We start from the raw sequence: 53282 nt of genomic DNA, 5'->3' as shown, positions 1-53282 counted from the left end.
CTCAAGAAATGTATTTAACCTCAGCATAGGTCCTGAGGTATGCCCATGGTGGACAATGGGATGGAGGGTGTAAAGGCAAAGGGTCAGGGCAAGGGTTGGCATGAGTTGACACTAAGTTTGCCTACATGCTATGAAGGGTCATAGGTGTTGGTGTCACCCATGTCATGTGGTGGCACAGGTTGGCATGGAGGAAACATGGGCAGTGTGTGGGAGGCGTTGTTGAGAGAGTGTGAGGAGTGAGTGCTGGATGGCTGATTTTTGTTTTTTTTTCATAGCTGGGACAAAGTGTCAGAGAACTGAGGTCAGCCTTTCTGCAAGAATACGCTCGATGATTGCAATGTGGAATCACTAGAATGAATTTGACAGTGGGACTGTGCAACTACAAGAATGGATTTGATCCTGGCACTGTGGAACCACAAGAATGGGTTTGATGCTGGCACTGTGGAACTCCAAAAATGGGTTTGACTCTGGCACTGTGGAACTACAAGAATGGGTATGGTGCTGGCACTGTGGATCTACAAGAATGGGTTTGGTGCTGGCACTGTGGAACTACAAGAATGGGTTTGGTGCTGGCACTTTCGAACTACAAACATAGATTTGATGCTGGCACTGAGGAATTTCAAAAATAGAATATATGCTGGCACTGTGTAACTACAGAGTAGATTTGATGCTGGCACTGTGGAAATACAAGAATGGGTTTGATGCTGACACTGTGGATCAAAAAGAATGGGTTAGATGCTGGCACTGTGGAACCACAAGAATGGGTTTGATTAGGCACAGTGGAACTGCAAGAATGGGTTTAATGCTGGCATTGTTGAGCTGAAGAATAGGTTTTTTTATGGCACTGTGGAACAACTAGACAGCGTTTGGTGCTGGCACTGTAGAACTGCAAGAATGGGTTTGATGCTGGCACTGTGGAACGACAAGAATAGAATTGATGCTGCTACTGTGGATCTACAAGAAAAGATTTGATGTTGGCACTGTGGAACTACATGAATGGGTTTGATGCTGGCACTGTGGAACTGCAAGAATAGATTTGATGCTGGCACTGTGGAATGAAAAGTTTAGGTTTGATGCTGGCACTGTGCAACTATAAGAATAGGTTTTTTTATGGCACTGTGGAATGACTAGACTGGGTTTGGTGCTGGCACTGTGGAACTACAAGAATGGGTATTGTGCTGGCATTGTTGATCTACAAGGATGGGTTTGATGCTGTTACTGTGAAACTAGAAGAATGCGTTTGATGCAGGCACTGCAGATTTAAGAGAATAGATTTGATGCTGGCAATGTGGAACTACAAGCTTAGATTTGATGCTGTCTCTGTGGTACTACAAGAATGGGTTTGGAGCTGGCACTTTTGAATAACAAACATAGATTTGATGCTGGCACTGAGGAACTACAAACATAGAATTTATGCTGGCACTGTGTAACTACAGAATAGATTTGATGCTGGCACTGTGGAAGTACAAGAATAGATTTGATGCGGGCACTGTGGAACTACAAGAATAGATTTGATGCTGGCACTGTGGAACGACAATAATGGGATTGATGCTGGCACAGTGGAACCACAAGAATGGATTTGATGCTGGCACTGTGGAACTACAAGAATGGGTTTTTTTATGGCACTATGGAACGACAAGACTGAGTTTGGTGCTGGCACTGTGGAACTACAAGAATGGGATTGATGCTGGCACTCTGGATGTACAAGAATGGATTTGATGCTGGCACTGTGGAACTACAAGAATGGGTTAGATGCTGGCACTGTGGAACCACAAGAATGGGTTTGATTCTGGCACAGTGGAACTACAAGAACAGATTTGATACTGGCACTGTGGAACTACAAGAATAGAATTGATGCTGGCACTGTGGAACTACAAGAATAGAATTGATGCTGGCACTGTGGAACTACAAGAATAGAATTGATGCTGGCACTGTGGAACTACAAGAATAGAATTGATGCTGGCACTGTGGAACTACAAGAATAGAATTGATGCTGGCACTGTGGAACTACAAGAATAGAATTGATGCTGGCACTGTGGAACTACAAGAATAGAATTGATGCTGGCACTGTGGAACTACAAGAATAGAATTGATGCTGGCACTGTGGAACTACAAGAATAGAATTGATGCTGGCACTGTGGAACTACAAGAATAGAATTGATGCTGGCACTGTGGAACTACAAGAATAGAATTGATGCTGGCACTGTGGAACTACAAGAATAGAATTGATGCTGGCACTGTGGAACTACAAGAATAGAATTGATGCTGGCACTGTGGAACTACAAGAATAGAATTGATGCTGGCACTGTGGAACTACAAGAATAGAATTGATGCTGGCACTGTGGAACTACAAGAATAGAATTGATGCTGGCACTGTGGAACTACAAGAATAGAATTGATGCTGGCACTGTGGAACTACAAGAACAGATTTGATGTTGGGACTGTGGAACTACAAGAATAGAATTGATGCTGGCAATGTGGAAGTACAAGAATAGATTTGATGCTGGCACTGTGGAACTGCAAGAATAGATTTGATGCTGGCACTGTGGAAGTACAAGAATGGGTTTGATGCTGGCACTGTGGAACTGCAAGAATAGAATTGATGCTGGCACTGTGGAACTACAAGAATAGAATTGATGCTGGCACTGTGGAACTACAAGAACAGATTTGATGTTGGGACTGTGGAACTACAAGAATAGAATTGATGCTGGCAATGTGGAAGTACAAGAATAGATTTGATGCTGGCACTGTGGAACTGCAAGAATAGATTTGATGCTGGCACTGTGGAAGTACAAGAATGGGTTTGATGCTGGCACTGTGGAACTGCAAGAATATATTTGATGCTGGCACTGTGGAAGTACAAGAATGGATTTGATGCTGGCACTGTGGAACAAAGGCATAGTTTTGATGTTGGCACTTTGTTACTTCAAGAGCAGTTATGATGCTGGCACTGTGGATATCCAAGAATACTTTTGATGCTGGCACTGTTGAACCACGATAATGGGTTTGATGCTGCCACAGTGGACCCACAAGAATGGGTTTGATGCTTGCATTGTCAAACCAGAAGAATGGGTTTATTTATGAGACCGTGTAATGACTCGACTGGGTTTGGTGCTGGCACTGTGGAATTACAAGAAAAGTTTTGATGTTGGCACTGTAGAACTACAAGAATGGGTTAAATGCTGGCACTGTGGAACTGCAAGAATAGATATGATGCTGCCACTGTAGAAGTACAAAATGGATTTGATGCTGGCAGCGTGGAACGACAAGTTTAGATTTGATGCTGGCACTGTGCATCCACAAGAATTAGTTTGATGCCGGCACTGTGGAACTACAAGAGCAGATTTGATGTTGGCATTGTGGAACTACAAGAATGGGTTTGATGTTGGCACTGTGGAACTACAAGAATGGGTTTGATGCTGGCACTGTGGAACTGCAAGAATAGATTTGATGTTGGCACTGTGGAATTACAAGAATGGATTTGATGCTGGCACTGTGGAATGACATGTTTAGATTTGCTGCTGGCACTGTGCAACTACAAGAATAGATTTGTTGATGGCACTGTGGAACTACAAGAATAGATTTGATGCTGGCACTTTGGAACAACATGAATGGGTTTGATGCGGGCTGTGTGGAACTATAAGAATAGGCTTGATGCTTGAATTGCGGAATCACAAGAATGGATTTTAAGCTCGGACTGTGGAACTACAAGAATGGGTTTAATTCTGGCACAGTGGAACCACAAGAATGTGTTTGATGCTGGCATTGTGGAACCAGAAGAATGTTTTTTTTTATGGCACTATGGAACGACAAGTCTGGGTTTGGTGCTGGCACTGTGGAATTACAAGAATGGATTTGATGCTGGCACTGTGGAATGACATATTTGGATTTGATGCTGGCACTGTGCAAATATAAGATTAGAATTGATGCTGGCACTGTGGAACTGCAAGGACAGATTTGATGCTGGCACTGTGGAACTGCAAGAATAGATTTGATGCAGGCACTGTGGAACGACAAGGACAGATTTGATGCTGGCACTGTGGAATTACAAGAATAGATTTGATGCAGGCACTGTGGAATGACGTGTTTGGATTTGATGCTGGCACTGTGCAAATATAAGATTAGAATTGATGCTGGCAATGTGGAACTACAAGAATGGATTTGATTCTGGCACTGTGGAACTTATGGCATAGTTTTGATGCTGGCACTTTTTAACTACAAGAATGGTTATGATGCTGGCACTGTGAATATACAAGAATACATTTGATGCTGGCACTGTTGAACCACAATAATGGGATTGATGCTGGCACAGTGGAACCACAAGAATGGGTTTGATGCTGGCATTGTGGAAGCAGAAGAATGGTTTTTTTATGGCACTATGGAACAACAAGACTGGGTTTGGTACTGGCACTGAGGAACTACAAGAATGGGTTTGATGCTGGCACTGTGGAATTACAAGAATGGATTTGATGCTGGCAATGTGGAATGACATGTTTAGATTTGATGCTGGGTCTGTGCAACTACAAGAATAGATTTGATGCTGGCACTGTGGAACTACAAGAATAGATTTGATGCTGGCACTGTATAATGACAAGAATAGATTTGATGCTGGCACTGTGTAATGACAAGAATGGGTTTGATGCTGGCACTGTGGAACTACAAGAATAGATTTGATGCTGGCACTGTGTAATGACAAGAATGGGTTTGATGCTGGCACTGTGTAATGACAAGAATGGGTTTGATGCTGGCACTGTGGAACTACAAGAATAGATTTGATGCTGGCACTGTGTAATGACAAGAATGGATTTGATGCTGGCACTGTGGAACTATAAGAATAGATTTGATACTGGCACTGTGGAACCACAAGAATGGGTTGGATGCTGGCAGTGTGGAACCAGAAGAATGGGGTTTTTTTTATGGCACTATGGAACGACAAGACTACGTTGGTGCTGGCACTGTGGAACTAAAAGAATGGGATTTATGCTGGCACTGTGGATGTACAAGAATGGTTTTGATGCTGGCTCTGTGGAACGACAAGAATGGAATTGATGCTGACACTTTGTAACTACAAGAATAGTTTTGATGCTGGCACAGTGGAACCACAAGAATGGGTTTGATGCTGGCATTGTGGAACCAGAAGAATGGGTTTTTTTATGGCACTATGGAACAAAAAGACTGGGTTTGGTGCTGGCACTGTAGAACTACAAGAATGGATTTGATTCTGGTAGCGTGGAACATCAAGTTTAGATTTGATGCTGGCACTGTGGAACTACAAGAATAGATTTGATGCAGGCACTGTGGAACTAAAGGAATAGAATTGATGCTGGCACTGTGGAACTGCAAGGACAGATTTGATTTTCGCACTGTGGAACTACAAGAATGGGTTTGATGCTGGCACTGTGGAACTGCAAGAATAGATTTGATGCAGGCACTGTGGAACTACAAGAATGGATTTGATTCTGGCACTGTGGAACTTATGGCATAGTTTTGATGCTAATACTTTTTAACTACAAGAATGGTTATGATGCTGGCACTGTGAATATACAAGAATACTTTTGATGCTGGCACTGTGAATATACAAGAATACTTTTGATGCTGGCACTGTTGAACTACGATACTGGGTTTGGTGTTGGCACTGTGGAACTACAAGAATGGGATTGATGCTGGCACTCTCGATGTACAAGAATGGATTCAATGCTGGCACTGTGGGACTACAAGAATGGGTTAGATGCTGGCACTGTGGAATCACAAGAATGGGTTTGATTCTGGCACAGTGGAACTACAAGAACAGATTTGATACTGGCACAGTGGAACTACGAGAATAGATTTGATGCTGGCACAGTGGAACTACAAGAAAAGATTTGATGTTGGCACTGTGGAACTACAAGACTGGGCTTCATGCTGGCCCTGTGGAATTACAAGAATGGATTTGATGCTGGCATCGTGGAACGAAATGTTTAGATTTGATGCTGGCACTTTGGTCCTCCAAGAATGGGTTTGATGCTGTCACTGTGGAACCATAAGAATAAATTTGATGCATGCACTGTGCTACTTTAAGAATGGGTTTGATGCTGGCACTGTGGATCCAGAAGAAGAGATTTGATGCTGGCACTGTGGAACCACAAGAATAGATTTGATGCTGGCACTGTGGAACCACAAGAATAGATTTGATGCTGGCTCTGTGGTACTCCAAGAATGGTTTTGATGCTGGCACTTTGGATCCGCAAGAAGAGGTTTGAAGCTGGCACTGTGGAACTACAAAAATGGGTTTGATGCTGGCACTGTGGAACTACAAGAATGGGTTTGATGCTGGCACTGTGGAAATACAAGAATAGATTTGATGCTGGCACTGTGGAACTACAAGAACGGTCTTGCTGCTGGCACTGTGGATCCACAAGAAGAGATTTGATGCTGGCACTCTGGAACTACAAGAATGTGTTTGATGCTGGCACTGTGGAACCACAAGAATAGATTTGATGCTGGCTCTGTGGTACTCCAAGAACGGGTTTGATGCTGGCAATGTGGATCCACAAGAAGAGATTTGATGCTAGCACTGTGGAACAACAAGAATGGGTTTGTTGCTGGCATTGTGGAACCAGAAGAATGTTTTTTTTTATGGCACTATGGAATGACAAGTCTGGGTTTGGTGCTGGCACTGTGGAATTACAAGAATGGATTTGATGCTGGCACTGTGGAATGACATATTTGGATTTGATGCTGGCACTGTGCAAATATAAGATTAGATTTGATGCTGGCACTTTGGAACTACAAGAATAGATTTGATGCTGGCACTTTGGAACAAGAATGGTTTTGATGCTGGCATTGTGGAACTACAGGAATGGGTTTGATGCAGGCACTGTGGAACTACAAGAATGGGTTCATGCTGGCACTGTGGAACTCCAAGAATAGATTTGATTCTGGCACTGTGTAGCTACAAGAATGCGTTTAATTCAGGCACTGTGGAACTAAGAGAAGAGATTTGATACAGGCACTGTGTAACTAAGAGAAGAGATTTGATGCTGGCACTGTGGAACTACGACAATGTGTTTGATGCTGGCACTGTCGAGCTACAAGAATAGATTTGATGCTGGCACTGTGTAACCACAAGAATAGATTTGATGCAGGCACTGTGGTACTCCAAGAATGGGTTTGATGCTGGCACTGTGGTTCCACAAGAAGAGATTTGATGCTGGCACTGTGGAACTACAAAAATGGGTTTGATGCTGGCACTGTGGAACTACAAGGATGGGTTTGATGCTGGCACTGTGGAACTACAAGAAAGGGCATGATACTGGCACTGTGGAAATACAAGAATATATTTGATGGTGGGACTGTGGAACTGCAAGAATAGATTTGATGCTGGCACTGTGGAACTACAAGAATGGCATTGATGCTGGCACTGTGGATGTACAAGAATGGTTTTGATGCTGGCACTGTGGAACAACAAGAATATAATTGACGATGGCACTGTGGAACTACTAGAAAAGTTTTGATATACCCACTGAGGAACTACAAGAATGGGTTTGATGCTGGCACTGTGGAACTACAAGAAGAAGTTTGATACTGGCACTGTGGAACAACAAGAATGGTTTTGATGCTGGCATTGTGGAACTACAGGAATGGGTTTGATGATGCCGCTGTGGAACGGCAAGAACAGATTTGATTCTGGCACTGTGGAGCTACAAGAATAGATTTGATGCTGGCACTTTGGTCCTCCAAGAATTGGTTTGATGCTGGCACTGTGGAACCACAAGAATAGATTTGATGCTGGGACTTTGAAACTACAAGAATGTGTTTGATGCTGGCACTGTGGAACTACAAGAATGGGTTTGATGTTGGCACTGTGGATCCACAAGATGAGATTTCATGCTGGCACTGTGGAACTACAAGGATGGGTTTGATGCTGGCACTGGGCCTCCACAAGATGAGATTTGATGCTGGCACTGTGTAACTACAAAAATGGGTTTGATGCCGGCACTGTGTAACTACAAAAATGGGTTTGATGCCGGCACTGTGGAACCACAAGAATAGATTTGATGCTGGCACTGTGGAACTACAAGAATTTGTTTGATGCTGTCATGCAAATTCAAGCTACAAAGTGAACAAGTCTGGGTTTATGCTCAGAGTGAATAGCACAACATTTGTTTTGAGGCAGTGGAGGGGGTGGAATGCCAAGGCCAGGGGAGGGGTTTCTGGGTTGGAAGGGGTTTTGGGGGGTAGGGGTCCGGAGGGGTGATGGCGTTCCGCGGCATAGGGGTCCGGAGGGGGCGGGATGTCATGGTGAGTGTGCAATGGAGGGATCAATGACTGCCTCCTGGGGAGTGAGCTAAGGGAATGGTGAGAATGACCGAGGACAGAGTGAGGCGGTAGGGCGGGAGTGTAAGGGCTCAACGGTAGTGGTAGAAGTGACGGAGAGGATTTTTGGTTGGGGACACGGAGGCAGACATGGACTCCAGGGGTGGGAAGGAGGATGGTCAGGCAGGTGAATGTGGATGGGGGTGGGATTTTCGGGAAGGATGGGAACGTACAGGTTCACTGGGACATCACCTGAAGGAAAAGGGTTGTGGCTGGTAGGTCACTGAGGGGACTTGGAAGGTTATGCCCCGGTGGGGTTAACAATGATGGGGGAAATGAACTGGGTAACTGGGGAGGGCAAAGCACGAAACTAAAACCAAATTAGCACCATGCTGTCTAAATCGAAAGTGAAACAAGAGTTGTGGTGGGTGAGACCGGGTGCTGCATGGGAGTATGATCAGTGAGTGGGCTTAGATGCAGGTCAGATCAGATGGACACTGAAAGTGAATGGACAGGCAGCTCAGGAAATTGAGGTGAGTGTGATACGTGAAGGATCCGCGTCTGTGGGAGTGTGCTTGCCTGAGGCTATGAAAGGCTCTGACACACACACACACTCCTCTTTCCAGAATCACTCGTTGCCCAGCTGCTCCCTCTGCGTGACAGAGGACAAGGTTGAGGGGTCACAGGGAAGGGAGACTCGGAGGGGGAGGACAGCCTCTGAGATTCCTGAGTGAATGACCCAGTGAGTGTCCAGCTCCTGCTCCTCCTCCCTTCGGGTGCCCGGCGGACCACAGCCTGAGTCGTTGTGGGGAAGGAGCACCTGGAGGGACATCGAGGTGCCCCATTTCCCTCTAGTGTTGCCACTGCAGGAGGTCACCCATGGCTCCCACGATGGAATGCATGTTTGCACACACCTCCACATTCTGCTGGACCAGCATCTCCATGGTGTCTGCTATCCTACCCATGGAGACCTCCATACGTGTACATGTGGGCACCACTTCTTCAGAGAGCAGGTGGATGCACTCTGACTCACGTGCCACCCTGTTGAAGGCTTCCACCAGCTCTGTGTGATGTTCCCCTGCCTCCTGCTGACTCTCCATGATGAATTGGAAGGCCAAATCCAGAGTTTCGTCATCTGACTTCGACCTCACAGATGCCTCTTCTCGAGCAGTCCTCCGAGTGCCGGGGAGCTCATAGTGAATAGCACAACATTTGTTTTGAGTGGAGGACGATAAACATGAAAAATATAAAAACATTCGCCAGCAGATGAAGCCTAATATCAGGGTTTTTACGTCATGCCTCAGTGAAGTTTCCAAAGTGTGTAAAGAGGATTTTTCCTGGACAGAGGAATGAAAATGCACAAAACGAGGCAGTGTTAAACTTGCTTCATGGTGTAGTGGGTAACATATCAGCCTGGATAGAAGATTGGCTGGCAGGCAGAAAGCAGAGGATATGCATAAATATGTCATTTTCTGATTGGCAGGATGTGATGAGTGGAGTCCCACAGGGCTCTGTGCTGGGTCCTCAACTTTTTACGATTTACATCAATGACTTCGATCAGGGGACTGAAGGCATGGCAGCTAAATTTGCAGATGACACAGAGATAGGTTGGAAAGTATGTTGTGAAGAGGACATAAGGAGGTTGCAGACAAATATAAATATGTTGAGTGAGTGGGCAAAGATCTGGTAGATGGAGTATAATGTGGGAAAATGTTAAGTTGTTCACTTTGGCAGAAAGAATAAATAAGCAGAGTATTTCTTGAACAGAGAATGGCTGTATAATTCTGAGGTGCAGAGGGATCTAGGTATTCTAGTACATGATTCACAAAAAGTTAGTATGCAGGTACAACAAGTAATTAAGAAGGCTAATGGAATGCTATCCTTTATTATGAGAGGGACTAAACATAAAAGTAAGGATGTTATGCTTCAATTATACAGGGCATTGATGAGACTGCACCCCAAATACTGTGTGCAGTTTTGGTTTCCTTATTTAATGAAGGATGTAAATGCATTGGAGGCGGTTCAGAGGAGGTTTACTAGATTGATACTAGGAATGAGTGGGTTGTCTTATGAGGAAAGGTTGGACAGACTGGGCTTGTTTCCACTGGAATTCAGGAGATAGAGGGGGACCTGATTGAAATATGTTACATTCTGAACAGCCTTGACAAGGTAGACATCAAAAGGATATTTCTTCTTGTGGGTGAGTTCAGGATTAGGGAGCACTGTTTTAAAATTAGGGGTTGCCCTTTTAGGACAGAGACGAGGAGAATTTTTTTCTCTGAGAGGGCTGTATGACTTTGAAATTCTCTGCCTCAGAAGGTGGTGGAGATGGGGTCGTTGAATATTTTTAAGGCAGAGGTAGATAGATTCTTGTTAGGCAAAGGAATCAAAGACTATTGGCGGTAGATGGGAATGTGGAATTCAAAATACAAACAGATCAGACATGATCTTATTGAATGACAGAGCAGGCTCGAGGGGCCAAATGGCCTACTCCTATTTCATGCATTCGTATCTGTTAGGGAAAGGTGTTAAATATATGGTTGTAATATATAAGATTGTTCTGCTTTGGGACTAAATGAAGGGTGTCATGTGACCTTCAAAAGTCCACCTAATAACGGGCCTGGGTGACTGGCAGTTAAAGGTTAAATGGAGGCCCAGATTGTTTTGCTGGAAAGATTGTCTACCATATTCACACTTGGAGACAATGGACGAAATCGTCTGTGCCCACTGGCATTGGGCATGTTCTGTGACGTGAGCAGACAATATGGCGAGAAGGCCAAAAATTGGTTTCATGACATTGTGAAACCAGTTTGCGACCATCTACTCAGCCCATCGATCGCAGTCCGCATTTTGCACCATTGGACATTAGGAACCTCATGTCAGGCCAGCCCTTTGGAATGATTCCCCTCCCTCGCCCGTCCACGTTGGTGGGAAAACACGCCGGTGCAGACGCGTCTTGACAAGTATGACATGCAGAAGCTCATATTGAGGACATCCGAGGAGCAGGAGATGCTGGAGTCCGACGCCAACTGGACCCTGGAGGTACATCCATGGTGTGTGGGATGGATTCTCATGGACATGGCTCCACCGCAAAGCAGCCCATGGAACTTGGAAAGTCACCGTTGATGCTCACAACAGACAATGGTCGAGGGGGTGGGAAAGGAAGGTCTAGGATCAACTGGGAGAGAAAGAACTGTCAGGAGGGGTGAGGTTGGAAGGGAGAATGAAGGTGTCGGGGGTGAGGTTTCAGGGAGACAGAAGGAGTCGGGGGGGGGTGAGTTTGGGGGGTAATGAAGGTGTCTGGTGGGAGCTTGTGGGGAGGAGGGAGTACAGGTGAGGAGGGAATAATGGGGGAGAAGATGGCAAAGGGGGAGGTAGGTGTAAGGGGGGTGGAAAGTGTAAGGGAAGAAGTGTGGAGAGGGGAAGGAGTACAGGGGGAGGAAGGAGTGTAGAGAAGGGTGGAAGTCCGGGGGGGGGGAAGGAATGCGGAGAGGGGAGGGAGTCCAGGTGAAGGAAGAAGTAAGGGTGTCTGAGAGAGTCAGGAAGGGGGAAATAGTAAGCCTGGAGGAAGAATTTAGGCTGGAGGGAGAGGTAAGGCTGGAGGAAGGAGTCAGGAGGGGGTAAGGGCTAAGGTTGGCAGCAGAATTAAGGGTGTCTGAGGCTGTCAGGAAATCAGGAAGGGGGAGGGACTAAGCAGGTGCAGGGGGAGTCCAGGGGCAGGGGAGGGGGTGGGAGGACTAAGGCCAGGGGAAGGGTTTCCGGAATTGAAGGTGTTCCGTGGGGAAGGGGTCCGGAGGGGTGATGGGGTTCCAGGGCATAGGAGTCTGGAGGGGGCGGGATGAATGTGCAATGGAGGGGTCTGATGGGTCCATGACTGCCTCCAGGGGAGTGAGCTAAGGGTGGGCATAGTATGAGGGAATGGTGAGAATGACTGAGGACAGAGTGAGGTGGTAGGGAGGGAGTGTGAGGGCTCGACGGTAGTGGTAGAAGTGAAGGAGAGGGTGTTTGGTGGGGACTCGGAGGCAGACATGGACTCCAGGGGTGGGAAGGAGGATGGCCAGGCAGGTGAATGTGGATGGGGGTGGGATTTTCGGGAAGGATGAGAACATGCACGTTCACTGGGACATCGCCTGAAGGCAAAGGGTTGTGGCTGGTAGGTCACTGAGGGGACGTGGAAGGTGATGCCCCGGGTGGGTCAACAGTGATGGGGAAATGAACTGGGTGAGTGGGGGAGAGCAAAGCACGAAACTAAAACCAAATTAGCGCCATGCTGTCTAAATCAAAAGTGAAATGAAAGTTGTCGTGGGCGAGACTGGGAGTGTGATCAGTGGGTGGGCAGAGATGCAGGTCGGCTCAGATGGACACTGAAAGCGAACCACAGCAGGTAGCAATGAAAATGCTCAGGACATTGAGGTGAATCTGTTTTGTGAAGAGTCTGCGTGTGTGGGAGTGTGCTTGCTCGAGGCTCTGAAAGGCCCTGACACACACACGCAGTCCTCCCTCCAGAATCACTCATTGCCCAGCTGCTCCCTCTGCGGTGACAGAGGATGAGGTTGAGGGATCACAGGGAAAGAGGAGTCGGAGAGGGAGGACAGCCTTTGAGGTTCCTGAGTGGATGACCCTGGGGTGTCCAGCTGCCGCTCCTCCTCTCTTCGGGTGTCTGGGGGCCCCGGCCTGACTCCTTGAGGGGAAGGAGCACCTGGAGGGACATCGAGGTGCCCCATTTCCCTCTAGCGTTGCCACTGCAGGAGGTCACCCATGACTCCCATGATGGAGTGCAGGTTTGCACACACCGCTGCGTTCTGCTGGACCAGGGTCTCCATGGCACCCACCATCCTCTCCATGGAGACCTCCATACGTGTACATGTGGGCACCACTTCATCAGAGAACAGGCGGACGCACTCCTCAGACTCACGTGCCACTCTGTTGAGGGCTTCCAACAGCTCTGTGTGATGTTCCCCTGCCTCCTGCTGACTCTCCATGATGAGCTGGAAGGCTAAATCCAGAGTTTCGTCATCTGACTCGGACCTCACAGATGCCTCTTCTCCAGCAGTCCTCCGGGTGCCGGGGAGCTTGCGCGAACCTGCCTCTTCCTGCTGTGGACATGTGTCCGTGCGGTGACCACCAGATTGTGAACCCGAGCCTGCTCTAGATCTAGGTCCCACCGGGGTGTGTGTCTCTGCGCTGGTGGAGGGTGTGGGTAAGCGCTGTGATGGGTCTTCCAGGCTGCTTATTTCCAGCTCTTCAATGGAGGAGGTGTCCTCTTGGCTGGACGTGAGTTCCTGGATGGGGCTAAGGGACTGACTGGCTGAGGGTGTCTGGCTTGGCAGAGGTCCCTGTGAACCAAATTAGAGATAATTAGTGCATGGCAGCAGAGACAAAAGCAGGAGAGAGAGCACTTACAGTTGTGTTGAGAGAGGGATGATGTGGTGCAGGATCCTCACAAGGGTATTCGCTGCCGACGTCACCATCATCGCAGGCACAGTCCAGTCAGCATGATGCACGCTCCTCAAAGTGAGTGAGGGGCCCAATGTGGGTCACACTACCCCTGTCTAGACCTCTCTCTGCTGATGTGAGCCAGCTTCTCCTGCATGGGAACAGATGGAGAGAGTGGGAGCAGGACACATGGCACTGTGTGGAACGTTTGTGTGGTGAGCGGAGCCATAGATGGGATGAGGACATGAGCTCCAGAGGATATAAGCCTGATGGAGATGTGAGGATGTATGAGAGACTTAGTGGTGTTATCCCTTGAGGTGTGAAATCCCTGTGGGTGTGTGATGGGTTTGTGGGTGTGTGTGTTGAGAGTGATGAGGAGAGCGACTTACCCTGGCGGTACAGATGAGACCATTCATCCTGTAGCGGCACTGGGTGGCTGTCCTCTTTTGCAGGGCATTGGCACTGACCACCACTGCCACCACCTCTAATGATGGATTGGTGATGCCGCTGCCCCTCCTGTGGCCAGAGCGGGAGTAGAGGACATCGCACAGCATCCAAAAGGTGCTCAAGGAACGTGTCACTGAAGCATTGGCTGAAATCTTTTTGCCATTTGAGCCATCCTGTCTTCCATGCAGCAGTCCTGTGAAGCACTGAGAGGTGTACAAGCAGCTGCACTTTAAATATAGCACCCAGCGTGATGAAGCAGCGAGGTGATGGTGTGGTAGGTAAATGAGGGCCCACCCGCCATGGAAATGGCGTGTTCCCCGGAAATGCATAGTTAACGTGGTGGGTTTGGGACGATATGGCATGAAAAGTGCCATTGCAGCCGGCTGGTAAAAATCTGGGACAATTCCGTCCAATGACAAGAGCAGCTGTGTTTACAGTGGTTAGACTGCTTGTCTCCAATGTCCCAAGAGGTTGTTGATAATGTTGGATTGCTTTGACCTGGCCACTTACTTCCAAGGTAAAAGAGGATTGGTGTCTCAAGGACAGCTAATCAGTATTTCCACCTGTATACAAGTCCCATGTGATTCACATTGTTATGGAGATAAAAACATTTCCCATCTCAAAGCCTAAGAAATTCCTGAAAACTCACAAACACAAGCAGTTTGGCAGGATCCAGGAGAGAGGGAGAAGCCATAGGTCAAAAGTCTCAATGGTTCACCACACAGGAATGTGGGTGGGATTTTGCACTCAGATTGAGAAGACCAAATTTGTGAGAATTTGAAATGAGGTTGGGAAAATTTGCTGAGCTTGCACTAAAGGAAAACACTTCTGTGGTTAAAAGTTACCAATGGAAAGGAATGGAAGAAAAGTCCTGGGAGCCAAGAATCACTATGGACTTGGTCTGGGAAAATTGGATGTCTACTTACAAGATAGTGGAGTGGGTTTTTTGGTTATATTAAAAGCAAAGGAGAAAGTCCTGTTTAGTAGTTTATGGTATAAAGTTACCTGCAAAAATAATGTTTAGTCAATAGTGCCATTGGTCTGTTTTTTTTACAGTACAAGTCTTAAAATATGACACCTTGTCTTGTCATCTTTTCAACTATCAACTGGAAGCTTGAATTGTGATTTTTAGATGTTACCATTCTCCTCAGAGATTTTAACATCTGAGTGAGGATAGTTATATTAAATGCATATATGCCTATTTCTACCTATCTTTATGCCTATCTTTCCACATGTATCTACTTACCTTATTGTTATAACACTTCTATCTGTATAAGGTAGTTATAATCTAACAAAACCTGTGCAACCCAAATCTGTTCCATGGTCGTGCATTATTTAGCATCTCGGATACAGTGGCAAAACAATCTTAAACTGTGGTATACTCCTTGAAATGGACAAGTAAATTCTGCTCTGATAAGTTCTTACACTAAAGCAATTAAATTCTGATTGGTCTTAGCCTGTGTTTTAATATAATCAAATATAGTGCATCTTAGCAACAGCACAATACTTTGTGCGTTAGAAACTGCAACACTGTAATGAATGCATAGTGCAAAACACTACACGTGATACAGGTATACATTAAAAAATAAACAAATGCAATCTAAGGTGTTCTAGTAACTGCTAACATGATGTGAAATCAGCTACCTTTATTGTATATTTAAGAATTGAAGTAAAATCGTTTGTGCACAACATATCAGTTTGAAAACTGCTGTTATTTTATACATTAACAAATTGATATTTACCAGATTTCTTAGTGGTGAGATTCAAGGCTGAGCCATTTGTTCCTCCTGCATCTGTTGTTGCCATGACTTGCACCACATAATCAGTGGCAGCCAGGAGGCCAGTCAGCGTGTATCTCCTTTCCAACGCATTGCTCACAATATCTAAACATATCAAATGAAGCAAAATTATATGGAAGTTACATAGAAATTTGACAAATCCCAGGTGAAACGTAAGTAACACTGAAAGCTTTGTTTTTTATCTTTGTGTTTGATTGACTGCCACCTCTCTTCAAAAAAATGCCCTCTTGGAAGAAGTATGGTTCTGTCCTCCGACAGGATTTCCGACTGTCTCTTCTGCCCTGCTCACCTTCATTGCTTTCCATTTCTCTCCTGGTGTTTGACAAGGTGTTTACTAAAACCCGCTTTCACAGCCATATCTCCTTTCTCAGTGACTGTCTCCGTCTCCGACTCACCCCACGTGGATTTCAACTGAAATTCCATCCCTCTTGTTTCGAACCCACCCAGGATTACAGGTATCTCCGGGACATAAAACGTTTCTCGGACTGCTGTTCCCGTCGCATTCTGAGATCCACACTCAGTGCCATGCGCCGCCATATGAACACACTCGACCTCTCCCTCCAGCAGCACCGCCGCACCCTTTTTCAAAGCTGCGCGTGCCCCCAGTTTCATTTTATTCTTCGCCTCATCCGTCGCCTCAACAAGAAACTTTTTCTCTTTCTCTCAAGTGCTAAGGAACGCAAGCTCCAACAACTCATCGACTCCAACACCCATCGGGGACCCTCCACCCCTGCTTGTCCCTCCGTCCTCACCCCATCTTCCAATCCCAGCCCCAGCCGCGTATTCACTATACCCCCTGACCTTCCCCTCTCCGATGCTGAATGTTCAGTGCTCAGCAAAGGACTTAGTTTCATACCCTTACGCCCTCATCTCAATGAATTTCGGGCTCGGCATGATGCTGAACTCTTCTTCCGCCGTCTTCGTCTCCGTGCTCACTTCTTTGGGCAGGAGTCCTCTCCCCGTTCAACGGATCCTTTTACCCACCTCCAATATTCTCCCTCCACTTGGACCCCTCCCTCTGGATTCTTACCTTCTCTTGATCTTTTCATTGAGAACTGTCGGCGTGACATTAGCCGTCTCAATTTCTCTGCTCCTCTCACCCATTCTAATCTGTCTCTCTCTGAACTCACTGCACTCCGTTCTCTCAGGTCCAACCCCAATATTGTCATCAAACCCGCTGACAAGGGTGGTACTGTTGTTGTCTGGCGCATTGACCTCTACCTCGCGGAGGCTGAGCGTCAACTCGCAGACGTTTCCTCCTACCTCTCCCTGGACCATGACCCCACCACAGAACATCAAGCCATTGTTTCCAGGACTGTCACTGACCTCATCTCCTCTGGAGATCTTCCTCCCACAGCTTCCAACTTGATAGTCGCCCAACCTCGGACGGCCCGCTTCTACCTCCTACCCAAAATCCACAAACAGAACTGTCCTGGCAGACCGATCGTGTCAGCCTGTTCCTGCCCCACGGAACTCATTTCTCGTTATCTTGACTCCCTTCTCTCTCCCCCTGTCCAGTCCCTTCCCACCTACATCCGTGATTCCTCTGACACCTTACGTCACATCAACAATTTCCAGTTCCCTGGCCCCAACCGCTTCCTCTTCACCATGGATGTCCAATCCCTCTATACCTCCATCCCCCACCAGGATGGTCTGAGGGCCCTTAGCTTCTTCCTTGAACAGAGGCCCCAACAATCCCCAGCCACCACTACTCTCCTCCGTTTGGCTGAACTTGTTCTCACACTGAACAATTTCTCCTTTAACTCCTCTCACTTCCTCCAAATAAAAGGTGTGGCTATGGGTACCCGCATGGGCCCCAGCTATGCCTGTCTCTTTATGGGGTATGTGGAACATTCCTTGTTCCAGTCCTACTCCGGCCCCCTCCTACAACTCTTTCTCCGGTACATCGATGATTACTTCGGTGCTGCTTCATGCTCTGGTCGGGACCTGGAAAAATTTATTAATTTTGCTTCCAATCTCCACCCCTCCATCATCTTCACATGGTCCATCTCTGACAATTCTCTTCCCTTCCTTGACCTCTCTGTCTCAATTTCTGATGATAGACTGTCCACCAATACCCATTACAAGCCTACCGACTCCCACAGCTACCTCGACTACAGCTCCTCACACCCCGCTTCCTGTAAAGACTCCATCCCATTCTCTCAGTTCCTTCGCCTCCGTCGCATCTGTTCTGATGACGCTACCTTCAAAAACAGCTCCTCTGACATGTCCTCCTTCTTCCTTAACCGAGGTTTTCCATCCACGGTCGTTGACAGGGCCCTCAACCGTGTCCGGCCCATATCCCGCGCATCCTCCCTCACGCCTTCTCCTCCTTCCCAGAAACATGATAGGGTCCCCCTTGTCCTCACTTATCACCCCACCAGCCTCCGCATTCAAAGGATCATCCTCCGCCATTTCCGCCAACTCCAGCATGATGCCACCACCAAACACATCTTCCCTTCACCCCCCTTGACGGCATTCCGTAGGGATCCTTCCCTCCGGGACACCCTGGTCCACTCCTCCATCACCCCCTACTCCTCAACCCCCACTTATGGCACCTCCCCATGCCCACGCAGAAGATGCAACACCTGCCCCTTCACTTCCTCTCTCCTCACAGTCCAAGGGCCCAAACACTCCTTTCAAGTGAAGCAGCATTTCACTTGCATTTCCCCTAACTTAGTCTACTGCATTCGTTGCTCCCAATGCGGTCTCCTCTACATTGGAGAGACCAAACGCAAACTGGGCGACCGTTTTGCGGAACACCTGCGGTCTGTCCGCAAGAAAGACCCAAACCTCCCTGTCGCTTGCCATTTTAACACTCCACCCTGTTCTCTTGCCCACATGTCTGTCCTTGGCTTGCTGCATTGTTCCAGTGAAGCCCAACGCAAACTGGAGGAACAGCACCTCATCTTCCGACTAGGCACTTTACAGCCTTCTGGGCTGAATATTGAATTCAACAACTTTAGATCTTAAACCCCCCTCCCCCCATCCCCACCCCGTTTCTTTTCCCCCCCCACCCGCCTTTTTTTTCAATAATTTATATAGATTCCTCTTTCCCCACCTATTTCCATTATTTTTAAATCTAAAACTAAAACCTTTAGTCTTTCCACCCCACCCCCACTAGAGCTGTACTTTGAATATCCTGTCTTGCATTCTTAATTAGCACTTTTCTCAGACAAAGACCACCACCTTCAACACCTCTTTGACCCTTTTGTCTCTGACATCTTTTGATTATCTGCTCACACCACACCCTCAATGTGTCTCTTCCCCCCCACCCACCTTAAACCAATTTATATTTCTCCCTTGTTGAAACTATGCTTCAGTTCTGCTGAAGGGCCATGAGGGCTCGAAACGTTGACTGATTTCTTCTCCGCCGATGCTGCCAGACTTGCTGAGTTTTTCCAGGTAATTCTGTTTTTATTTTGTACTGAAAGAGCAGAGACTGTCTGAAAGAAACTGATAACCATTGGACTTTGGGAGAACCAGCAGTAAAACCTCACTGAATGGCTCATATAGAGCATCAACCCTGGGGTAATTCGCTCAAGAGTAGGAACTTTCACCCCAATTCTCATCAGGGTCTGAGGGCTCTGCTTCATCCTTGAACAGAGGCCTGAACAATCCCCATCCATCACCACTCTTCTCTGCCTGGCTGAACTTCTTCTCTCATTAAATAATTTCTCTTTTAACTTGTCTTTAGGGCATGGGCCTTAGTTATGCTTGTCTTTTGGTGGGGTATGTGGAACATTCTTTGTTCCAGTCCTACTCAGACCCCCTCCCAGAACTCTTTATCTGGTACGTCAATGACTATATTAGTACCGCTTCCTGCTATCGCCCAGAACTGGAAAAATTAATCAATTTTGAGTTCAATTTCCACCCCTCTCTCACCTTCACATGGTCCATCCCTGACTCTTCCGTTCCCTTCCTTGACTTCTCTGTCTCCATTTCTGGGGATAGACTGTTTACTAATATTCATTACAAACCCATTGACTCCCATAGCAACCCTCCCAAACCCTGCTTCCTGTAAGGGTTTCATTCCATTCTTCTGGTTTCTCCATCTCCATCGCATCTGTTCTGATGATGCTTCCTTCCAGAATGGCGCTTCTGACAAGTCTTCCTTTTTCCTCAACCGAGGTTTCTCCCCACTGTGGTTGACAGGGGCCTCAACTGTGTCTGACCTATGCCCCGCACTTCTGTCTTCACCCCTTCCTTCTTTCCCAGAACCATCATAGGGTCCCCCTTGTCCTCACTTTCCACTTCATCAGCCTTTGCATTCAAAGGATCATCCTCCACCATTTCCACCAACTTCAGCATCATGCCACCACCAAACACATCTTCCCTTCACCGCCTCCCATCAGCATTCTGTAGGGATTGTTCCCTCCATGACCCCCTATCACCCTCTATCACCCCAAAACCCCATCCCCTTCCCACGGCACCTTCCCATGCTATTGCAGGAGGTGTAACACCTGCCCCTTTATCTCCTCTCTCCTCATAGTCCAAGGCCCCAAACACTCCTTCCAGGTGAAGCAGTGATTTACTTGTACTTCTTTCAATTTAGCCTATTGTACTTGCTACTCACAATGTGGTCTGCTCTACATTGGGGTCACTAAACGCAGACTGGGTGATCAATTTGTGGAACACCTCCGCTCAGTCCACAGGCATGACCCCGACCTCCAGTTAACTTGCCATTTAAACTCTCCACCTTGCTCTCAGGCTCATTGTTCTATTCTTGGCCTGCTGCAATGTTCCAGTGAAGCCCAACGCAAACTGGAGGAACAGCGCCTCATCTTCTGATTAGGCACTTTACAGCCTTCTGAACTTAACATTGAGTTCAACAACTTCAGACCATGAGCCCTGTCCTCCATTTTGTTTTTTTTCCCCTATTACCAATCTGTATGTTCTCATGTTTTGCTTTCTGACAGCACTGACCTTTATTCTGCTAATAACATCTACTCTAGACCAATGCTTTGTTCCTTCACTATGACCATAATAACTCTCTTTTGTTCCATAATATATTTGTCATTTAACCTCCCCTCTCTCTAACCTACTCCTGACCTTCCCTTTTGCTCCACCTGACCCTGCCCTCTTTTTCAACAACATACAACCCATCACATTTCTGCCTCTTTTCAGTTCCAAAGAAGAGTCATACAGACTCAGAATATTAGTTCTTTCTCTCTCCATAGCGGCTGTCAGACCTGCTTGATTTTTCCCAGAATTGTCTGTTTTTATTTCACCATAGAGCCTATATAAGAAATGATGTTGCAGACATTTATAATACTATATCTCCAACATCAAAGGACTGAACAAGCATAACTCATAGAAAAGGAGTGGGCAAGGCACAGAGGAAGTAGGAGAGTGGGAATTGGAGATGGTAAGAGGGAGAGTGAAAGGGATTTTGAGAGGGGGAGAGCGAGATTAAGAGGAAGAGGGAGTAAGACAGGATGAGAGGGACTGGGGAAGGGACAAGGGCAGAGATAGGGAGAAAGATAGGGACAATGGGATGGGAAGATGTAGATAAAAACAAAAAGCTAAAAGCTACTGCGGATGCTGGAAATCCAAAACAAAAACAGAATTACCTGGAAAAACTCAGCAGGTCTGGCAGCATCGGCGGAGAAGAAATCAGTTAACGTTTCGAGCCTTCACGACCCTTCGGCAGAACTGAAGCATAGTTAGGAGAAAGGAGAAATATAAGCTGGTTTAAGGTGGGGTGGGGGGGAGAGAGAAGTTGAGGGTGTGGTGATTGTGGAGATAAGCAAGCAGTGATAGGAGCAGATAATCAAAAGATGTCACAGACAAAAGGATCAAAGAGGTGTTGAAGGTGGTGATAATTGTCTAAGAAAAGTGCTAATTAAGAATGGAAGACAGGACACTCAAAGTACAGCTCTAGTGGGGGTGGGGTGGAAAGACTAACAAGGTTTTAGTTTTAGATTTAAAAATAATGGAAATAGGTGGGGAAAGAAGAATCTATATAAATTATTGAAAAAAAAGGGGAGGGGGGAGAAACGGGGTGGGGATGGGGGAAGGGGGAGTTTAAGATCTAAAGTTGTTGAATTCAATATTCAGCCCGGAAGGCTGTAAAGTGCCTAGTCGGAAGATGAGGTGCTGTTCCTCCAGTTTGTGTTGGGCTTCACTGGAACAATGCAGCAAGCCAAGGACAGACATGTGGGCAAGAGAACAGGGTGGAGTGTTAAAATGGCAAGCGACAGGGAGGTTTGGGTCTTTCTTGCAGACAGACCGCAGGTGTTCTGCAAAACGGTCGCCCAGTTTGCGTTTGGTCTCTCCAGTGTAGAGGAGACCGCATTGGGAGCAACGAATGCAGTAGACTAAGTTAGGGGAAATGCAAGTGAAATGCTGCTTCACTTGAAAGGAGTGTTTGGGCCCTTGGACGGTGAGGAGAGAGGAAATGAAGGGGCAGGTGTTGCATCTTCTGCGTGGGCATGGGGAGGTGCCATAGGTGGGGGTTGAGGAGTAGGGGGTGATGGAGGAGTGGACCAGGGTGTCCCGGAGGGAACGATCCCTACGGAATGCCGTCAGGGGGGGTGAAGGGAAGATGTGTTTGGTGGTGGCATCATGCTGGAGTTGGCGGAAATGGCGGAGGATGATCCTTTGAATGCGGAGGCTGGTGGGGTGATAAGTGAGGACAAGGGGGACCCTATCATGTTTCTGGGAAGGAGGAGAAGGCGTGAGGGAGGATGCGTGGGATATGGGCCGGACACGGTTGAGGGCCCTGTCAACGACCGTGGATGGAAAACCTCGGTTAAGGAAGAAGAAGGACATGTCAGAGGAGCTGTTTTTGAAGGTAGCGTCATCAGAACAGATGAGATGGAGGCGAAGGAACTGAGAGAATGGGATGGAGTCTTTACAGGAAGCGGGGTGTGAGGAACTGTAGTCGAGGTAGCTGTGGGAGTCGGTAGGCTTGTAATGGATATTGGTGGACAGTCTATCATCAGAAATTGAGACAGAGAGGTCAAGGAAGGGAAGAGAAGTGTCAGAGATAGACCATGTGAAAATGATGGAGGGGTGGAGATTGGAAGCAAAATTAATAAATTTTTCCAGGTCCCGACCAGAGCATGAAGCAGCACCGAAGTAATCATCGATGTACCGGAGAAAGAGTTGTGGGAGGGGGCCGGAGTAGGACTGGAACAAGGAATGTTCCACATACCCCATAAAGAGACAGGCATAGCTGGGGCCCATGCGGGTACCCATAGCCACACCTTTTATTTGGAGGAAGTGAGAGGAGTTAAAGGAGAAATTGTTCAGTGTGAGAACAAGTTCAGCCAGACGGAGGAGAGTAGTGGTGGATGGGGATTGTTGGGGCCTCTGTTCAAGGAAGAAGCTAAGGGCCCTCAGACCATCCTGGTGGGGGATGGAGGTGTAGAGGGATTGGACATCCATGGTGAAGAGGAAGCGGTTGGGGCCAGGGAACTGGAAATTGTTGATGTGACGTAAGGTGTCAGAGGAATCACGGATGTAGCTGGGAAGGGACTGGACAAGGGGAGAGAGAAGGGAGCCAGGATAACGAGAAATGAGTTCCGTGGGGCAGGAACAGGCTGAAGAGTCAGTCAGAACAGGGAAAGTCACAGAGGGAGTAATTGGGAAGGGAAGAGGGAAATGGCATAATTAATATGGAATGTGGATAATTAACAAGGAGTGTAGTTAAATATGGATAATTGGCATGCTTTAAGGAAATCAACATGGACAGTGAATAATGAAGATGGATTGTGAATAAGTAACAACCATTATGGATAATTGAAATTGACATGCACAGGGAATAACTTAAATGAGAGCAGAGAGAGCAAGTCTAAGCGGAAATAGTGTGAGAGGCCAACAGGTAAAACAGGGGAAACAGGAGAGAAAGAGAGAGAAAATGAGTGGAACATGGAACACTGAGAAAGAGATTCAACAATGACACCACTGTTGTGGAGAGCGATGATTGGTGAGCAGCAGTCTTTCAGGGGTCTGTTTCTAAGGGGTAAGGGAGTGTCTGGAGTAGGGAGAAAGTGTCAGGCAAGGAGGTAAAAAAAAACACAAAGTGATGTCAGCAGAAGCAAAGGAGCTGATTGGTGACTATCTGGTGAATGTGGTTTTTTTAATCAGATCAATTTAGTGACAAATTCCTGAAAACTTTATGTGGTCACCCTAATGATGATAACGTGGGTTGAGAGATATACTGGGTGGTGACAGATTGTGGTAGAATACTATTCTGCTGTTGATGATGATGCACAGTGGGTCATTGGATACTTGGTTTTGAGCTGCTAGGTCTGTACAATCAGTTTGTAAAAACAGCTGTTTTGTCTACCTTATCAAAAGCTGTCATAATCTTTTATAGCTCTATCAAATCTTCCTTCAACCTCCTTTGCTGTAAGGAGAACAGTGAGTTATTAATGTGGCAGCACCAGACAACATGATGGAAGGTGTCCTCAGTATAAAGATGGGACTTGGTCTCCACAAGGGCTGTGCCATGATTACTGCATGGCCTCTTTCTCCATGCAGTGTATCAATGTGCCAGCACCTCAAGTGGGTTTGTCTTGTGCATGGGTCTGAACATTTCCAGGAATGGAGATGGATGAATGTTGGGTCCAGTGTCCTTGGTTTGTTGGGATTAAAGGATCTGGGTTGCATGCTTGTTTCCAGTTGACTGAGTTGGTACAGAGACAGAGAAAAACATCCAGAGATTATTGTTAGAATAAACAAATGCTGTTTATTTACAAACTAAACTCTGCAGCTCCACTTGTGTGCTCACTACATAAAACTCTGTCTTCACCCATCAGTGACTAACTCAAGGCCCTTCCACATAGAGGTAGCCCGCACTACTCTGATATCGGATATTAAGATCATGTGACCTTACATTACAATCCTTGTCTTAAAGGTATATTACACATCAAATTACTGTAATGAGTCTGGAACATTTGCTGTCAGGTATGATTCTTTGACGATGACCATTGTTTGACTAGTCTGTGAGACAGTCACCCAATTTTAGCACAAATCCCCAGACGACAATGGCAAAGTCTTAGCAGGGTTGATCGGGCTGGGTCTGCCTTTGGTGTGTCCGGTGCCTGGGGCGTTGCAGAGCGGCCTGTTCTGTTTTATTCTTATATCATTTTCTGTAGTGGTTTGGTACAAACCGATGGCTTGCCAGACAATTTTGGAGGACACTTCAGAGTTAACCATATTGCTGGGGGCCTGGAGTCACTTTCAGGCCAGAACAAGTCAGGATGAGCAAAAACAGATTTCCTTCCCTAAAGAACAGAGAGACCCAGGTGTGTTTTACAACAACCTGGTAGTTTCATGGTCACTGTCACTGAGACTGCCCTCTCATTCCATAAGCATTGGGGGAGCAGTATCTGGCCAGTTTGCTTCAGATGTCAGTCACATTTTTTGTGCAAGGACGGCTTCAGGACAGGGTTGGTTTAATCAATAGTGCATAGGATAAGGAAAACTGAGGTAAGATAGAAAGTAGGGATCCACAGAAGCTGACCGTATCCAACAGATATAATACACTTCTTACCAGTGAGGATAGAGTTAACAGTGTCAGGACAGCCAAAATAAAGAATATTGTACCTTGGAATACACAGATGTCCAAAATGGGGAGTTGCAGTTGTAGAGGATTAAAAAATTAATGGGACAGTTAACATCCTTTCTAAGCCAAATAGAGAATCCCACATGCTATGTTGCCTACCTGTTTTTTTATTCTGTCACGGGATGTGGGTGTCACTGGCTTGGCCAGCAATTTTACTGCCCATCCCGAATTGTCTTTGCGGTGGTGAGCCACCTTCTAGAACCGCTGCAGTCCGTGTGGTGTAGGTACACCCACAGTGCTGTTAGGGAGGGAGTCCCAGGATTTTCACTCAGTGACAGTGAAGGAACGGCGACATATTTCCAAGTCAAGATGGTGAGTGACTTGGAGGGGGGTCTCCAGGTGGTGGTGTTCCCATGTATCTGCTGCCTTTGTCCTTCTAGATGGTAGTGGTCATGGGTTTGGAAGGTACTGTCTAAGGAGCCTTGGTGAATTCCTGCTGTGCATCTTGAAGATGGTACACACTGCTGCTACTGTGCGTTGGTGGTGAAGGGACTGAATGTTTGTGCATGTGGTGCCAATCAAGTGGGCATCTTTGTCCTGGATGGTGTTGAGCTTCTTGAGTGTTGTTGGCGCTGCACTCATCCAGGCAAGTGGAGAGTATGTCATCACATTCCTGACTTGTGCCTTGTGGATGGTGGACAGGCTTTGGAGAGTGAGCAGGTGAGATACGCGTCACAGAATTCCTAGCCTCTACCTGCTCTTGTAGCCACAGTATTTATATGGCTAGTCCAGTTCAGTTTCTGGTCAATGGTAAGCCCCAGGATGTTCATAGTGGAGGATTCAGTGATGGTAATGCCATTGGACATCAAGGGGTGATGGTTAGATTCTCTCTTGTTGGAGATGGTCATTTCCTGACACCTGTGTGGTGTGAATGTTACTTGCCACTTGTCAGCCCAAGCCTGGATATTGCTGAGTTCTTGCTGCATTTGGACATGGACTGCTTCAGTACCTGAGGAGTCACGAATGGTGCTGAACATTGTGCAATCATCAGCAAACATCTCCACTTCTAGCCTCATGATGGAGGGAAGGTCATTGATGAAGCAGCTGAAGATGGATGGGCTGAGGACACTACCCTGAGGAACTTCTGCAGTGATGTCCTGGAGCTGAGATGACTGACCTCCAACAACCACAACCATCTTCCTTTGTGCTAGGTATGACTCTAACTGATGGAGAATTGTCCCTCTGATTCCCATTGATACCAGTTTTGCTAGGGCTCCTTGGTGCCACATTCGGTCAAATGCTGCCTCGATGTCAGGGGCAGTCACTCTTACTTCACCTCGGGAGTTCAGCTTTTTTGTCTATGTTTGAAGCAAGGCTGTAATGAGCTCAGGAGCTGAGTGGCCCTGGCAGAGCCCAAACTGAGTGTCAGTGGGCAGATTATTGTTGAGTAAGTGCTGCTTGATAGTACTGTCGATGACACCTTACATCACTTTGTTGATGATCGCGAGTTGGCTGATGGAGTGGTAATTGGCCAGTTGGGATTTGTCCTGCTTTTTGTGTACACGCAATATTTGGCAATTTTCCATGTTGCTGGGTAGATGCCAGTGTTGTAGCTGTGCTGGAACAGCTTGGCTAGGGGCTTGGTAAGTTTTGGAGCACAAGTCTATAGTACTATTGCCAGAATATTTTCAGGGCCATAGTCTTTGCAGTGTCCAATGCCTTCAGCCATTTCTTGGGAGCTTAGAGATCAGATCCATTGGTTGTGGGATTGCTTAGCTCTGTCTAACTATTGCTGCTTTCGTTGTTCGGAATGCAAGTAGTCCTGTGTTGTAGCTCGACCAGATCGATACCTCATTTTTAGGTATGCCTGGTGTCCTCCTGCACTCTCCATTGAAGCTGGCTTGATCACCCGGCTTGATGTTAATGATAGAGTGGGGTATATGCTGGGCAATGAGGTTACAGATTGTAATTGAATACAATCCTGCTGCTGCTGATGGCCCACAGCACCTCATGGATGTCCTTTTTTTTGAGTTACTAGATCTGTTCGAAATCTATCCCATTTAGCATGGCGGTAGTGCCACACAACACGATGGAGGGTATCTCAATGTGAAGGTGGAACTTCGTCTCCAAAAGGACTGTAGGGTCACTGATACTGATACTGATACCGATACTGTCATGGACAAATGCATTTGCAGCAGCCAGGTTGGTGTGGATGAGGTCAAGTAAGTTTTTCCCTCTTGTTGGTTCCCTCATCACCTGCCATAGGCCCAGTCTAGCAGCTACGTCCTTTAGGACTCAGCCAGCTCAGTCAGTATTGGTGCTTCGGAGCCACTCTTGGTGATAGACATTGAAGTTCCCCACCCAGAGAACATTCTTGCCACCCTCAGTGCTTCCTCGAAGTGATGTTCAACAGCCCCGAAAGTGCAAGATGTTTTAGTTGATGGGCAATATGATCGGCGCATTCTTGGAGGTCCGAAGGGCCTGTTCCTGTGCTGTACTTTTCTTTGTTCTTCTTTTGTTCTTTGTTCATTCATCATCAGGAGGGTGGTATGTGGTAATCAGCAGGAGGTTTCCTTGCCCGTATTTGACCTGATGCTATGAGACTTCATGGGGTCCGGAGTCGATGTTGAAGGCCCCCCAGGGCAACTCCCTTCCAACTATATACCACTCTGCCACTATCTCTAATGAGATGGTGATGTCTACGACATTATCTGCACGGTATGATTCCGTGAGGATGACTATGTCAGGATGTTGCTTGACTGGTCTGTGAGACAGCTCTCCCAAATTTTGCACAAGCCCCCAGATGTTGGTAAGAAGGACTTTGCAGAGTCATTGTCCAGTTTTCGAAATGTCCCTCACCTTGGTACCAGGGAAGATAGTGGTGTAGTGGTAATGTCACCAGACTAGTAATCCAGCAGGCCCAGGCTAATGCTCAGGAGATACCGGTTCAAATGCCACCACAGCTCAGTTGATGATAGGTGATCCGTCCGGTTCCATTCCTTTTTGTAGGTTTTTTGGTGGTTTGATACAACTGAGTGACTTTCAGAGGACATTTAAGAGTCAACCTCCCTGGGTCTGGTATCACATTGAAGGACAGCAAAGGACATTAGTGAACCAGATGGATTTTTATGACAATCGACAATGGTTTCATGATGCTATGAGACATGCTACCAAGACTAACTTTTTAATTCCAGGTTTATTAATTGAATTTAAATTCCACCCACCTGCTGTGGTGGGGTTCAAACTGATATCTCCTGAGCGTTAGCCTGGGCTACTGGGTTACTAGCCTGGTGACATTACCATGATGCCACTGCCTCCCCTGGTGCCAAGGTGAAGGACATCTTGAACTGGCTCGAATGGATGCTGGAGAGGGTGTGGGAGGATCCAGATCTTGTGATCCATGTTGGGACTAACAACATAGAGAAGAGAAAGCAAGAGATCCTGCTGCTGACTACCAGGAGCTGTAGGATGTGGTCAACATTTACAGTTGAAGAAGACTTTGACATCAGCTAGAATTCATTGAGTTGAGTTTCAGGTGATCAAAGATGAATAATCAGTCCAATTTGAGCACAAAATGATCTGCTGTGTCTTGTATTGTTGGTGCAGAGGAGGCGCTTGTATCTCTCGACTTGTAACGCTCCTGTTTCCTGTTGGTTAGTGTGATTTTGTTCTGTTTATTGGTGCCTTTGCTGATAAGACTGTACCAGATAGAGAGATCCAGTGCAAGGTTCTCCCATGTCCCAAGGACAATGTTGAAACTCTTCAGTGAGACCTTCAGGGTGTCCTTGAAACATTTTTCTAGCCTCCATGTAAACATTTCCCTCCTATTAGCTCATAGTAGAAGAGCTTTTTGGCAACATATCCTCCCCATCATATATGAGCTCTTTTCAGTAGAGTGTGGATGTTCAGCATGTTGGTCAGGGAGATAATCTCAGTGTTAGGAGCCTTGTCTTGCCTTCTAATCTTGGCTAGTCTCTGCAAGCAGATCATGTGAAAGTAATGCAGCTTATTTGTATGCCTTGAATATCTGTCCACAGCTGGGATTTTCCATGCCCGCCAGTGTCGGGTGTGTTCAGTGGCGTGAGCAGACAGTATGACGCAATCGGTTTCACAACGGTGTGAAAGTTTGCGATCGTCCACTCAGTCAGCCGATGGCGGGCCGCGTTTCCTGTCATTGGACATCGGGAACCTCATTGTAATATATCAGCATATCATTATAAGGCCAGCCCACCGCACTCATCACCCCTGCCGCTGGATCATTTGCCCACATTGGCAGGAAAACACGCCGATGTGCTTCACAACAGCACATAAGCAACGTGCACCTGGCAGGCTGCACTTTCCTCGGGATTTCAAGGTTTGTTTGCCTACCTTGCTTTGGGCAGCACTCGCAGTCATCAGCGCCAGGCTTCACAAACAGCACCACATCAATTTTATGGGGGCCCACGGGCACATCTCTACCTACCAGATCAGCCATATGTGGGTGTCCTTTCAATGGCTGTAGGGCTAGGGCTTTCTTGGGGAAGGGGGAGAAGTGGCCTCAGGCAAGGGAAGAGGCTGCAGGATGAGGGCTGTACTGGGGAAGGAGGGTGCCCCAGAGTGTGTGCGGGGGCACATGTTGATCTGTGCAAGTGGCCTCAAGATGGTGAGGGCTGAGGAGGCAGTCTCCAGAGGAGATGAGGCCAGATGGAGATGTGAGGGTATGTGTGTAAGAATGGGTGGTGATGTCCCTTGAGCTGGCAGTGAGTGAGATGCCAGTAAATGTGTGATGGGCTTGAGTGTGTGAGTTTAGAGTGATGAGATGGCTGCCATACCCTGGCTGCATGGATGAGATCATTCAACCTCTATCTGCATTGGATGGCCAACCTCTTCTGTGCAGCATTGGCACTGATCACCACTGCCATCACCTACCAAGCTGGAGTGGTAATGTCGCTGCCCCTCCTGCAGCCAGATTGGGGGTAAAGGACATCACCGCTGGCCTCCATGCATCCAAAAGGCACTCAAGGGCTGCAGTATCTTACCTTTTGGGGCCCTGTCTTCTTTGCTGCAGCCCTGGATTGGAAGCACTGAGTGTGGCTGTACTTTAAATGTGGTGCCTGGGCTGATGAAGCAGCGAGGTGATGGCGTGGCAGGCGAATCGGAGCCCGCCCACCATGGAAACAGCGTGTATCCCGAGATTGCATAATTAATGCGCCGGGCTTGGGCCGATACGGTGTGAAACCCGCCATCACGGCCGACAGGTAAAACATTGTTTTACCCGCCCACTACCGCACTCAATGCAAATCTGGGATGAGTCCACCCCACATGTCACACAAGAGCCGGAAGGCCAACTGCTCTGAATACATTCAATTTTGTTAAAAGATGAATCCCTCTTCACTCGCAGGCACTGGCCTTAGCTATTCTGATGTGGACTTTGTCATCACTATGAATGACTCTGAAGAGGGTGCTGCCAAGTTAGGTAAATTTGTTGACTGTTTCAAGTCTTTGACATCGACTATAATCACTGGCTTCAGGTATTGCTTTTAGGGCAGGTTGCTTCATGATTTCATTCTTTTTGGCCTTGATGGTGAGACTGAAGCTATGATGTGCAGATGAGAAGCAGTTTGTGCAATGTTGTATTTCTTGTTCTGAACTCGTGTTTAGGGCAAAATGTCACAAACCACACTTCATACACTTTGACATCAGCTTATAGTTTCCACAAATTGAAGACTTTGCCTTCAGTTTGATATCTAATGCAGAAGGCACTTTCACTCACATAGAATTCTTCAGAAAGCATGGGAGAAAGCTCACTGAGCAGGGTAGGAGACAATACACAGCCCTGCCTCACTCCATTTGTGACTGGGAGGGCCAACCCAGGACATGGGCAAGCCTGCCACCGTACCATGACAATGATTTTTTCTGGATTGCCGCATTTTGCCATGATTTCCCATAGGCCCTCAGGATGATATCCCTTGAGTGGCTTTTGTAAAATCAGTAAACATTGAGTACAAATTGAAGTTCTGTTTTCTTGGTATTTTTCCTGGAGCTGATGTGTAGCAAGCACTACGTCAACGGCGTCATAACCTTCATAATGAAACTGGACTGCTTCTCTGGTAGCAGGCTCTGTTCAAGATGCAGTGTCAAGCAAATTAGCAGGGACTCTTTCAAGTATTTCCTCAGCAGTGTGTACTAGGGAACTTTCTCACTGGTTGTGCAAGCTTGACAATTTCTCTTTCTTTTGTAAAGGTAGACAAATTGATTCATCTTTGAATTTCTGAGTTCCAAATTATCTTTTTTGTTAATCTTTCATGGGATGTGTGTGTCGCTGGTGAGCCCAGTATTTTTGTTGCCCATCCCTAATTGCCCTGAGAAGGTGGTGGTGAGCTGCCGCCTTGAGTCCCTGTGGTGTAGGTACACCCACAGTGCTGTTAGGGAGAGAGTTCCAGGATTTTGACCCAGCGTCAGTGGAGGAACGGCGATATAGTTCCAAGTCAAGATGGTGAGTGACTTACATTATCTGGAATAGTTTGGTGAGTTTGTCCATAAGATCTGTGTGTTGTATCCTGCATATTTCACCCACTATTCTATCTGACCCTGGTATATCGCCACGTGGCAGAAGACTGATTGCTTTCATGGTCTCAACGTTGTAGGGGACGTCAGCAAGTGATGTATTTAGTATTGTTTCTGTCTGCATATTTCTCCTGTCCTTTTGCTTCACCAGGGATCCTGCACCATTCTAAGCTCTGATTGGATGCTCTTACAGATATTGCCGAAGGTGGTTTTCTTTGAAGCAGGTTGAATGGTCATCCCTAAGAAGATAGTGTTTCTCATCCACTGGATGTTCTCATCGCATTCATCAAACTGGTCCTGGTGCTTAAGGATGGCGGGTTACAGATGTTCTTGGGTGGTGGAGTGCACCAGATCTCTGAAGGCTATCCAGTCACCATTCACACTTTAAGAGACAAATTTAAGACCGTCCAGCTGAAAATCCAAAGCATCTGATATGGTCTGTCTCACAGAATCTATTTGAATCTTGAAATGTGGAGGATCTTATTGATTTTTCTTTCCCCCGGACATCTCTTGGGTTCAGTATGGATGTTGAGCTTTGAAGCAATGAGTCTGGGTCAGTCTGAAAGGACGTTAGTGAACTAAGTGGTTTTTTACAACAATCAGCAATGGTTTCGTGGTCATCATTAGACTTATATTCCAGATTTTTATTGAATTCAAATTCCACCATCTGCCGTGTTGGGATTCGAACCCCAGTCCCCAGAGCATTACCCTGGGACTCTTGATTATCAGCTCTGCAACAATACCACAATGCCATCACCTCCCTGGATCCCATGAAATCTCATGGCATCAGGTCAAACACTGAGAAGGAACCTCCTGCTGGTTATCATCCTCATGATTGTAAATACATTGTCAGTGCTATCAAGTGGAACTTACTCAGCAATAACCTACTCACTGATGTTCAGATTCATTTCCACCAGGGCCACTAATCTCCTGACCACATTACAGCATTGGTCCAAACATATTCAAAACACCTGAACTCCCACAGTGTGGTGAGAGTGACTGCCCTCAACATCAAGGCAGCATTTGACCGAATGTGGCATCAAGGAGCCCTAGCAAAACTGGAGTCAATGGGAATCAGAAGGAAAACACTCCGCTGGTTGGAGTCATACCGAGCACAAAGGAAGATGGTTGTGGTTGTTGGAGGTCAGTCATCTCAGCTCCAGGACATCACTGCAGGAGTTCCTCAGGGTAGTGTCCAAAGCGCAACCATCTTCAGCTGCTTCATCAATGACCTTCCTTCCATCATAAGGTCAGAAGTAGGGATGTTCGCTGATGATTGCACAATGTTCAGCACCATTTGTGACTCCTCAGATACTAAAGCAGTCCATGTCCAAATGCAGCAAGAACTGGACAATATCCAGGCTTGGGCTGACAAGTGGCAAGTAACATTCGCACCTCACAAGTGCCAGGGGATGACCATCTCCAACAAGACAATCTAATCATCTTGCCATAACATGATCGAATTCTTCATTAGGGTGGGAAGTGAAGTAGTCCAGACCAAAACTAGGGTCCTAAATCTTAACGAAGGAAACTACGAAGGTATGAGGGGTGAGTTGGCTAAGATAGATTGGGGAACTTCACAAAAAGGTTGATGGTGGATAGACAATGGCTAATATTCAAGGAGCGAATGTATGCATTGCAATGCATTTCTTCCTGGCACAAAAACACAACATGAAAAGTGGGCCAACCGTGGCTAACAAAAGAAATTAAGGATATTATTAGATCCAAAGAGGAATCTTATAAAGTTGCTAGAAAATCCTGAGGATTGGGAGCAGTTTAGAATTCAGCAAAGGGGGACAGAGAGATTGATCAAGTATGGAAAAATAGAGTATAAGAGTAAGCTTGCAAGGAACACAAAAGCGGACTGTAAAAGCTTCTATATGTATATAAAAAGAAACAGATTAGTGAAGACAAATCTGGGTCCTTTACAGACTGCAAGGGGAGAATTTATAATGCAGAACAAGGAAATAGCAGGGCAATTAAACAACTACTTTGTTCTGTCTTCATGGAGGAAGACATAAATGACTTCCCAGAAACACTAGGGAACCAAGGGTCTAGTGAGAAGGAGGAATTGAAGGAAATTATTATTTGCAAAAAAATAGTACTGGAGAAATTAATGGGATTGAAAGTTGATAAATCCCCAGGACCTGATAACCTACATCCGAGGGCGTTAAAGGAGGCGACGATGGAAATAATGGGTGCGTTGGTTGTCATATTCCAAAATGCTATAGATTCTGGAACAGTCCCAGCAGGTTGGAGGGTGAAAAATGTAACCCCACTATTTAAAAAAGGAGGGAGGGAGAAAACAGGGAATTACAGGCTGGTTAGCCTAATATCAGTAGTAGGGAAAATGCTACAGTTTATTATAAGGGATGTGATAACAGGACACTTAGACAATATCAATGGAATTAGACAAAATCAACATTGATTTATGAAAAGGAAATCATGTTTGACAAACCTACTAGAGTTTTCTGAGGGCAGAATAGGTAGGGAGAACCAGTGGATGTGGGATATTTGGATTTCCAGAAAGCTTTTAATAAAGTCCCAAATAAGAGGTTAGTGTGTAAAATTAAAGCATACAGGATTGGGGGTAATATATTGGCATGAATTGAGAATTGATTAGCAGACAGGAAACAGAGCGTAGGAATAAATGGGTCTTTTTCATAGCGGCAGGCAATGACTGGTGGGGTTCTTCAGGGACCAGTGCTTGGGCCCCGGCTATTAACAATATATATCAATGATATGGATGAGGGAACCAAATGTAATATTTCCAAGTTTGCTGATGACACAAAACTTGATAGGAATGTGAGTGGTGAGGGGGAGGTTTAGAGGCTTCAAGGCAATTCAAACAAGTTGAGTGAGTGGGCAAGTACATGGCAGATGCAGTACAATGTGGATAAGTGTGAAGTTATACACTTTGGTAGGAAAAACAGAGTATTATTTAAATGGTGATAGATTGGGAAATATTGATGTACAAAGGGTCCTGGGTGTTCTTGTACACCAGTCACTGAAAGCAAGCATGCAGTTAAGAAGGCAAATATTATGTTGGCCTTCATTGAGAGAGGAGTTGAATACAGGAGCAAGGATGTCTTATTGCAGCTGTCCAGGGCCTTGGTGAGACCACACCTGGAGTATTGTGTGCAGTTTTAGTTTCCTTACCTAAGAAAGGATAGACTTGCCATAGAAGGAGTGCAGCGAACGTTCACTAGATTGATTCCTGGGATGGCAGGATTGGCGTATGAGGAGAGTATTTTTTTTATTATTCATTCATGGGATGTGGGCTTTGCTGGCTGGGCCAGCATTTATTGCCCATCCCTAATTGCCCTTGAGAAGGTGGTGGTGAGCTGTCTTTTTGAACCGCTATTAGGAAGGGAGTTCCAGGATTTTGACCCAGCAACAGTGAAGGAACGGCAATATATTTCCAATTCAGGATGGTGAGTGGCTTGGAGGAGAGCTTCCAGGTGGTGGTGTTCCCATCAATCTGCTGCCCTTGTCCTTCTAGATGTTAGTGGTCATGGGTTTGGAAGGTGCTGTCTAAGGAGTCTTGGTGAATTCCTGCAGTGCATCTTGTAGATGGTACACACTGCTGCCACTGTGCGTCGCTGGTGGAGGGAACGAATGTTTGTGGATGTGGCACCAATCAAGCGGGCTGCTTTGTCCTGGATGGTGTCAAGCTTCTTGAGTGTTGTCGGAGCTGCACTCATCCAGGTAAGTAGGGAATATAGAAGCAAATGGGGTCGACTAAGCCTGTATTCACTGGAGTTTAGAGGAATGAGAAGGGATCCCATTGAAACATATAAAATTCTGACATGGCTGGACAGACTGGATGCAGGGATGATGTTTCCTCTGGCCAGGGCATCAAGAACAAGGGGTCACAGACTCAGGATATGGGACAGGATATTTAGGACTGAGACGAGGAGAAACATCTTCACTCAGAGGGTGCTGAGCCTGTATAATTCTCTATCCTGTTTGTCTAATCGGTTTTCCATTTTGGATACTGATGAGGGCAATGAATCCTCAGGGGAGTGTAGCCAGAGCCAAGCCTGTAGCACACGGGCAGCTTAGCTGTACAGTTGGGAGGTGGGGGGCGGGGGGATGTGGGGGCTGGGGAAGAAGGATGGAAGAGCAATAGTGATAGGGGATTCCATAATCAGGGGATCAGACAGGGGTTTCTGCAGCAGTAAACATGACTCCAGGATGGTCTGCTGTCTCCCTGGTGCCAGGGTCAAGGGTGTCACAGAGCGGCTGTAGGACATCCTTCAGAGGGAGGGGGATCAGCCAGAAGCCGTGGTCCAGATTGGTAACAACGACATAGGTAGGAAGAGGGATGAGGCCCTGAAAGCAGATATCAGGGAGTTAGGAAGGAAATTAAAAAGTAGGCCCTCAAGAGCAGTAATCTCAGGATTACTCCCAGTGCCATGTACTAGTGAGCATAGGAATAGGAGGACTGATCAAATAAATACGTGGCTGGAGAACTGATGTAGGAGGGAGGGCATCAGATTTCTGAGCCAGTGGGACTTGTTCTGGGGCAGGTGGGACCTGTACAAGCTGGACAGGTTACATCTTAACAGGACTGGGGCTGATATACTCGCAGGGAGGTTTGCTAGTGTTGTTCCGGTGGGTTTAAACTAGCTTGTCTGAGGGGTGGCCCAAATTGGAAAGAAATAAAGTTGGTAACAGGAAGTAGTAGTGAGACTAAAAGGCAGGAGAAACAAAGCAGAGCATTGAGTATGCTTTGAATGTGGAATGATGTCAAAAAGACAAAGTTAAGTTCACTCTACCTGAATGCACGCAGCTTTCGCAATAAGGTAGATGATCAAAAGGCACAAATAGAGTGTGATGGGCGTGATCTAACTGCCATTATGGAAAGATGGCTGCATGGTGATCAAGACTGGGAACTGAATATTCAAGGATATTCGATGTTTAGGAAGGACAGACGTGAAGGGAAAGGAGGTGGAGTTGCTCTGATAATAAGGGATGGGATCAGTGCATTAGTAAGGGAGGATCTCAGATCAGAAGAACAATGTGTAGAATATGTTTGGGTGGATCTAAGAAATATCAAAGCGCAGCAGACATTGGTTGGAGTTGGTTATCGGCCACCAAACAGTAGTGGTAATGTGGGGCATGGTATTAGTGAGGAAATGAGAGAAGCATGTGGCATGGGCAATACAGTAATCATGAGTGACTTCAATTTGCATATAGACTGGGTAAACCAATTGAGCACTCAGGTTCATAGACTCATAGATGTTTACAGCACAGAAGGAGGCCATTCATCCCACCGTGATTGCGCCTGTCAACAAAGATCTGACTACACTAATCCTATTTTCCAGCACTTGGCCCATAGCCCTGGAGGCAATGGCAACACAAGTGAATATCTAAATACTTCTTAAATGTTACGAGAGTTTCTGACTCAACCACCCTTTCAGGCAGTGAGTTCCAGACTCCCACCACCCTCTGGGTGAAAAAATTTCTCTCAACTTCCCTCTTAGCCTTCTACCTCTTCCCTTAAATCTATGCCCCCTGGTTGGTGACCCCTCTACTAATGAAAAAGTGCCTTCCTATTCACCCTATCTATGCCCCTCATAACTTTATACACCTCTATCAGGTCCCCTCTCAACCTTTGCTGCTCCAAGGAAAACAACCCAGCCTATCCAATCTCTCCTCATAGCTCAGACCCTCCAGCCCAGGCAGCATCCTGGTAAATCTTCTCTGCACCCTCTCCAGTGCAATCACATCCTTCCCATAATGTGGTGACCAGAACTGCACGCAGTACTCCAGTGGCCTAGCCAGCATTTTATACAGTTCCAGCATAACCTCTCTGCTCTTGTATTCTGTGCCTCGGCTAATAAAGGCAAGTATCCCATATGCCTTCTTAACCACCTTATCTAACTGCCCTGCTACCTTCACGAATCTGTGGGTATGCGCACCAAGGTCCCTCTGATCTTCAGCACTTTACAGGGTCCTACCATTCCTAGTGTATTCCCTTGCCTTGTTAGCTCTTCCCAAGTGCATTACCTCACACTTTTCCGGGTTGACTTCCATTTGCCACTGCTCTGCCCACCTGTCCAGTCCCTTGATATCCTCCTGCAGTTTACGGCTATCCTCCTCACTATTTACCACCCTACCAATTTTTGTGTCATCTGCAAACTTCTTGATCATACCCCTTACATTTAAGTCCAAATAATTTATGTATACCACAAACAGCAAGGACCCTAGCACCAAGCCCTACGGAACCCTACTGGAAACAGACTTCCACTCACAGAAACATCCCTCTACCATCATCCCCTGCTTCCTGCCTCTCAGCCAATTTTGGATCCAACGTGTCACTTTGCCTTGGATCCCATGGGCTCTTACTTTCTTGACCATGCCATGAGGGACCTTATCAAAAACCTTGCTAAAGTCCAAGTAGACCACATTCAAATGCATTACCCTCATCAACACTCCTGGTTACCTCCTTAAAAAATTTGATAAAATTTGTCAAACACAACCTCCCCTTAACAAATCCATGCTGACTATTCCTGATTAATCCAAGTGCAAATATATTCTGTCCCTCAGAATCCTTTCCAGTAACTTCCTCACCACCACTGACTGGCCTGTAATTTCCTGGTGTATCACTTCCTTCCTTTCTTAATAATGGGACAATGTTAGCAGTCTTCCAGTCCTCTGGCACCTCACCTGTGGCCAGAGAGGATTTGAAAATTACTGCCAGGGCTCCTGATATCTCCTCCCTTGCCTCCCTCAACAGCCTGGGATACATCTCATCCGGGCTTACAGATTTTTTAAGGCTACTAAACCCACTAGTACCTCCTCTCTTTATGTTAATTTCCTCTAATATTTCAGTCTTCCACCCTGATGTCTATACTTGTGTCGTTCTTTTCCATTGTGAAGACCGATGCAAAGTATTCATTGTATACCCACATCTTCCAGGTCCACACAGAGATTACCTCTATGGTCCCTAATTGGCCCTACTCTTTCCCTAGTTATTCTCTTGCTCTTTATATATTTTTTAAAAACCCATTTGGGTTTTCCTTTATTCTACCCACCAATGCTTTCTCATGCATTCTGTTAGCTTTCCTAATTGCCTTTTTAAGTTCCCCTCTGTACATTTTATACTCCTCTAAGGACTCTACCGTATTGAGCCCTCAGTATCTGCCATAAGCTTCTCTTTTATTCTTAATCCTAACCTTTATGCCCCTTGACATCCAGGGTTCTCCAGACTTGGTCCCCACCTTTGTCTTTACTGGAACATATTTGCCCAGTACTCTCACTATTTCCTCCTTAAATGCCTCCCACTGCTCTGACACAGTTTTATCAGCAAGTAGCTGCTCCTAGTCCACTTGGGCCAAATCATATATCATCTTAGTAAAATTAGCCTTTCCCCAGTTTAGAACTTTTATCCCCAGTCCAACCTCATTCTTTTCCATAACAAAAACAGAATTACCTGGAAAAACTCAGCAGGTCTGGCAGCATCGGCGGAGAAGAAAAGAGTTGACGTTTCGAGTCCTCATGACCCTTCAACAGAACTGAGTAAAATTAGGAGAGGGGTGAAATATAAGCTGGTTTAAGGTGGGCGGTGGGGGGGGCTGGTGGGGGTGGTGGGAGAAGTCTCCTAATTTTACTCAGTTCTGTTGAAGGGTCATGAGGACTCGAAACGTCAACTCTTTTCTTCTCCGCCGATGCTGCCAGACCTGCTGAGTTTTTCCAGGTAATTCTGTTTTTGTTTTGGATTTCCAGCATTCGCAGTAGTATTTTGTTTTTATCTCATTCTTTTCCATAACTATCCTAAATCTAACTTAGTTATGGTCACTATCTCTAAAATGCTCCCCTACTGATACCCCTTCCACCTGCCCAGGCTCATTTCCGAATATTAGGTCCAGAACTGCCCCCTCCCTTGTTGGGCTCTCTACGTACTGGCTAAAAAAGTTCTCCTGGATGCAACTTTAAAATTTTGCTCGCTCCCTACCTTACACAGTAAAACTATCCCAGTTAATATTTGGGTAGTTAATATCCCCTACTATTACTGCCCTATTATTCTTACACTTCTCTGAAATTTGATTACATATTTGATCCTCTATCTCTCCCTGACTGTTTGGGGCCTATAGTACACACCTAACAGCATGTTTGCTCCTTTTTTGTTTTTTATTTCTACCCATATGGCCTCATTTAATGATCCTTCCACGATATCATCCCTCCTCACTACTATAATTGATTCCTTGATCAATATTGCAACCCCCCTCCTCTTCCATCCCCCTCTCTATCTCATCTGAATACCTTGTAGCCAGGAATGTTGAGCTGCTAATCCTGCTCTTCTTTTAGCCAAAGGTCATAGCTATGATATCATACATCCACATACCTATCTATGCCCTCAGCTCATCTGTCTTATTCCTCAGGCTCCTTGCATTAAGATATATTCCATTTAGCCTTGCTAAACTCACTTCTTTCTTATCTAGCCTAAGTTTTGTCTGCCTTCCAGACTCACGTACAAGCATTTTAACTTCTAATTCCACTAATGTTGTGGAAGACGAGTTTCTGGAATATGTTAGGGATGGTTTCCTACAGCAGTATGTTGAGGAGCTGATTAAAGGACACGCTATTTTAGATCTGGTATTATGTAATGAAAAAGGGCTAATTAATAATCTTATTGTAAAAGAACATTTAGGGATGAGTGACCATAATATGATAAAATTTTATATTATGTTTGAAAGTGAGGTAGTTCACTCTGAAGCAAGGGTGTTAAAGTTGAATAAAGGAAATTAAGAAGGTATGAGAGGCAAATTGACTGAGGTGGATTGGGAAAATACATTAAAAGGTATTACTGTACATAGGCAATGGATAGTCTTCAAAGAACTATTACATAGCTTACAGCACCTATACATTCCTTCAAGGTGCAAAAACCCCAAAAAAGTCAGTCAACCGTGGCTGACAAAGGAAGTTAAGGATTGTATAAGATTAAAAGAAAAGGCTTATAAATTTGCCAGAAGTAGTTGTAAACCTGAGGATTGGGAGGATTTTATAATACAGCAAAGGAAGACCAAGAAATTGGTAAAGAAAGGGAGAATGGAATATGAATATGAATATGAATGGAATATGCAACCTAGCAAAAAACATAAAAATGGACTGTAAAAGCTTCCATAGGTGTGTAAAAAGGAAGCATTTGGTTAAGACAAATGTGGGTCCATTACAGGCAGAGTCAGGAGAATTCATAATGGGGAATAGAGAAATGGCAGAGAAGCTAAATGATTACTTTGTGTCTCTTTTCACTGAGGAAGATACAGGAAATCTCCCAGATTTAGAGATCCAAGGGACTAGCGAGGATGAGGAATTGAAGGAAATTAGTATAAGTAAGAAGGTTGTATTGAAGAAATTAATGGGACTGAAAATTGATAAACCCCCAGGACCAGGTTTTCTGCATCCCAGAGTGTTGGAAGAGGTAGCTATAGAGATAGAGGATACATTGGTGATCATTTTCCAAAATTCTATAGATTCTGGAGTGCTTCCTGAAGATTGGCAGGTAGCAAATGTCACCCCACTATTTAAGAAGGGAGGGAGAGAGAAAACAAGGAACTGCAGACCTGTTAGTCTTACATCAGTAGTTATGGAAAATGCTAGAATCTATTATAAAGAATGTGATAAATGGATACTTGGATAATCACGATCTGACTGGGCATAGTCAGCATGGATTTGCGAATGGGAAATCATGTTTGACGAACTTGTTGAAGTTTTGAGGATGTTACTAACAAAATTGATAAAGGGGAGTCAATGGACATACTATATTTGGATATTCAGAAGGCCGTTGGTGGAGTCTCCCACAGGAGGTTGGTTAGCAAAATTAAAGCATGTGGGATAGGAGGTAATATACTGGCATGGACTAAGGATTGGTTAACAGGCAGAAAACAAAGAGTAGGAATAAATGAGTCATTCTCGTGTTGGGAGGCTGTGACTAGTGGGGTACTGCAAGGATCAGTACTTGGGCTCCAGCAGTTCACAATATATATCAATGGTTTGGATATGGGGACCAAATGTAATATTTCCAAGTTCATAGATGATACAAAGCTCGACAGGAATGTGTTGTGAGGAAGATGTAAAGTGGCTACAGGAAGATTTGGACAGACTTAGTGAGTGGGCAAGAACATGGCAGATGGGATATAATGTGGAAAAATGTGAGGTTATCCACTTTGGTAGGAGGAACAAATGTGCAGAGTATTTCCTAAATGGTAAGAGATTAGAAAGTGTAAATGTACAAAGGGTGTCCTTGTCCATAAGTCACTGAAAGCTAACATGCAGGTGCAGCAAGCAATTAGGAAGGCTAATGGAATGTTAGCCTTTATCACAAGAGGATTTGAGTGCAGGAGTAGTGAAGTCTTGCTTCAGTTGTGTAGAACCTTGGTCAGACTACACCTGGAGTACTGTGTGCAATTTTGGTCCCCTTACCTTAGGAAGGACATTATTGCCATAGAGGGAGTGCAATGAAGGTTCACCAGACTTGTTCTGGGGTTGGTGGGACTGCCTGATGAAGAGAGACTGGGGAAACTGGGCCTGTATCCTCTAGAGTTTTGAAGAAAGAGAGGTGATCTCATCAAAACCTACAAAATTCTTAAAGGAATAGACAGGGGAATTGCAGGTAAGATGTTTCCCCTGGTTGGGGAGTCTAGAACCAGGGGACACAATTTCAAAATAAGGGGGAAGCCACTTAGGACCAAGAGGAGGAGACATTTCTTTACTCAGAGGGTTGTGAATCTTTGGAATTCTCTCCCCAGAGGGCTGTGGAAGCTCAGTCACTGAGTATGTTTAAGGTAGAGATTGATAGATTTCAGATTAACAATAACATAAAGGGTTACGGGGACAGTGTGAGTAAAAGGCATTGAAGTGTTCAGTCATCCATGATCTTATTGAATGGCAGAGCAGGCTCGATGGGCTGAATGGCCTTCTCCTGTTCCTAAGGCAATGGAGGTCAAGCCACTGAATATGTTTAAGAAGGAAATATATATATTTCTGGACAGTAAAGGAGTCAAGGGGTATGGGGAGAGAGCGGGAATATGGTGTTAAGATAGAGGATCAGCCATGATCATATTGAATGGCGGAGCAGGCTCGAAGGGCTGAATGGCCTTCTACTCTTATTTTCTGTTTCTTTTAATGAACAAAAACTGGCAACTGATCCTAACAAGGATAGAACTACTTTCCAAATGGTGAAAAGCTAGAAACTGAGGAGATCCAAAAAAACATGGGCCAGGATTTTATGGCCCCTCCCACCCAGTGGGATATTACGGTGCTGCTGAGCTGCATGGGGATTTAAATGGCTCACTGTATCTGCTAGGGGGAGACACATCACATCGGAGCCGTCAGATCCTGGCCATGGAGTTCCAGGTGTACAGAACATTAAAGCATCACAAACATTTACAGAAACTAATCAAAAAGACTAATGGGATGCTGGACTTTATATCTAGAAGACTAGAATACAAGGAGGTAGAAGTCATGCTTCACTATAGAAAGCTTTAGTTAGACCTCACCTGGAGTAACTGAGTGCAATTCTGGGAACCACACCTTAAGAAGAGTAGACTGACCTTGGAGGAGTGGATCATTTCTTTACCAGAATGTTACCTGGGCTCCAAGGGTTAAATTATGAGAAAAGACTACTCAAGCTCTTAGAAGGTTTAGACAATTTAGAAGGTTAAGGGGTGATTTGATAGAATTTTTCAAGACATTAAGGGGGGCCAATTAGGCTAGATAGAGATAAACTATTTCTGCTGGTTGGAGGGTCTAGAACTAGGGGGCAGAGTCTAAAAATTAAACCAGATCTTCAGGAATGAAACCTGCTGACAAGGATAGTGCTGTTATTGTCTGGTGTACTGACCTCTACCTCACAGAGGCTAATCGCCAGAGGCTAAACTTCCTCCTACCTCCCCCGGACCATGATCCCACCACTGAACATCAAGCCTTTGTTTCCAGAACTGTTACCGACCACATCTCCTCTGGAGATCTTCCCTCCACAGCTTCCAATCTCATAGTCTCCCAACCCCAGACAGTCCGCTTTTACCTCCTTCCCAAAATCCACAAACAGGACTGTACTGGTAGACCAATCATGTCAGCCTGTTCCTGCCCGATGGAACTCATTTCTTCCTATCTTGACTCCGTTCTCTCTCTCCTTGTCCAGTCTATTCCCACCTACATCCACGATTCCTCTGATGCCCTACATCATATCAGAAATTTCCAGTTCCCTGGCCCTAACTTCCTCCTGTTCACCATACACGTCCAATCCCTCTACACCTCCATCCGCCATTGGGATGGTCTGAGGGCTCTCTGCTTCTTCCTTGAACAGAGGCCCCAACAATCCCCATCCACCACCACTCTCCTCCATCTGGCTGAACTTGTTCTCTCACTGTACAATTTCTCCTTAAACTCCTCTCACTTCCTCCAAATAAAAGGTGTGGCTATGGGTGCCCGCATGGGCCCCAGTGATGCCTGTCTCTTTATGGGGTATGTGGAACATTCCTTGTTCCAGTCCGACTCAGGCCCCCTCTCACAACTCTTTCTCCGGTACATCGATGACTGCTTCGGTGCCACTTCATGTTCTCGACTAGACTTGGAAAAACTTATCAATTTTGCTTCCAATTTCCACCCCTCCATCACCTTCACATGGTCCATCTCCGACACTTCCCTTCCCTTCCTTACCCTCTCTGTCTCAATTTCTGGTGATAGTCTGTCCACCAAAATTCACTACAAGCCTACTGACTCCCACAGCTACCTCGGCTACAGCTCCTCACACCCGGCTTCCTTTAAAGATTCCATCCCATCCTCTCAGTTCCTTCGCCTCCATCGCATCTGTTCCGATGATGTCACTTTCCAAAACAACACTTCTGGCATATCTTACTTCTTCCTTAAATGAGGTTTCCCACCCACTGTGGTTGACAGGGCCCTCAACCATGTCCGACCCATCTCCTGCGCATCCGCCCTCACACCTTCCCCTCCCCCCCAGAACCATGATAGGGTCCACCTTGTCCTCACTTTTCACACCACCAGCCTCTGCATTCAAAGGATCATCCTCCGCCATTTCCACCAACTCCAGCATGATGCCACCACCAAACACATCTTCCCTTCAACCCACCTGTCACCATTCCATAGGGGCTGTTCCCTCCAGGAGACTCTGGTCCACTCCTCCATCACCCCCTACACCTCAACCCCATCCCACGGCACCTTTCTATGCAATCGCAGAAGATGGAACACCTGTCCATTTACCTCCTCCCTCCTCACCATCCAAGGGCCCAAACATTCCTTTCAGGTGAAGCAGCATTTCACTTGCACCTCCTTCAATTTGCTCTACTGCATTCGCTGCTCCCAATGTGGTCTCCTCTACATTGGAGAGACCAAACGCAGACTGGGTGACCGCTTTGCAGAACACCTTCGGTCTGTCTGCAAGCATGACCCAGACCTTCCTGTTGCTTGCCATTTCAACACACCACCCTGCTCTCATGCCCACATGTCCGTCCTTAGCCTGCTGCATTGTTCCAGTGAAGCTCAATGCAAACTGGAGAAACAGCACTTCATCTTTCAATTAGGTACTTTGCAGCCTTCGTAACAACATTGAGTTCAACAACTTCAGACCATGAACTCTCTCCTCCATCCTCACCCACTTTATATCCCCTTTATTCAATATTCATTCTCATTTCTTAATTTTTATTTTTTCATTTTTATTTTTTATCCACTTATTTTTATTTAAATTCATTTTTACTCATTATTTATCCCCACCTTTTGTCCTATTTTCAATCTTTTTTCCCACCACAGTCCCCTCCCCCCACCCCACCCTCACTAGGGCCATCGGCCACTTGTTCATGTTGTTCTTTCCAGAGTGCTTACCCTGCTATTATCACATTCTGCTTTCTTACTTTAATGCCACCATCAGCACCTCCTTTAGCCAGTACCACTATCATTAACACCCCTTTGACCTTTTGTCCATGACATCTCTGGCAATCTCTCCTTTGCCTCCACCTATCACTGGCCTTCTATCCAGCTTCACCTGCCCCATGCCCCTCCCCTTAAACAGTATAGGTTTCATCACATTTCTACTTCCCTTTAGCTCTGAAGAAGAGTCATACGGACTCAAAACGTTAACTCTTTTTTTTTCTCTCCACAGATGGTGTTAGACCTGCTGAATTTTTCCAGCATTTTCTGTTTTTGTTTCAGATTTCCAGCATCCGCAGTGTTTTGCTTTTATCTTCTGGGATGAAGTTAGGAAAGACTTCTACACACAAAGGGTGGCAATTGTTTGGGACTCTCTTTTGTAATTTGAAATCTGAGATTGACATATTTATTATTCAAAGGTATTCAGGAATATGGAGCAAACAGTGGTTTTGGTCACAGATCAGCCATTATCTCACTAATTGGGAGAACAGTTTCAAGGGGCTGAATGGCCTCCAGTCTTATGTTCCTCTGGAGATCAGTGAATGTTGCACACCTGGGCTGAAAACGAGGGTTCGGGATCCAGTTTATTAATTAATTTAATTCTGTGATAGGTGGAAAGACTTATTATACTGCTCTGTATTGCTGACTCCGATACTCACATTGAACAGGTCCCTTCTTATCGCTGTAGAATATTGTGTAATTCCGAATAAAACCTTGGCATTTGTCGATTGGAATCTCCTCCCAGATCACCTCGGCCTGTGATTTCCAAATACGGTTTCCACTTACTTTAGGGCCAATCAGTGGGGCTGAGACAGCAGAAATCAAAATGAGACAGTTACTAATGAATGCTGATTAATCTGACTCAGGGAGGGCAGGAATCAGCTTACCATGTCATTTTAATTCTTAGAGCCATTTCAAAATAAATGAATTTTTGAATTTTAAATTCTGCAACAGAACATCAGTTATTGAAGAGGCAACTTTACTATCATTTTCTAAGTCAGAGTGATAGGGAAAAGAAGAAGGGGAGGGGAGGGACAGAAGAAAAGAGGGGAAGTGAGCGTAAGGATGGGGGGAGAGGAGGAGAGGGGGAAGAAGAGAAGAAGAGGGGGAGAGAAAGTACACGGGGAGAGAAGAGAGAATGGTGAGAGGGGGTGATGGAGGAGGGGGAAGTTGGAGAAGGTGCGAAGAAGACAGGGTGGGGAAGATAGAAGAAGAGTGAGGAGGAGCTATACAATGAGGACAAAGGAGGGAAGAAGATTGGAGGAGGACAGATGGACGTGGTGAGACAGAGAGAAAGGGGGAGCACAGGGGTGGAGGGAGGAAGAGGAAGCATGAAACTGAGGGTGAGAGGTGAGGGAGGCAAGATGTGGGGGGTAAGGAAGGGGGAAGAGAATGAGAGGGTGAACGGAATGATGAAGGTGGGAAAGAAAGACTTGCATTTGTAAAGCGCCTTTCATAACCACCAGACATCTCTAAGTGCTTTACAACCAACTACTTACTTTTCAAGTGCAGTCACTGTTATCATGTCAGAAAGACAGCAGCCTCAGCAAACAGTAATGTGCTCTGTTTTTGTGATGTTGATTGAGGGATAAATATTTACCAGGACACCAGGGAAAACCCCCTGCTCTATCCGGAAGGCTGTAAAGTGCCTAATCGGATAATGAAGTGCTGTTCCTCCAGTTCAATGCAAACTGGAGCAACAGCACCTCATCTTCCGATTAAGCACTTTACTGCCTTCCAGACTTAACATTGAGTTCAACAATTTCAGATCATGAACTATCTCCTCCATCCCCACCCCCTTTCCGTTCCCCCTTTTTTCTAAAAATTTATATATGTTTTTAATATATTTTTCTTTTCCCACCTATTTCTATTATTATTTTAAAATTTATTTCCATCCATTGTTTTATCTCCACCTTTTAGCCTATTTCGATCCCTTCCCCCCACCCCACCCCCACTAGGGCTATCTGTCACTTGCTCGTCCTGCTTTCTACCCTTAATGTCCCCATTAGCACATTCCTTAGATAATATCACCACCTTCAACACCCCTTTGTCCTTTTGTCTATGACATCTTTGGCAATCTCTTCTTTGCCTCCACCTATCATTGGCCCTCTATCCAGCTGTACCTGTCCCACCCCCTCAACCAGCTTATATTTCACCTCATTTCTATTTTTCTTTACTTCTGATGAAGAGTCATACGGACTCGAAACGTTAACTGTGTTCCTCTCCGCAGATGCTGTCAGACCTGCTGAGTTTTTCCAGCTATTTTTGTTTTTGTTTCGGATTTCCAGCATCTGCAGTATTTTGCTTTTATCTTAGTCCAGAGGCTAAGGTTGATTTAACAGTAGTGACATGGTATCTTGTCTTAAAACGGATGTAAAGTTGGAATGTTGGAAATTAAAAAGCAAACTGTAGCATTTGTAAGATTGCATGTTGTCCCTCCAGAAATTACTATCTCAGTGGGGAAGGCTGATGACAAACCCATAGGGCAGAATATTTTGGTTGCGTGAGGGTCCGCGCCCAACCTAAATGACGTTGGACGAGCGTCCTGATGTCATCCCGCACTCGCGTGATGTTTTGGTTGGCGGGCTCGTGCAAAAGTCAGAAGTCTTACTATTAAGAGGCCAATTAGTGTAATTAAAATTGCAATTGTCTCTGATTTTTTGTAGTCCGTCCAACCTTATGGTTGGCAGATGGGAGTCAGGAAGATATAATAATTTCCATTATGTTATTGGAATTTATTGTAAAATAGAGTAATAGTGGGATGTGCCTATGTGTGTGTATATGTGTGTATATGTGAGAGAGACTTAATTGAATTAGAGGCAGTTACTCTGGGTGCTTTGGTGTAAAAAGAGAAGTTAGGTTTGAAATGTTAATTAGGTAAACATGGGGAAGTTTCAGAATGTGAAGTGTAAAGGGAACATTTGCATTTTTAAACAAACTATAGTGACTTGAATTCATAGGAGGGGGTGTAATGTATACCTAGCCAGCAGAAGTAGCAAGGAATAATGTGTTTATTTTTTTCCCAAAGATTAATGGTGGAATTGGTACTATGTTAGACGTTTTTATTAGTAGAGAGGTAAAGTTCAAAAGACATATTGAAACAATGCGAATTTGTATTCAGAGAGGAAAATATGTGTAAAGGAGAGAAGGCTGTTTGTAAGGGAGGCAGTTTAAGAGCCAACAAGTGTGAAAAGTCTGCAGCCTATATGTACCAAACTGCTGTCTCCATGGACTGAAGTTAAGAGAACTCACTTTGAACCTGACTGTTCAAGGTATTGCTTACTTTGCTGGGTCTTTTAAAATCTATGTGTCTTACTGTTGCTTTAACAAAAATTTAACTGGGAGTTAAATTAGTTAGGGGATTTAGAAGTTATTACTGTAGTAATATATATAAGTCATGTATATATATATATATATATATATATATGTATGTGCTTACAATCTTTTCTTTTATTAATAAATGTTTAATTTATTTTTATAAAAACCTCTTAAGACTCAATGGTATTATTATGGATTTCAATGCCTGCACCTCAAAACATACAAATTGAAAATTAGTTGTGACAGTTGTTTCAAGTTTCCTCCTGGGCTTTGAACAGCTCAGGATTTACCATCTGCTGTGTCACAACAACAGGTAAATCTGCCAGGCAGACTTTGCATTTTTCATGAAGCCTCATCCAAGGGCGGGATGAGGTTTCCATTATTAAATTTTTAAAAAATCTATGGGCAGCATTTTTATCATATAAAAACAGAATTACCTGGAAAAACTCAGCAGGTCTGGCAGCATCGGTGGAGAAGAAAAGAGTTGATGTTTCGAGTCCAACATGACCCTTCAACAGAACTGAAGTATAGATAGGAGAGGGATGAAATATAAGCTGGTTTACGGTGGGGGGCGGGGGGAGAGAAGTTGAGGGTGGGGTGGTTGTGGGGACAAGCAAGCAGTGATAGGAGCAGATAATCAAAAGATGTCACAGACAAAAGGATGAAAGAGGTGTTGAAGGTGGTGATATTATCTAAGAAAAGTGCTAATTAAGAATGGTTGGCAGGTCCAACACTAACATTGTCATCAAACCCGCTGACAAGGGTGGTGCTGTTGTTGTCTGGCGCACTGACCTCTACCTCGCGGAGGCTGAGTGTCAACTCGCAGACACTTCCTCCTACCTCTCCCTGGACCATGACCCCACCACGGAACATCAAGCCATTGTTTCCAGGACTGTCACTGACCTCATCTCCTCTGGAGATCTTCCTCCCACAGCTTCCAACCTGATAGTCGCCCAACCTCGGACGGCCCACTTATACCTCCTACCCAAAATCCACAAACAGAACTGTCCTGGCAGACCGATCATGTCAGCCTGTTCCTGCCCCACGGAACTCATTTCTCGTTATCTTGACTCCCTTCTCTCTCCCCTTGTCCAGTCCCTTCCCACCTACATCCGTGATTCCTCTGACACCTTACATCACATCAACAATTTCCAGTTCCCTGGCCCCAACCGCTTCCTCTTCACCATGGATGTCCAATCCCTCTACACCTCCATCCCCCACCAGGATGGTCTGAGGGCCCTTAGCTTCTTCCTTGAACAGAGGCCCAAACAATCCCCATCCACCACTACCCTCCTCCGTCTGGCTGAACTTGTTCTCACACTGAACAATTTCTCCTTTAACTCCTCTCACTTCCTCCAAATAAAAGGTGTGGCTATGGGTACCCGCATGGGCCCCAGCTATGCCTGTCTCTTTATGGGGTATGTGGAACATTCCTTGTTCCAGTCCTACTCTGGCCCCCTCCTACAACTCTTTCTCCGGTACATCGATGATTACTTCGGTGCTGCTTCATGCTCTGGTCGGGACCTGGAAAAATTTATTAATTTTGCTTCCAATCTCCACCCCTCCATCATTTTCACATGGTCCATCTCTGACACTTCTCTTCCCTTCCTTGACCTCCCTGTCTCAATTTCTGATGATAGACTGTCCACCAATATCCATTACAAGCCTACCGACTCCCACAGCTACCTCGACTACAGCTCCTCACACCCTGCTTCCTGTAAGGACTCCATCCCATTCTCTCAGTTCCTTCACCTCCGTCGCATCTGTTCTGATGACTCTACCTTCAAAAACAGCTCCTCTGACATGTCCTCCTTCTTCCTTAACCGAGGTTTTCCACCCACAGTCGTTGACAGGGCCCTCAACCGTGTCCGGCCCATCTCCCGCGCATCCGCCCTCACGCCTTCTCCTTCCTCCCAGAAACATGATAGGGTCCCCCTTGTCCTCACTTATCACCCCACCAGCCTCCGCATTCAAAGGATCATCCTGCGCCATTTCCGCCAACTCCAGCATGACGCCACCACCAAACACATCTTCCCTTCACTCCCCCTGGCGGCATTCCGTTGGGATCGTTCCCTCCGGGACACCCTAGTCCACTCCTCCATCATCCCCTACTCCTCAACCCCCACCTCTGGCACCTCCCCAGAAGATGCAACACCTGCCCCTTCACTTCCTCTCTCCTCACCGTCCAAGGGCCCAAACACTCCTTTCAAGTGAAGCAGCATTTCACTTGCATTTCCCCTAACTTAGTCTACTGCATTCGTTGCTCCCAATGCGGTCTCCTCTACACTGGAGAGACCAAACGCAAACTGGGCGACCGATTTGCAGAACACCTGCGGTCTGTCCGCAAGAAAGACCCAAACCTCCCTGTCGCTTGCCATTTTAACACTCCACCCCGCTCTCTTGCCCACATGTCTGTCCTTGGCTTGCTGCATTGTTCCAGTGAAACCCAACGCAAACTGGAGGAACAGCACCTCATCTTCCGACTAGGCACTTTACAGCCTTCCGGGCTGAATGTTGAATTCAACAACTTTAGATCTTAAACTCCCCCTCCCCCCATCCCCAGCCCGTTTCTTCCCCCTCCCTTTTTTTTCAATAATTTATATAGATTCTTCTTTTCCCACCTATTTCCATTATTTTTAAATCTACAACTAATACCTTGTCAGTCAGTCTTTCCACCCCAGCCCCACTAGAGCTATACCTTGAGTGTCCTGCCATCCATTCTTAATTAGCACTTTTCTTAGATAATATCACCACCTTCAACACCTCTTTCATCCTTTTGTCTGTGACATCTTTTGATTATCTGCTCCTATCACTGCTTGCTTGTCCCCACAACCACCCCACCCTCAATTTCTCTCCCCCCGCCCCCCACCTTAAACCAACTTATATTTCACCCCTCTCCTAACTATACTTCAGTTCTGTTGAAGGGTCATGTTGGACTCGAAACGTCAACTCTTTTCTTCTCCACCGATGCTGCCAGACCTGCTGAGTTTTTCCAGGTAATTCTGTTTTTGTTTTGGATTTCCAGCATCCGCAGTAGCTTTTTGTTTTTATCATAAATATGTTCAAGTGACATGGGCTTGGACATTTTTTCCTGATTTTAAAATCTTTATTTAAATGTTTTCAAGTCTTCAGTACCCTGAGGCAGCTCTCTGCCTTCAGGAAGCTTTCATTCCACGCTCGCCTGCGCCCGTGCTTATGTCAGCACCCGCCCTCCTCCCACCACCATCCCGGCAGTGCTTAGCATTTCAATGCTTGCTTCAGGCTGGCTGGCCATTAATTGAAGCAATTCAGTGATACACAGATCAAAGAGTTGAAGTGTGCGTGATGGAGAAATGGATGAGTGGGAAGTTAGTGGATCACTTACCTCCTTGCTTGGAATATGCTTCTGTAAAAAGTGGAAGTGCAACTCCCTTCCAAAGCAGAGGGTGGATGGAGATGCTGTAACGTCTCATGGGCTTGATATTCCCTGCAGGGATGAGATACATTGTAGGTAAGGTTTAACCTAATGGTACATATTTCAAGTGACTGCAAATACAAGTTTAACCTATCAACAGCAGAATACGGTACTGTCTCATTTTGGAGTTTGGATTTGAAATAGTGAAAACAATTTTAAGGTATTCACATAACACAAAGACCAAAGCACCAATCAGTTGTGCACACCCTTAGATATCCCATTCAGATGCTGGTCCATAACCAGACGCACTTTACAATTGGTCTTGAGTTGTAGGAGGCCATTGACCTGGGGCAATTTAGCTGGGCCTCAACAAACTGCAGAGGAAATTTGACCTTGGAACAAGTGGGCTTTGCTGAGTGATTTAGCATTATTAAACATTAATATTTGTACTGTTTCACCAATTCCTGTGCCCTATCATAATCTGGGAAGGCAATGGTGTAGTGGTATTGTTGCTGAACTAGTAAACCAGAGCACACAGCACATGGTGGAATTTGAATTCAATAAAAATCCAGAATTAAAGTCTATTGAAGACCATGGAACCATTGTCAATTGTTGTAAAAACTCATCTGATTCA

General features: G+C 45.8%; 1 protein-coding gene and 1 long non-coding RNA gene across 2 annotated transcripts in view; both read right to left on the bottom strand.

Annotated features, from left to right (window-relative positions):
• The window catches only part of LOC144695175 (cytosolic 5'-nucleotidase 1A-like), an 88112-nt gene extending 78915 nt beyond the window's left edge, over positions 1-9197 (bottom strand). The window contains exon 1 of the mRNA XM_078566061.1: positions 9173-9197. Coding sequence (XP_078422187.1) covers positions 9173-9197 — 25 coding nt within the window. The remainder of the gene's footprint in view (positions 1-9172) is intronic.
• A 6526-nt stretch (positions 9198-15723) lies between these two features.
• On the bottom strand, positions 15724-52722 carry LOC144695853 (uncharacterized). Its single transcript, XR_013580022.1, has 3 exons — positions 52619-52722; positions 46596-46742; positions 15724-16061 (listed from the first exon to the last, which is right to left on the bottom strand). It is a non-coding gene; the product is annotated as an uncharacterized LOC144695853 (long non-coding RNA).
• Positions 52723-53282: the final 560 nt, after the last annotated feature.

This window comes from Cetorhinus maximus, chromosome 21, assembly GCF_964194155.1.
Source record: "Cetorhinus maximus chromosome 21, sCetMax3.hap1.1, whole genome shotgun sequence".
NCBI classification, from domain to species: Eukaryota; Metazoa; Chordata; class Chondrichthyes; order Lamniformes; family Cetorhinidae; genus Cetorhinus; species Cetorhinus maximus.
Note: the sequence above shows the minus strand (reverse complement) of the source record. Positions and strands in the feature narration are given on the sequence as shown.